This window comes from Scyliorhinus torazame, chromosome 19 (assembly GCF_047496885.1).
Source record: "Scyliorhinus torazame isolate Kashiwa2021f chromosome 19, sScyTor2.1, whole genome shotgun sequence".
NCBI lineage: Eukaryota > Metazoa > Chordata > Chondrichthyes > Carcharhiniformes > Scyliorhinidae > Scyliorhinus > Scyliorhinus torazame.
The window spans coordinates 11,461,049-11,521,404 of record NC_092725.1 but is presented as its reverse complement, the minus strand read 5'-3'; the positions used below and the strand labels follow the sequence as shown (position 1 = coordinate 11,521,404).

The window sequence follows — 60,356 nt, the reverse complement described above, 5'->3', positions numbered from 1 at the left end:
TCTGTATCTTACACCGTGCTGTACTGTCCTGGGAGTGTTTGATGGGGACAGGGTAGAGGGAGCTTTACTCTGTATCTTACACCGTGCTGTACCTGTCCTGGGAGTGTTTGATGGGGACAGTGTATAGGGAGCTTTACTCTGTATCTAACCCCGTGCTGTACCTGTCCTGGGAGTGTTTGATGGGGACAGTGTAGAGGGAGCTTTACTCTGTATCTAACCCCGTGATGTACCTGTCCTGGGAGTGTTTGATGGGGACAGTGTAGAGGGAGCTTTACTCTGTATCTAACCCCGTGCTGTACCTGTCCTGGGAGTGTTTGATGGGGACAGTGTAGAGGGAGGTTTACGCTGTATCTAACCCCGTGCTGTACCTGTCCTGGGAGTGTTTGATGGGGACAGTGTAGAGGGAGCTTTACTCTGTATCTAACCCCGTGCTGTACCTGTCCTGGGTGTGTCTGATGGGGACAGTGTAGAGGGAGCTTTACTCTATATCTAACCCCGTGCTGTACCTGTCCTGGGAGTATTTGATGGGGAGAGTGTAGAGGAAGCTTCACTCTGTATCTAAACCCGTGCTGTAACTGCCCTGGGAGTGTTTGATGGGGACAGTGTAGAGGCAGCTTTACTCTGTATCTAACCCCGTGCTGTACCTGTCCTGGGAGTATTTGATGGGGACAGTGTAGAGGGAGCTTTACTCTGTATCTAACCCCGTGCTGTACCTGTCCTGGGAGTGTTTGATGGGGACAGTGCAGAGGGAGCTTTACTCTGTATATAACCCCGTGCTGTACCTGTCCTGATATGGGCATTGTCAGGGGATTCGAAAGATTATTACACACTAATTAAGATTATTATTATTACCTTTAAGAGACAGTTACTGTTGACAAGTAAATTTCCTGGTTTGATATCACGATGTAAGATTCCTGCAGAATGTAAATATTTCAGTCCTAGTAACACAAATAGAACAGTCAGTATCGGCAAAGATCACCTCTAGGCAAATCGCAATTCCCTCAATTCCCACCCCATCCCCAAATCCCTCAATCCACACCTCCTCCCCGTATCCCTCAATCCACACCTCCTCCCCGTATCCTTCAATCCCCCACCTCCCCGTATCTCTCAATCGCCACATCCTCCCCGTATCCCTCAATCCCCACCTTCTCCCCGTATCCCTCAATCCACACCTCCTCCCCGTATCCCTCAATCCCCACCTCCCCGTATCTCTCAATCCCCACCTCCTCCCCGTATCCCTCAATCCACACCTCCTCCCCGTATCCCTCAATCCCCACCTCCCCGTATCTCTCAATCCCCACATCCTCCCCGTATCCCTCAATCCCCACCTTCTCCCCTTATCCCTCAGTCCCCCACCTACCCACCTTCTCCCAGTATCCCTCAATCCCCCACCTACCCACCTTCTCCCCGTCTCCCTCAGTCCCCCACCTACCCACCTTCTCCCCGTATCCCTCAATCCCCCACCTACCCACCTTCTCCCCGTATCCCTCAATCCCCACCTTCTCCCCGTATCCCTCAATCCCCACCTTCTCCCCGTATCCCTCAATCCCCACCTTCTCCCCTTATCCCTCAGTCCCCCACCTACCCACCTTCTGCCAGTATCCCTCCATCCCCCACCTACCCACCTTCTCCCCGTATCCCTCAATCCCCACCTTCTCCCCGTATCCCTCAATCCCCAACTTCTCCCCGATTCCCTCAATCCCCCACCTACCCACCTTCTCCCCGTATCCCACAATCCCACACCTACCCACCTCCTCCCCGTATCCCTCAATCCCCACCTACCCACCTTCTCCCCGTCTCCCTCAATCCCCCACCTACCCACCTCCTCCCCGTATCCCTCAATCCCCACCTACCCACCTTCTCCCCGTCTCCCTCAATCTCCCACCTACCCACCTTCTCCCCGTCTCCCTCAATCCCCACCTACCCACCTTCTCCCCGTCTCCCTCAATCCCCCACCTATCCACCTTCTCCCCGTATCCCTCAATCCCCCACCTACCCACCTTCTCCCCGTCTCCCTCAATCCCCCACCTACCCACCTTCTCCCCGTCTCCCTCAATCCCCCACCTATCCACCTTCTCCCCCGTATCCCTCAATCCCCCACCTACCCACCTTCTCCCCGTCTCCCTCAATCCCCCACCTATCCACCTTCTCCCCCGTATCCCTCAATCCCCCACCTACCCATCTTCTCCCCGTATCCCTCAATCTCCCACCTACCCAACTTCTCCCAGTATCCCTCAATCCCCCACCTACCCACCTTCTCCCCGTATCCCTCAATCCCCACCTTCTCCCCGTATCCCTCAATCCCCACCTATCCACCTTCTCCCCCGTATCCCTCAATCCCACACCTACCCACCTTCTCCCCGTATCCCTCAATCCCACACCTACCCACCCTCTCCTCGTCTCCCTCAATGCCCCACCCTCTCCGCGTCTCCCTCAATCCCCCACATTCTCCCCGACTCCCTCAATCCCCACCGTCTCCCTCAAACCCCACCCTCTCCCCATCTCCCTCAATCCCCACCCTCTCCCCGTCTCCCTCAAACCCAGCCGTATCCCCGTCTCCCTCAATCCCCACCCTCTCCCCGTCTCCCTCAATCCCCACCCTCTCCCCGTCTCCCTCAAACCCCACCCCCTCCCCGTCTCCCTCAAACCCAGCCGTATTTCTCACGCTGACACTGTGCTGAACCCTCGTGCTTGTACTCACCTCGGAGAATCTGATAGAGGAACACTTTGATGTGATCTGAGCTCAGAGTCTGTGGGGAAATTATGACTTTGTGCAAGTCGCTCTGCATTAACTCCGTAATAACGTAGCTGGAGCACAGCGGGAGGTCAAGGAGTAAACCACTCGGATATCGACATCGCTAAACACATCTCAGCACCCTCCCTATCTCCGGAACCTCCTCCAACGCAACCCTCCCTATCTCTGAGACCTCCTCCAGCCCCTACACCCCTCCCTATCTCCGGAACCTCCTCCAACGCAGCCCTCCCTATCTCTGTAACCTCCTCCAGCCCCTACAACCCTCCCAATCTCTGTAACCTCCTCCAGCCCCTACACCCTTCCCTATCTCTGTAACCTCCTCCAGCCCCTGCAACCCTCCCTATCTCTGTAACCTCCTCCACCCCTACACCCCTCCCTATCTCTGTAAGCTCCTCCAGCCCCTACAACCCTCCCTATCTCCGGAACCTCCTCCAACGCAACCCTCCCTATCTCTGGAACCTCCTCCAGCCCTTACACCCCTCCCTATCTCTGTGACATCCTCCCTCCCCTACAACCCGCCCTATCTCTGTATCCTCCTCCAGCCCCTTCAACCCTCCCTTTCATTGTAACGTCCTCCAGCCCCTCCAACCCTCCCTATCTCTGTAACCTCCTCCAGCCCCTACACCCTCCCTATCTCTGTAAACTCCTCCAGCCCCTGCTACCCTCCCTTTCATTGTAACGTCCTCCAGCCCCTCCAACCCTCCCTATCTCTGTAACCTCCTCCAGCCCCTACACCCCTCCCTATCTCTGTAACCTCCTCCAGCCCCTACACCCTCCCTATCTCTGTAACCTCCTCCAGCCCCTGCAACCCTCCCTATCTCTGTAACCTCGTCCAGCCCCTTCACCCTCCCTATCTATGTAACCTCCTCCAGCCTCGACATCCCTCCCCATCCCTGTAACTTCCTCAGACCCTACACCCCTCCCTAACTCAATAACTTCCTCCAACCCCCTCCAGCCCTCCCTATCTCTGTAACCTCCTCCAACCCCCTACATTCTTCCCTATCTCTGTAACCTCCTCCAGCTCCCTACGACCCTCCCTATCTCTGTAACCTCTACCAGCCCCTACAACCCTCCCCATCTCTGTAACCTTCTCCAGCCCCCTACACTCCTTCCTATCTCTGTAACCTCCGCCCTCCCCTACACCCCTCCCTATCTCTAATCTCATCCGATCTCTGCAACCCTCCCTATCTCTGATACCTCCTCCAGTCCCTCCACCCTCCCTATCTCTGTAACCTCCTCCAGCCCCCTACATTCCTCCCTGTCTCTGTAACCTCCTCCAACTCCCTACGACCCTCCCTATCTCTGTAACCTCCTCCAGCCCTTACATCCCTCCCTATCTCTGTAACCTCCTCCATTCCCTACAACCCTCCCTAGCTCTGTAACCTCCTCCAGCCCCTACACCCTCCCTATCTCTGTCACCTCCTCCAGCCCCCTACCACCCTCCCTATCTCTGTAACCTACTCCATTCCCTACAAACCTCCCTATCTCTGTATCCTCCTCCAGCCCCTACAACTACAACCCTCCTATCTCTGTAACCTCCTCCAGCCCCTACAACCCTCCCTATCTCTGTAACCTCCTCCAGCCCCTACAACCCTCCCCATCTCTGTAACCTCCTCCAGCCCCCTACAACCCTCCCTATCTCTGTAACCTCCTCCAGCCCTTACATCCCTCCCTATCTCTGTAACCTCCTCCATTCCCTACAACCCTCCCTAGCTCTGTAACCTCCTCCAGCCCCTACACCCTCCCTATCTCTGTAACCTCCTCCAGCCCCGACAACCCTCCCTATCTCTGTAACCTCCTCCAGCCCCTACACCCTCCCTATCTCTGTAACCTCCTCCATTCCCTACAACCCTCCCTATCTCTGTAACCTCCTCCAGCCCCTACACCCTCCCTATCTCTGTAACCTCCTCCATTCCCTACAACCCTCCATATCTCTGTAACCTCCTCCAGCCCCTACACCCTCCCTATCTCTGTAACCTCCTCCAGCCCCCTACAACCCTCCCTATCTCTGTAACCTCCTCCATTCCCTACACCCCTCCCTATCCCTGTAACCTCCTCCAGCCCCTACAACCCTCCCTATCCCTGTAACCTCCTCCAGCCCCTACAACCCTCCCTATCTCTGTAAACTCCTCCAGCCCCTACAACCCTCCCTATCCCTGTAACCTCCTCCAGCCCCGACACCCCTCCCTATCCCTGTAACCTCCTCCAGCCCCGACACCCCTCCCTATCCCTGTAACCTTCTCCAGCCCCTACAACCCTCCCTATCTCTGTAAACTCCTCCAGCCCCTACAACCCTCCCTATCCCTGTAACCTCCTCCAGCCTCGACACCCCTCCCTTTCCCTGTAACCTCCTCCAGCCCCGACACCCCTCCCTATCTCTGTAAACTCCTCCAGCCCCTACAACACTCCCTATCTCTGTAACCTCCTCCAGCCCCGACACCCCTCCCTATCCCTGTAACCTCCTCCACTACAACCCGCCCTATCTCTGTAACCTCCTTGAGCCCCTACGCCCCTCCCTATCTCTGTAACCTCCTCCAGCCCTTACAACACTCCCTATCTCTGTAACCTCCTCCAGCCCTTACAACCCTCCCTATCTCTGTAACCTCCTCCAGCCCTTACAACCCTCCCTATCTCTGTAACCCCCTGCAACTTTCCCCGATCTCTGCGCGCCTCCAAATCCGGCTTCTCGATCATCCCGGCATCGCTCCGCTATTGGACGACGGGGAGGGAGGGGGGTCTCTCGTTCCCTCCCACTCCCACTTTTCTCCGCTGCTTCAACCAACGTCTTTGCCGGAAATTTGAAAAGTAAAAGATACATTTCTTCAAAATAGTCAATGTGTGGAGGTTGTAATATGTCCAAAGCTGAGAGAACCTGTGAATAGATTAATCTTAGACATCACAATTCAGTCAGGAAACGTAGTGCATTGTGTATACCACCACCTAGCAGGCTCTAGAGGGCTGAATGGGCCTCCTCCTGTTCCTGGGTAACAGGCTGGAGAGGGGCTAAATGGGCCTCCTGTTCCTGTGTAACAGGCTGGAGAGGGGCTGAATGGGCCTGCTGTTCCTGTGTAACAGGCTGGAGAGGGGCTGAATGGGCCTCCTCCTGTTCCTGGGTAACAGGCTGGAGAGGGGCTGAATGGGCCTCCTCCTGTTCCTGTGTAACAGGCTGGAGAGGGGCTGAATGGGCCTCCTGTTCCTGGGTAACAGGCTGGAGAGGGGCTGAATGGGCCTCCTGTTACTGTGTAACAGGCTGGAGAGGGGCTGAATGGGCCTCCTCCTGTTCCTGTGTAACAGGCTGTCGAGGGGCTGAATGGGCGTCCTGTTACTGTGTAACAGGCTGGAGAGAGGCTGAATGGGGCCTCCTCCTGTTCCTGTGTAACAGGCTGGAGAGGGGCTGAATGGGCCTCCTGTTCCTGTGTAACAGGCTGGAGAGGGGCTGAATGGGCCTCCTGTTCCTGTGCAACAGGCTGGAGAAGGGCTGAATGGGCCTCCTCCTGTTCCTGGGTAACAGGCTGGAGAGGGGCTGAATGGGCCTCCTCCTGTTCCTGTGTACAGGCTGGAGAGGGGCTGAATGGGTCTCCTGTTCCTGTGTAACAGGCTGGAGAGGGGCTGAATGGACCTCCTCCTGTTCCTGTGTAACCGGCTGGAGAGGGGCTGAATGGACCTCCTCCTGTTCCTGTGTAACAGGCTGGAGAGGGGCTGAATGGGCCTCCTCCTGTTCCTGTGTAACAGGCTGGAGAAGGGCTGAATGGGCCTCCTCCTGTTCCTGCGTAACAGGCTGGAGGGGGGCTGAACGGGCCTCCTCCTGTTCCTGTGTAACAGGCTGGAGAGGGGCTGAACGGGCCTCCTCCTGTTCCTGTGTAACAGGCTGGAGAGGGGCTGAATGGGCCTCCTCCTGTTCCTGTGTAACCGGCTGGAGAGGGGCTGAATGGGCCTCCTCCTGTTCCTGTGTAACAGGCTGGAGAGGGGCTGAATGGACCTCCTCCTGTTCCTGTGTAACAGGCTGGAGAGGGGCTGAATGGGCCTCCTCCTGTTCCTGTGTAACAGGCTGGAGAGAGGCTGAATGAGCCTCCTCCTGTTCCTGTGTAACAGGCTGGAGAGGGGCTGAATGGGCCGCCTGTTCCTGTGTAACAGGCTGGAGAGGGGCTGAATGGGCCTCCTGTTCCTGCGTAACAGGCTGGAGAGGGGCTGAATGGGCCTCCTCCATTTCCTGTGTAACAGGCTGGAGAGGGGCTGAATGGGCCTCCTCCTGTTGCTGGGTAACAGGCTGGAGAGGGGCTGAAAGGGCCTCCTCCTGTTCCTGTGTAACAGGCTGGAGAGGGGCTGAATGGGCCTCCTGTTCCTGTGTAACAGGCTGGAGAGGGGCTGAACGGGCCTCCTCCTGTTCCTGTGTAACAGGCTGGAGAGGGGCTGAATGGGCCTCCTCCTGTTGCTGGGTAACAGGCTGGAGAGGGGCTGAATGGGCCTCCTCCTGTTCCTGTGTAACAGGCTGGAGAGGGGCTGAATGGGCCTCCTGTTCCTGTGTAACAGGCTGGAGAGGGGCTGAATGGGTCTCCTCCTGTTCCTGTGTAACAGGCTGGAGAGGGGCTGAATGGGCCTCCACCTGTTCCTGTGTAACAGACTGGACAGGGGCTGAATGGGCCTCCTCCTGTTCCTGTGTAACAGACTGGAGAGGGGCTGAATGGGCCTCCTCCTGTTCCTGTGTAACAGGCTGGAGAGAGGCTGAAAGGGCCTCCTCCTGTTCCTGTGTAACCGGCTGGAGAGGGGCTGAATGGGCCTCCTCCTGTTCCTGTGTAACAGGCTGGAGAGAGGCTGAATGAGCCTCCTCCTGTTCCTGTGTAACAGGCTGGAGAGGGGCTGAATGGGCCTCCTGTTCCTGCGTAACAGGCTGGAGAGGGGCTGAACGGGCCTCCTCCTGTTCCTGTGTAACAGGCTGGAGAGGGGCTGAATGGGCCTCCTCCTGTTGCTGTGTAACAGGCTGGAGAGGGGCTGAATGGGCCTATTCCTGTTCCTGTGTAACAGGCTGGAGAGGGGCTGAATGGGCCTCCTCCTGTTCCTGTGTAACAGGCTGGAGACGGGCTGAATGGGCCTCCTGTTCCTGTGTAACAGGCTGGAGAGGGGCTGAATGGGCCTCCTCCTGTTCCAGTGTAACAAGCTGGAGAGGGGCTGAATGGGGCCTCCTCCTGTTCCTGGGTAACAGGCTGGAGAGGGGCTGAATGGGCCTCCTGTTCCTGTGTAACAGGCTGGAGAGGGGCTGAATGGGCTCCTGTTCCAATCCATCGAACCTGGGTGACTCGTCTACCGCGTGCATCGCGGCCTTGGTGATATCTGCCTTGATGCGGTCGAAGGCCAGCGGGCCTCCGCCGTCAGGGGGAAAATGGTGGAGTGGATGAGTGGGCGGGCCTTGTCCGCGTAATTGGGGACCCACTGGGCATAATCGGAGAAAAACCCCTGGCATCTCTTCAGGGCCTTGGGGCAATGGGGGAGGGGAAGTTGTAGAAGAGAGCGCATGCGGTCGGGGTCAGGCCCTAGGACTCCGTTTCCACGACGTAGCCAAGGATTACAGGTTAAATTAAGGAGCTGGACGGTGTGGAGGAATTTCTGGAGGTTAGCGTCATGGCCACCATGCCCCCCCCAAACGCATGACTACCTTGAACAAATCTTTCACACCAGTGGCTCGGTCACTGTCTGTGCGGAGTCTGCGCAACCTCCCCGTGTCTGGGTGGGTTTCCTCCGGGTGCTCCGGTTTCCTCCCACAGTCCAAAGACGTGCAGGTTAGGTGAATTGGCCGTGATAAATTGCCCTTAGTGTCCAAAAAGGTTATAGAACATAGAAAAATACAGCACAGAACAGGCCCTTCGGCCCACGATGTTGTGCCGAACCTTTGTCCTAGATTAATCATAGATTATCATTGAATTTACAGTGCAGAAGGAGGCCATTCGGCCCCCTGAGTCTGCACCGGCTCTTGGAAAGAGCACCCTACCCAAACTCAACACCTCCACCCAACACCAATTTTGGACATTAAGGGCAATTTATCATTGGCCAATTCACCTAACCCGCACATCTTTGGACTGTGGGAGGAAACCGGAGCACCCGGAGGAAACCCACGCAGACACGGGGAGGACGTGCAGACTCCGCACAGACAGTGACCCAAGCCGGAATCGAACCTGGGACCATGGATCTGTGAAGCAATTGTGCTATCCACAATGCTACCGTGCTGCCCTTAAGAACAAATAAATCTACACTATATCATTTTACCGTAATCCATGTACCTATCCAATAGCTGCTTGAAGGTCCCTAATGTTTCCGACTCAACTACTTCCACAGGCAGTGCATTCCATGCCCCCACTACTCTCTGGGTAAAGAACCTACCTCTGATATCCCTCCTATATCTTCCACCTTTCACCTTAAATTTATGTCCCCTTGTAATGGTGTGTTCCACCCGGGGAAAAAGTCTCTGACTGTCTACTCTATCTATTCCCCTGATCATCTTATAAACCTCGATCAAGTCGCCCCTCATCCTTCTCCGTTCTAATGAGAAAAGGCCTAGCACCCTCAACCTTTCCTCGTAAGACCTACTCTCCATTCCAGGCAACATCATGGTAAATCTCCTTTGCACCTTTTCCAGAGCTTCCACATCCTTCCTAAAATGAGGCGACCAGAACTGTACACAGTACTCCAAATGTGGCCTTACCAAAGTTTTGTACAGCTGCATCATCACCTCACGGCTCTTAAATTCAATCCCTCTGTTAATGAACGCGGGGAGGGGTTATTGGGTTCCGGGGATAGGGAGGAAGTGAGGGCATAAGTGGGTCGTGCAGACTCGTTGGGCCGAATGGCCTCCTTCTATTCTATGTTCTATTCCAACTTTTTGCTTCTGTCTGCTAACCAACTTTTTATCCATCTCAAGACACTACCCCTAATCCCACAAGCTTGAACTGGACATGTTAATCTGCTGCGCGAGACCTTGTCGAAAGCTTTCTGAACGTCTCGATAAATCACATCCTCCGGCCCTCCTTGGTGACACGGGAGATGATGCAGGGAGAGGGGATTCCCGTGGAGTGAGGAGAGGGTGCGAGGGGCCAGCAACAGGCGGGTGGATATCTTGCAGTGAGGAGAGACTCACATTACTGTGCTTGAAGAAGGAAAGCATCTTCAGTTCACGGAAGACACGTTTGCAAGAGATGAGGTTCTGGAAAACATTGGGCATCTTTTTCAAAGCCACCTGCTTCCCATCCCGAGGATCTGTGACCGACCTGCAGGAGAACAGGAATCAGTGAGCAGTTAGTCCAGGACAGGGACAGCACGGGGTTAGATACAGAGTAAAGCTCCCTCTACACTGTCCCCATCAAACACTCCCAGGACAGGTACAGCACGGGGTTAGATACAGAGTAAAGCTCCCTCTACAGTGCCCCATCAAACACTCCCAGGACAGGTACAGCACGGGGTTAGATACAGAGTAAAGCTCCCTCTAGACTGTCCCCATCAAACGCTCCCAGGACAGGTACAGCACGGGGTGAGATACAGAGTAAAGCTCCCTCTCCACTGTCCCCATCAAACACTCCCAGGACAGGTACAGCACGGGGTTAGATACAGAGTAAAGCTCCCTCTACACTGTCCCCATCAAACACTCCCAGGACAGGTAAAGCACGGGGTTAGATACAGAGTAAAGCTCCCTCTACACTGTCTCCATCAAACACTCCTAGGACAGGTACAGCACGGGGTGAGATACAGAGTAAAGCTCCCTCTACACTGTCCCCATCAAACACTCCCAGGACAGGTACAGCAGGGGTTAGATACAGAGTAAAGCTCCCTCTCCACTGTCCCCATCAAACACTCCCAGGACAGGTACAGCACGGGGTTAGATACAGAGTAAAGCTCCCTCTATACTGTCTCCATCAAACACTCCCAGGACAGGTACAGCACGGGGTGAGATACAGAGTAAAGCTCCCTCTACACTGTCCCCATCAAACACTCCCAGGACAGGTACAGCTAGGGGTTAGATACAGAGTAAAGCTCCCTCTACACTGTCCCCATCAAACACTCCCAGGACAGGTACAGCACGGGGTTAGATACAGAGTAAATCTCCCTCTGCACTGTCCCCATCAAGCACTCCCAGGACAAGTACAGCACGGGGTTAGATACAGAGTAAAGCTCTCTCTACACTGTCCCCATCAAACACTCCCAGGACAGGTGCAGCACGGGGTTAGATATAGAGTAAAGCTCTCTCTACACTGTCCCCATCAGACACTCCCAGGACAGGTACAGCAAGGGGTTAGATACAGAGTAAAGCTCCCTCTACACTGTCCCCATCAAACACTCCCAGGACAGGTACAGCACGGGGTTGGATACAGAGTAAAGGTCCCTCTAATCTGTCCCCATTAAACACTCCCAGGACAGGGACAGCACGGGGTTAGATACAGAGTAAAGCTCCCTCTCCACTGTCCCCATCAAACACTCCGAGGACAGGTACAGCATGGGGTTAGATACAGAGTAAAGCTCCCCTACACTGTCCCCATCAAACACTCCCAGGACAGGTACAGCACGGGGTTAGATACAGAGTAAAGCTCCCTCTACACTGTCCCCATCAAACACTCCCAGGACAGGTACTGCACGGGGTTAGATACAGAGTAAAGCTCCCTCTACACTGTCCCCATCAAACACTCCCAGGACAGGTACAGCACGGGGTTAGATACAGAGTAAAGCTCCCTCTGCACAGTCCCCATCAAACACTCCCAGGACAGGTACAGCACGGGGTTAGATACAGAGGAAAGCTCCCTCTACACTATCCCCATCAAACACTCCCAGGACAGGTACAGCACGGGGTTAGATACAGAGTAAAGCTCCCCTACACTGTCCACATCAAACACTCCCAGGACAGGTACAGCACGAGGTTAGATAGAGTTAATCTCCCTCCACACTGTCCCCATCAAACACTCCCAGGACAGGTACAGCACGGGGTTAGATAGAGAGTAAAGCTCCCTCTACACTATCCCCATCAAACACTCCCAGGACAGGTACAGCACGGGGTTAGATACAGAGTAAAGCTCCCTCTACACTGTCCCCATCAAACACTCCCAGGACAGGTACAGCACGGGGTTAGATACAGAGTAAAGCTCCCTCTGCACTGTCCCCATCAAACACTCCCAGGACAGGCACAGCACGGGGTTAGATAGAGAGTAAAGCTCCCTCTACACTGTCCCCATCAAACACTCCCAGGACAGGTACAGCACGGGGTTAGATACAGAGTAAAGCTCCCTCTGCACAGTCCCCATCAAACACTCCCAGGACAGGCACAGCACGGGGTTAGATACAGAGTAAAGCTCCCTCTACACTATCCCCATCAAACACTCCCAGGACAGGCACAGCACGGGGTTAGATACAGAGTAAAGCTCCCCTACACTGTCCCCATCAAACACTCCCAGGACAGGTACAGCACGAGGTTAGATAGAGTAAATCTCCCTCCACACTGTCCCCATCAAACACTCCCAGGTCAGGTACAGCATGGGGTTAGATACAGAGTAAAGCTCCCTCTACACTGTCCCCATCAAACACTCCCAGGACAGGTACAGCACGGGGTTAGATACAGAGTAAAGCTCCCTCTACACTGTCCCCATCAAACACTCCCAGGACAGGTATAGCATGGGGTTAGATACAGAGTAAAGCTCCATCTACACAGTCCCCATCAAACACTCCCAGGACAGGTACAGCACGGGGTTAGATACAGAGTAAATCTCCCTCTGCACTGTCCCCATCAAGCACTCCCAGGACAAGTACAGCACGGGGTTAGATACAGAGTAAAGCTCTCTCTACACTGTCCCCATCAAACACTCCCAGGACAGGTGCAGCACGGGGTTAGATATAGAGTAAAGCTCTCTCTACACTGTCCCCATCAGACACTCCCAGGACAGGTACAGCAAGGGGTTAGATACAGAGTAAAGCTCCCTCTACACTGTCCCCATCAAACACTCCCAGGACAGGTACAGCACGGGGTTAGATGCAGAGTAAAGCTCCCTCTACACTGTCCCCATCAAACACTCCCAGGACAGGTACAGCAAGGGGTTAGATACAGAGTAAAGCTCCCTCTACACTGTCCCCATCAAACACTCCCAGGACAGGTACAGCACGGGGTTAGATACAGAGTTATGCTCTCTCTACACTGTCCCCATCAGACACTCCCAGGACAGGTACAGCACGGGGTTGGATACAGAGTAAAGGTCCCTCTAATCTGTCCCCATTAAACACTCCCAGGACAGGGACAGCACGGGGTTAGATACAGAGTAAAGCTCCCTCTCCACTGTCCCCATCAAACACTCCGAGGACAGGTACAGCATGGGGTTAGATACAGAGTAAAGCTCCCCTACACTGTCCCCATCAAACGCTCCCAGGACAGGTACAGCACGGGGTTAGATACAGAGTAAAGCTCCCTCTACACTGTCCCCATCAAACACTCCTAGGACAGGTACTGCACGGGGTTAGTGACAGAGTAAAGCTCCCTCTACACTGTCCCCATCAAACACTCCCAGGAAAGGTACAGCACGGGGTTAGATACAGAGTAAAGCTCCCTCTGCACAGTCCCCATCAAACACTCCCAGGACAGGTATAGCATGGGGTTAGAAACAGAGTAAAGCTCCATCTACACAGTCCCCATCAAACACTCCCAGGACAGGTACAGCACGGGGTTAGATACAGAGTAAATCTCCCTCTGCACTGTCCCCATCAAGCACTCCCAGGACAAGTACAGCACGGGGTTAGATACAGAGTAAAGCTCTCTCTACACTGTCCCCATCAAACACTCCCAGGACAGGTGCAGCACGGGGTTAGATATAGAGTAAAGCTCTCTCTACACTGTCCCCATCAGACACTCCCAGGACAGGTACAGCAAGGGGTTAGATACAGAGTAAAGCTCCCTCTACACTGTCCCCATCAAACACTCCCAGGACAGGTACAGCACGGGGTTAGATGCAGAGTAAAGCTCCCTCTACACTGTCCCCATCAAACACTCCCAGGACAGGTACAGCAAGGAGTTAGATACAGAGTAAAGCTCCCTCTACACTGTCCCCATCAAACACTCCCAGGACAGGTACAGCACGGGGTTAGATACAGAGTAAAGCTCCCTCTACACTATCCCCATCAAACACTCCCAGGACAGGCACAGCACGGGGTTAGATACAGAGTAAAGCTCCCCTACACTGTCCCCATCAAACACTCCCAGGACAGGTACAGCACGAGGTTAGATAGAGTAAATCTCCCTCCACACTGTCCCCATCAAACACTCCCAGGTCAGGTACAGCATGGGGTTAGATACAGAGTAAAGCTCCCTCTACACTGTCCCCATCAAACACTCCCAGGACAGGTACAGCACGGGGTTAGATACAGAGTAAAGCTCCCTCTACACTGTCCCCATCAAACACTCCCAGGACAGGTATAGCATGGGGTTAGATACAGAGTAAAGCTCCATCTACACAGTCCCCATCAAACACTCCCAGGACAGGTACAGCACGGGGTTAGATACAGAGTAAATCTCCCTCTGCACTGTCCCCATCAAGCACTCCCAGGACAAGTACAGCACGGGGTTAGATACAGAGTAAAGCTCTCTCTACACTGTCCCCATCAAACACTCCCAGGACAGGTGCAGCACGGGGTTAGATATAGAGTAAAGCTCTCTCTACACTGTCCCCATCAGACACTCCCAGGACAGGTACAGCAAGGGGTTAGATACAGAGTAAAGCTCCCTCTACACTGTCCCCATCAAACACTCCCAGGACAGGTACAGCACGGGGTTAGATGCAGAGTAAAGCTCCCTCTACACTGTCCCCATCAAACACTCCCAGGACAGGTACAGCAAGGGGTTAGATACAGAGTAAAGCTCCCTCTACACTGTCCCCATCAAACACTCCCAGGACAGGTACAGCACGGGGTTAGATACAGAGTTATGCTCTCTCTACACTGTCCCCATCAGACACTCCCAGGACAGGTACAGCACGGGGTTGGATACAGAGTAAAGGTCCCTCTAATCTGTCCCCATTAAACACTCCCAGGACAGGGACAGCACGGGGTTAGATACAGAGTAAAGCTCCCTCTCCACTGTCCCCATCAAACACTCCGAGGACAGGTACAGCATGGGGTTAGATACAGAGTAAAGCTCCCCTACACTGTCCCCATCAAACGCTCCCAGGACAGGTACAGCACGGGGTTAGATACAGAGTAAAGCTCCCTCTACACTGTCCCCATCAAACACTCCTAGGACAGGTACTGCACGGGGTTAGTTACAGAGTAAAGCTCCCTCTACACTGTCCCCATCAAACACTCCCAGGAAAGGTACAGCACGGGGTTAGATACAGAGTAAAGCTCCCTCTGCACAGTCCCCATCAAACACTCCCAGGACAGGTATAGCATGGGGTTAGAAACAGAGTAAAGCTCCATCTACACAGTCCCCATCAAACACTCCCAGGACAGGTACAGCACGGGGTTAGATACAGAGTAAATCTCCCTCTGCACTGTCCCCATCAAGCACTCCCAGGACAAGTACAGCACGGGGTTAGATACAGAGTAAAGCTCTCTCTACACTGTCCCCATCAAACACTCCCAGGACAGGTGCAGCACGGGGTTAGATATAGAGTAAAGCTCTCTCTACACTGTCCCCATCAGACACTCCCAGGACAGGTACAGCAAGGGGTTAGATACAGAGTAAAGCTCCCTCTACACTGTCCCCATCAAACACTCCCAGGACAGGTACAGCACGGGGTTAGATGCAGAGTAAAGCTCCCTCTACACTGTCCCCATCAAACACTCCCAGGACAGGTACAGCAAGGAGTTAGATACAGAGTAAAGCTCCCTCTACACTGTCCCCATCAAACACTCCCATGACAGGTACAGCACGGGGTTAGATACAGAGTAAAGCTCTCTCTACACTGTCCCCATCAGACACTCCCAGGACAGGTACAGCACGGGGTTGGATACAGAGTAAAGGTCCCTCTAATCTGTCCCCATTAAACACTCCCAGGACAGGGACAGCACGGGGTTAGATACAGAGTAAAGCTCCCTCTCCACTGTCCCCATCAAACACTCCGAGGACAGGTACAGCATGGGGTTAGATACAGAGTAAAGCTCCCCTACACTGTCCCCATCAAACGCTCCCAGGACAGGTACAGCACGGGGTTAGATACAGAGGAAAGCTCCCTCTACACTATCCCCATCAAACACTCCCAGGACAGGTACAGCACGGGGTTAGATACAGAGTAAAGCTCCCCTACACTGTCCACATCAAACACTCCCAGGACAGGTACAGCACGAGGTTAGATAGAGTTAATCTCCCTCCACACTGTCCCCATCAAACACTCCCAGGACAGGTACAGCACGGGGTTAGATAGAGAGTAAAGCTCCCTCTACACTATCCCCATCAAACACTCCCAGGACAGGTACAGCACGGGGTTAGATACAGAGTAAAGCTCCCTCTACACTGTCCCCATCAAACACTCCCAGGACAGGTACAGCACGGGGTTAGATACAGAGTAAAGCTCCCTCTGCACTGTCCCCATCAAACACTCCCAGGACAGGCACATCACGGGGTTAGATAGAGAGTAAAGCTCCCTCTACACTGTCCCCATCAAACACTCCCAGGACAGGTACAGCACGGGGTTAGATACAGAGTAAAGCTCCCTCTGCACAGTCCCCATCAAACACTCCCAGGACAGGCACAGCACGGGGTTAGATACAGAGTAAAGCTCCCTCTACACTATCCCCATCAAACACTCCCAGGACAGGCACAGCACGGGGTTAGATACAGAGTAAAGCTCCCCTACACTGTCCCCATCAAACACTCCCAGGACAGGTACAGCACGAGGTTAGATAGAGTAAATCTCCCTCCACACTGTCCCCATCAAACACTCCCAGGTCAGGTACAGCATGGGGTTAGATACAGAGTAAAGCTCCCTCTACACTGTCCCCATCAAACACTCCCAGGACAGGTACAGCACGGGGTTAGATACAGAGTAAAGCTCCCTCTACACTGTCCCCATCAAACACTCCCAGGACAGGTATAGCATGGGGTTAGATACAGAGTAAAGCCCCATCTACACAGTCCCCATCAAACACTCCCAGGACAGGTACAGCACGGGGTTAGATACAGAGTAAATCTCCCTCTGCACTGTCCCCATCAAGCACTCCCAGGACAAGTACAGCACGGGGTTAGATACAGAGTAAAGCTCTCTCTACACTGTCCCCATCAAACACTCCCAGGACAGGTGCAGCACGGGGTTAGATATAGAGTAAAGCTCTCTCTACACTGTCCCCATCAGACACTCCCAGGACAGGTACAGCAAGGGGTTAGATACAGAGTAAAGCTCCCTCTACACTGTCCCCATCAAACACTCCCAGGACAGGTACAGCACGGGGTTAGATGCAGAGTAAAGCTCCCTCTACACTGTCCCCATCAAACACTCCCAGGACAGGTACAGCAAGGGGTTAGATACAGAGTAAAGCTCCCTCTACACTGTCCCCATCAAACACTCCCAGGACAGGTACAGCACGGGGTTAGATACAGAGTTATGCTCTCTCTACACTGTCCCCATCAGACACTCCCAGGACAGGTACAGCACGGGGTTGGATACAGAGTAAAGGTCCCTCTAATCTGTCCCCATTAAACACTCCCAGGACAGGGACAGCACGGGGTTAGATACAGAGTAAAGCTCCCTCTCCACTGTCCCCATCAAACACTCCGAGGACAGGTACAGCATGGGGTTAGATACAGAGTAAAGCTCCCCTACACTGTCCCCATCAAACGCTCCCAGGACAGGTACAGCACGGGGTTAGATACAGAGTAAAGCTCCCTCTACACTGTCCCCATCAAACACTCCTAGGACAGGTACTGCACGGGGTTAGATACAGAGTAAAGCTCCATCTACACTGTCCCCATCAAACACTCCCAGGAAAGGTACAGCACGGGGTTAGATACAGAGTAAAGCTCCCTCTGCACAGTCCCCATCAAACACTCCCAGGACAGGTATAGCATGGGGTTAGATACAGAGTAAAGCTCCATCTACACAGTCCCCATCAAACACTCCCAGGACAGGTACAGCACGGGGTTAGATACAGAGTAAATCTCCCTCTGCACTGTCCCCATCAAGCACTCCCAGGACAAGTACAGCACGGGGTTAGATACAGAGTAAAGCTCTCTCTACACTGTCCCCATCAAACACTCCCAGGACAGGTGCAGCACGGGGTTAGATATAGAGTAAAGCTCTCTCTACACTGTCCCCATCAGACACTCCCAGGACAGGTACAGCAAGGGGTTAGATACAGAGTAAAGCTCCCTCTACACTGTCCCCATCAAACACTCCCAGGACAGGTGCAGCACGGGGTTAGATGCAGAGTAAAGCTCCCTCTACACTGTCCCCATCAAACACTCCCAGGACAGGTACAGCAAGGGGTTAGATACAGAGTAAAGCTCCCTCTACACTGTCCCCATCAAACACTCCCAGGACAGGTACAGCACGGGGTTAGATACAGAGTAAAGCTCTCTCTACACTGTCCCCATCAGACACTCCCAGGACAGGTACAGCACGGGGTTGGATACAGAGTAAAGGTCCCTCTAATCTGTCCCCATTAAACACTCCCAGGACAGGGACAGCACGGGGTTAGATACAGAGTAAAGCTCCCTCTCCACTGTCCCCATCAAACACTCCGAGGACAGGTACAGCATGGGGTTAGATACAGAGTAAAGCTCCCCTACACTGTCCACATCAAACGCTCCCAGGACAGGTACAGCACGGGGTTAGATACAGAGTAAAGCTCCCTCTACACTGTCCCCATCAAACACTCCTAGGACAGGTACTGCACGGGGTTAGATACAGAGTAAAGCTCCCTCTACACTGTCCCCATCAAACACTCCCAGGAAAGGTACAGTACGGGGTTAGATACAGAGTAAAGCTCCCTCTGCACAGTCCCCATCAAACACTCCCAGGACAGGTACAGCACGGGGTTAGATACAGAGTAAAGCTCCCTCTACACTATCCCCATCAAACACTCCCAGGACAGGTACAGCACGGGGTTAGATACAGAGTAAAGCTCCCCTACACTGTCCACATCAAACACTCCCAGGACAGGTACAGCACGAGGTTAGATAGAGTTAATCTCCCTCCACACTGTCCCCATCAAACACTCCCAGGACAGGTACAGCACGGGGTTAGATAGAGAGTAAAGCTCCCTCTACACTATTCCCATCAAACACTCCCAGGACATGTACAGCACGGGGTTAGATACAGAGTAAAGCTTCCTCTACACTGTCCCCATCAAACACTCCCAGGACAGGTACAGCACGGGGTTAGATACAGAGTAAAGCTCCCTCTGCACTGTCCCCATCAAACACTCCCAGGACAGGCACAGCACGGGGTTAGATAGAGAGTAAAGCTCCCTCTACACTGTCCCCATCAAACACTCCCAGGACAGGTACAGCACGGGGTTAGATACAGAGTAAAGCTCCCTCTGCACAGTCCCCATCAAACACTCCCAGGACAGGCACAGCACGGGGTTAGATACAGAGTAAAGCTCCCTCTACACTATCCCCATCAAACACTCCCAGGACAGGTACAGCACGGGGTTAGATACAGAGTAAAGCTCCCCTACACTGTCCCCATCAAACACTCCCAGGACAGGTACAGCACGAGGTTAGATAGAGTAAATCTCCCTCCACACTGTCCCCATCAAACACTCCCAGGACAGATACAGCACAGGATTAGATCCAGAGTAAAGCTCCCTCTACACTGTCCCCATCAAACACTCCAAGGACAGGTACAGCACGGGGTTAGATACAGAGTAAAGCTCCCTCCACAAAGTCCCGATCAAACACCCAGGACAGGTACAGCACGGGGTTAGATACAGAGTAAAGCTCCCTCTACACTGTCCCCATCAAACACTCCCAGGACAGGTACAGCATGGGGTTAGATACAGAGTAAAGCTCCCTCTAATCTGTCCCCATTAAACACTCCCAGGACAGGTACAGCACTGGGTTAGATACAGAGTAAGGCTCCCTCTACACTGTCCCCATCAAACACTCCCAGGACAGGTACAGCACGGTGATAGATACAGAGTAAAGCTCCCCTACACAGTCCCAATCAAACACTCCAAGACAGATACAGCACGGGGTTAGATACAGAGTAAGGCTCCCTCTACACTGTCCCCATCATACACTCCCAGGACAGGTACAGCATGGGGTTAGATACAGAGTAAAGCTCCCTCTACACTGTCCCCATCAAACACTCCCAGGACAGGTACAGCATGGGGTTAGATACAGAGTAAAGCTCCCTCTACACTGTCCCCACCAAACACTCCCAGGACAGGTACAGCATGGGGTTAGATACAGGGTAAAGCTTCCTCTACACGGTCCCCATCAAATACTCCCAGGACAGGTACATCACAGGTTTAGATACAGAGTAAAGCTCCCTCTACACTGTCCCCATCAAACACTCCCAGGACAGGTACAGCACGGGGTTAGATACAGAGTAAAGCTCCCTCTACACTGTCCCCATCAAACACTCCCAGGACAGGTACAGCTGGGGTTAGATACAGAGTAAAGCTCCCCCAACATAGTCCCCATCAAACACTCCCAGGACAGGTACAGCACGGGGTTAGATACAGAGAAAAGCTCACTCTACACTGTCCCAATCAAACACTCCCAGGACAGATTCAGGACGGGGTTAGATACAGAGTAAAGCTCCCTCTACACTGTCCCCATCAAACACTCCCAGGACAGGTACAGCACGGGGTTAGATACAGAGTAAAGCTCCCTCTACACGGTCCCCATCAAATACTCCCAGGACAGGTACATCACAGGTTTAGATACAGAGTAAAGCTCCCTCTACACTGTCCCCATCAAACACTCCCAGGACAGGTACAGCACGGAGTTACATGCAGAGTAAAGCTCCCTCTACACAGTCCCCATCAAACATTCCCAGGACAGATACAGCACAGGATTAGATCCAGAGTAAAGCTCCCTCTACACTGTCCCCATCAAACACTCCCAGGACAGGTACAGCACGGGGTTAGATACAGAGTAAAGCTCCCCCTACACTGTCCCCATCAAACACTCCCAGGACAGGTACAGCACAGGGTTAGATACAGAGTAAAGCTCCCTCTACACTGTCCCCATCAAACACTCCCAGGACAGGTACAGCACGGGGTTAGATACAGAGTAAAGCTCCCTCCACAATGTCCCGATCAAACACCCAGGACAGGTACAGCACGGGGTTAGATACAGAGTAAGGCTCCCTCTACACTGTCCCCATCAAACACTCCCAGGACAGGTACAGCACGGTGTTCGATACAGAGTAAAGCTCCCCTACACAGTCCCAATCAAACACTCCCAGGACAGATACAGCACGGGGTTAGATACAGAGTAAAGCTCCCTCTACACTGTCCCCATCAAACACTCCCAGGACAGGTACAGCACGGGGTTTGATACAGAGTAAGGCTCCCTCTACACTGTCCCCATCAAACACTCCCAGGACAGGTACAGCACGGTGTTCGATACAGAGTAAAGCTCCCCTCCACAGTCCCAATCAAACACTCCCAGGACAGATACAGCACGGGGTTAGATACAGAGTAAAACTCCCTCTACACTGTCCCCATCAAACACTCCCAGAACAGGTACAGCACGGGGTTTGATACAGAGTAAAGCTGCCTCTACACTGTCCCCATCAAACACTCCCAGGGCAGGTACAGCACGGGGTTAGATACAGAGTAAGGCTCCCTCTACACTGTCCCCATCAAACACTCCCAGGACAGGTACAGCACGGGGTTAGATACAGAGTAAAGCTCCCTCTACACTGTCCCCATCAAACACTCCCAGGACAGGTACAGCACGGGGTTAGATACAGAGTAAAGCTGCCTCTACACTCTCCCCATTAAACACTCCCTGGACAGGTACAGCACAGTTTAGACACAGAGTAAAGCTCCCCCTACACTGTCCCCATCAAACATTCCCAGGACAGGTACAGCACGAGGTTAGATACAGAGTAAAGCTGCCTCTACACTGTCCCCATCAAACACTCCCAGGACAGGTACAGCACGGGGTTAGATACAGAGTAAAGCTCCCTCTACACTGTCCCCATCAAACACTCCCAGGACAGGTACTGCACGGGGTTAGATACAGAGTAAAGCTCCCTCTACACTGTCCCCATCAAACACTCCCAGGACAGGTACAGCACGGGGTTAGATACAGAGTAAAACTCCCTCTACACTGTCCCCATCAAACACTCCCAGAACAGGTACAGCACGGGGTTAGATACAGGGTAAAGCTCCCTCTACACGGTCCCCATCAAACACTCCCAGGACAGGTACATCACGGGGTTAGATACAGAGTAAAGCTCCCTCTACACTGCCACCATCAAACACTCCCAGGACAGGTACAGTACGGGGTTAGATACAGAGTAAACCTCCTTCTATGCTGTCCCCATCAAACACTCCCTGGACAGGTACAGCACGGGGCTAGATACAGAGTAAAGCTCCCTCTACACTGTCCCCAACAAACACTCCCAGGACAGGTACAGCACGGGGTTAGATACAGAGTAAGGCTCCTTCTACACTGTCCCCATCAAACACTCCCAGGACAGGTACAGCACGGGGTTAGATACAGAGTAAAGTTCCCTCTACACTGTCCCCATCAAACACTCCCAGGGCAGGTACAGCACGGGGTTAGATACAGAGTAAAGCTCCCTCTACACTGTCCCCATCAAATACTCCCTGGACAGATACAACACGGGGTTAGATACAGTGTAAAGCTCCCTCTACACTGTCCCCATCAAACACTCCCAGGACAGGTACAGCACGGGGTTAGATACAGAGTAAAGCTGCCTCTACACTCTCCCCATTAAACACTCCCTGGACAGGTACAGCACAGTTTAGACACAGAGTAAAGCTCCCCCTACACTGTCCCCATCAAACATTCCCAGGACAGGTACAGCACGAGGTTAGATACTGAGTAAAGCTACCTCTACACTCTCCCCATCAAACACTCCCAGGACAGGTACAGCACGGGGTTAGATACAGAGTAAAGCTCCGTCTCCACTCTCCCCATCAAACACACCCAGGACAGGTACAGCACGGGGTTAGATACAGAGTAAAGCTCCCTCTACACTGTCCCCATCAAACACTCCCAGGACAGGTACAGCATGGGGTTAGATACAGAGTAAAGCTCCCTCTACACTGTCCCCATCAAACACTCCCAGAACAGGTACAGCACGGGGTTAGATACAGGGTAAAGCTCTCTCTACACGGTCCCCATCAAATACTCCCAGGACAGGTACATCACGGGGTTAGATACAGAGTAAAGCTCCCTCTACACTGCCACCATCAAACACTCCCAGGACAGGTACAGTACGGGGTTAGATACAGAGTAAACCTCCTTCTATGCTGTCCCCATCAAACACTCCCAGGACAGGTGCAGCATGGGGCTAGATACAGAGTAAAGCTCCCTCTACACTGTCCCCATCAAACACTCCCAGGACAGGTACAGCACGGGGTTAGATACAGAGTAAGGCTCCTTCTACACTGTCCCCATCAAACACTCCCAGGACAGGTACAGCACGGGGTTAGATACAGAGTAAAGTTCCCTCTACACTGTCCCCATCAAACACTCCCAGGGCAGGTACAGCACGGGGTTAGATACAGAGTAAAGCTCCCTCTACACTGTCCCCATCAAATACTCCCTGGACAGATACAACACGGGGTTAGATACAGTGTAAAGCTCCCTCTACACTGTCCCCATCAAACACTCCCAGGACAGGTACAGCACGGGGTTAGATACAGAGTAAAGCTGCCTCTACACTCTCCCCATTAAACACTCCCTGGACAGGTACAGCACAGTTTAGACACAGAGTAAAGCTCCCCCTACACTGTCCCCATCAAACATTCCCAGGACAGGTACAGCACGAGGTTAGATACAGAGTAAAGCTACCTCTACACTCTCCCCATCAAACACTCCCAGGACAGGTACAGCACGGGGTTAGATACAGAGTAAAGCTCCGTCTCCACTCTCCCCATCAAATACACCCAGGACAGGTACAGCACGGGGTTAGATACAGAGTAAAGCTTCCTCTACACTGTCCCCATCAAACACTCCCAGGACAGGTACAGCATGGGGTTAGATACAGAGTAAAGCTCCCTCTACACTGTCCCCATCAAACACTCCCAGGACAGGTACAGCACAGGGTTAGATACAGGGTAAAGCTCCCTCTACACTGTCCCAATCAAACACACCCAGGAAAGGTACAGCACGGGGTTCGATACAGATTAAAGCTCCCTCTACACTCTCCCCATCAAACACTCCCAGGACAGGTGCAGCACGAGGTTAGATACAGAGTAAAGCTCCCTCTACACTGTCCCCATCAAACACTCCCAGGACAGGTACAGCACGGAGTTACATGCAGAATAAAGCTCCATCTACACTGTCCCCATCAAACACTCCCAGGACAGATACAGCACAGGATTAGATCCAGAGTAAAGCTCCCTCTACACTGTCCCCATCAAACACTCCAAGGACAGGTACACCACGGGGTTAGATACAGAGTAAAGCTCCCTCCACAATGTCCCGATCAAAGACCCAGGACAGGTACAGCACAGGTTTAGATACAGAGTAAAGCTCCCTCTACACTGTCCCCATCAAACACTCCCAGGACAGGTACAGCACGGTGTTAGATACAGAGTAAAGCTCCCCTCCACAGTCCCAATCAAACACTCCCAGGACAGATACAGCACGGGGTTAGATACAGAGTAAAGCTCCCTCTACACTGCCACCATCAAACACTCCCAGGACAGGTACAGTACGGGGTTAGATACTGAGTAAACCTCCTTCTATGCTGTCCCCATCAAACACTCCCAGGGCAGGTGCAGCATGGGGCTATATACAGAGTAAAGTTCCATCTACACTGTCCCCATCAAACACTCCCAGGACAGGTACAGCACGGGGTTAGATACAGAGTAAAGCTCCCCTACACAGTCCCCATCAAACATTCCCAGGACAGGTACAGCACGGGGTTAGATACAGAGTAAAGCTCTCTCTACACTGTCCCCATCAAACACTCCCAGGACAGATACAGGACGGGGTTAGATACAGAGTAAAGCTCCCTCTACACTGTCCCCATCAAACACTCCCAGGACAGCCACAGCATGGGGTTAGATACAGAGTAAAGTTCCCTCTACACTGTCCCCATCAAACACTCCCAGGGCAGGTACAGCACGGGGTTAGATACAGAGTAAAGCTCCCTCTACACTGTCCCCATCAAACATTCCCAGGACAGGTACAGCACGAGGTTAGATACAGAGTAAAGCTCCCTCTACACTGTCCCCATCAAACACTCCCAGGACAGGTACAGCACGGGTTAGATACAGAGTAAAGCTCCCTCTACACTGTCCCCATCAAACACTCCCAGGACAGGCACAGCACGGGGTTAGATACAGAGTAAAGCTCCCTCCACACTGTCCCCATCAAACACTCCCAGGACAGGTACAGCACGGAGTTACATGCAGAGTAAAGCTCCCTCTACACTGTCCCCATCAAACACTCCCAGGACAGGTACAGCGCGGTTTAGACACAGAGTAAATCTCCCTCGATTCTGGCGTGAGAACAGCTGGTGAGTCAGTTTCAGCGGGAGCAGTGCGGAAGTGGCTGCTGGGAGGTAAGTCTGTCCTTTAAAAGCACTTGTCTTTGCAGGGGCAGGTCAGTTGATTTCGGCGGGAGTGGAGCTGGCTGGTTAGTCAATTTGAGCAGGAGCTGAGAATTTTTTTTTTAATTAGTTTTTTCGGCGGGAACAGGAAGTCGACCCGCGGACGTCTGGGAAGACCCTCACCAATAAATTCTGGTGGAGAGGAAACCCGAGACACTACACGTGTAGTGTCTCCCACCCACCCTCCTCCTCTAACCTAATAATAAAACCCATTGGTCTGAGGTAAGTACCATATTTTATTATATTATTATTATTTTTTTATAAAAATTTAATTTAGTTGTCAGTCAGATCTTGGTAGAAAGTTAGAGGGATGGCAGGGAAGGGAGTGCAATGTTCCTCCTGCAGGATGTTTGAGGTGAGGGATGCAGTTAGTGTCCCTGCTGATTTTACCTGCAGGAAGTGCTGCCATCTCCAGCTCCTCCAAGACCGAGTTAGGGAACTGGAGCTGGAGTTGGAAGAACTTCGGATCATTCGGGAGGCAGAAGGGGTCATAGATAGCAGCTTCAGGGAATTAGTTACACCAAAGATTGGAGATAGGTGGGTAACTGTAAGAGGGACTGGGAAAAAACAGTCAGTGCAGGGATCTCCTGCGGTCGTTCCCCTGAGAAACAAGTATACCACTTTGGATACTTGTGGGGGGGGGGACTTACCAGGGGTAAGCCATGGGGTACGGGCCTCTGGCACGGAGTCTGTCCCTGTTGCTCAGAAGGGAAGGGGGGAGAGGAGCAGAGCATTAGTAATTGGGGACTCTATAGTCAGGGGCACAGATAGGAGATTTTGTGGGAGCGTGAGAGACTCACGTTTGGTATGTTGCCTCCCAGGTGCAAGGGTACGTGATGTCTCGGATCGTGTTTTCCGGGTCCTTAGGGGGGAGGGGGAGCAGCCCCAAGTCGTGGTCCACATTGGCACTAACGACATAGGTAGGAAAGGGGACAAGGATGTCAGGCAGGCTTTCAGGGAGCTAGGATGGTAGCTCAGAACTAGAACAAACAGAGTTGTTATCTCTGGGTTGTTGCCCGTGCCACGTGATAGTGAGATGAGGAATAGGGAGAGAGAGCATTTAAACACGTGGCTACAGGGATGGTGCAGGCGGGAGGGATTCAGATTTTTGGATAACTGGGGCTCTTTCTGGGGAAGGTGGGACCTCTACAGACAGGATGGTCTACATCTGAACCTGAGGGGCACAAATATCCTGGGGGGGAGATTTGTTAGTGCTCTTTGGGGGGGTTTAAACTAATGCAGCAGGGGCATGGGAACCTGGATTGTAGTTTTAGGGTAAGGGAGAATGAGAGTATAGAGGTCAGGAGCACAGATTTGACGTCGCAGGAGGGGGCCAGTGTTCAGGTAGGTGGTTTGAAGTGTGTCTACTTCAATGCCAGGAGTATACGAAACAAGGTAGGGGAACTGGCAGCATGGGTTGGTACCTGGGACTTCGATGTTGTGGCCATTTCGGAGACATGGATAGAGCAGGGACAGGAATGGATGTTGCAGGTTCCGGGGTTTAGGTGTTTTAGTAAGCTCAGAGAAGGAGGCAAAAGAGGGGGAGGTGTGGCGCTGCTAGTCAAGAGCAGTATTACGGTGGCGGAGAGGATGCTAGATGGGGACTCTTCTTCCGAGGTAGTATGGGCTGAAGTTAGAAACAGGAAAGGAGAGGTCACCCTGTTGGGAGTTTTTTATAGGCCTCCTAATAGTTCGAGGGATGTAGAGGAAAGGATGGCGAAAATGATTCTGGATAAGAGCGAAAGTAACAGGGTAGTTATTATGGGAGACTTTAACTTTCCAAATATTGACTGGAAAAGATATAGTTCGAGTACAATAGATGGGTCGTTTTTTGTACAGTGTGTGCAGGAGGGTTTCCTGAAACAATATGTTGACAGGCCAACAAGAGGCGAGGCCACGTTGGATTTGGTTTTGGTTAATGAACCAGGCCAGGTGTTGGATTTGGAGGTAGGAGAGCACTTTGGGGACAGTGTCCACAATTCGGTGACGTTTACGTTAATGATGGAAAGGGATAAGTATACACCGCAGGGCAAGAGTTATAGCTGGGGGAAGGGCAATTATGATGCCATTAGACGTGACTTGGGGGGGATAAGGCGGAGAAGTAGGCTGCAAGTGTTGGGCACACTGGATAAGTGGGGCTTGTTCAAGGATCAGCTACTGCGTGTTCTTGATAAGTATGTACCGGTCAGGCAGGGAGGAAGGCATCGAGCGAGGGAACCGTGGTTTACCAAGGAAGTGGAATCTCTTGTTAAGAGGAAGAAGGAGGCCTATGTGAAGATGAGGTGTGAAGTTTCGGTTGGGGCGATGGATAGTTACAAGGTAGCGAGGAAGGATCTAAGGAGAGAGCTAAGACGAGCAAGGAGGGGACATGAGAAGTATTTGGCAGGAAGGATCAAGGAAAACCCAAAAGCTTTCTATAGGTATGTCAGGAATAAGCGAATGACTAGGGAAAGAGTAGGACCAGTCAAGGACAGGGATGGGAAATTGTGTGTGGAGTCTGAAGAGATAGGCGAGATACTAAATGAATATTTTTCGTCAGTATTCACTCAGGAAAAAGACAATGTTGCGGAGGAGAATGCTGAGCCCCAGGCTAATAGAATAGATGGCATTGAGGTACGTAGGGAAGAGGTGTTGGCAATTCTGGACAGGCTGAAAATAGATAAGTCCCCGGGACCTGATGGGATTTATCCTAGGATTCTCTGGGAGGCCAGGGAAGAGATTGCTGGACCTTTGGCTTTGATTTCTATGTCATCATTGGCTACAGGAATAGTGCCAGAGGACTGGAGGACAGCAAATGTGGTCCCTTTGTTCAAAAAGGGGAGCAGAGACAACCCCGGCAACTATAGACCGGTGAGCCTCACGTCTGTAGTGGGTAAAGTCTTGGAGGGGATTATAAGAGACAAGATTTATAATCATCTAGATAGGAATAATATGATCAGGGATAGTCAGCATGGCTTTGTGAAGGGTAGGTCATGTCTCACAAACCTTATTGAGTTCTTTGAGAAGGTGACTAAACAGGTAGATGAGGGTAGGGCAGTTGATGTGGTGTATATGGATTTCAGCAAAGCGTTTGATAAGGTTCCCCACGGTAGGCTATTGCAGAAAATACGGAGGCTGGGGATTGAGGGTGATTTAGAGATGTGGATCAGAAATTGGCTAGCTGAAAGAAGACAGAGGGTGGTGGTTGATGGGAAATGTTCAGAATGGAGTTCAGTCACAAGTGGAGTACCACAAGGATCTGTTCTGGGGCCGTTGCTGTTTGTCATTTTTATCAATGACTTAGATGAAGGCGCAGAAGGGTGGGTGAGTAAATTTGCAGACGGTACTAAAGTCGGTGGTGTTGTCGATAGTGTGGAAGGATGTAGCAGGTTACAGAGGGATATAGATAAGCTGCAGAGCTGGGCTGAGAGGTGGCAAATGGAGTTTAATGTAGAGAAGTGTGAGGTGATTCACTTTGGAAGGAATAACAGGAATGCGGAATATTTGGCTAATGGTAAAGTTCTTGAAAGTGTGGATGAGCAGAGGGATCTAGGTGTCCATGTACATAGATCCCTGAAAGATGCCACCCAGGTTGATAGGGTTGTGAAGAAGGCCTATGGAGTGTTGGCCTTTATTGGGAGAGGGATTGAGTTCCGGAGTCGGGAGGTCATGTTGCAGCTGTACAGAACTCTGGTACGGCCGCATTTGGAGTATTGCGTACAGTTCTGGTCACCGCATTATAGGAAGGACGTGGAGGCTTTGGAGAGGGTGCAGAGGGGATTTACCAGGATGTTGCCTGGTATGGAGGGAAAATCTTATGAGGAAAGGCTGATGGACTTGAGGTTGTTTTCGTTGGAGAGAAGAAGGTTAAGAGGAGACTTAATAGAGGCATACAAAATGATCAGGGGGTTGGATAGGGTGGACAGTGAGAGCCTTCTCCCGCGGATGGAAATGGCTGGCACGAGGGGACATAGCTTTAAACTGAGGGGTAATAGATATAGGACAGAGGTCAGAGGTAGGTTCTTTACGCAAAGAGTGGTGAGGCCGTGGAATGCCCTACCTGCTACAGTAGTGAACTCGCCAACATTGAGGGCATTTAAAAGTTTATTGGATAAACATATGGATGATAATGGCATAGTGTAGGTTAGATGGCTTTTGTTTTGGTGCAACATCGTGGGCCGAAGGGCCTGTACTGCGCTGTATTGTTCTATGTTCTATGCTCTAAAGCTCCCTCTACACTGACCCCATCAAACACTGCCAGGACAGGTACAGCACAGGGTTAGATACAGGGTAAAGCTCCCTCTACACTGTCCCAATCAAACACACCCAGGAAAGGTACATCACGGGGTTAGATACAGATTAAAGCTCCCTCTACACTCTCCCCATCAAACACTCCCAGGACAGGTACAGCACGGGGTTAGATACAGAGTAATGCTCCCTCTACACTGTCCCCATCAAACACTCCCAGGACAGGTACAGCACGGTGTTAGATACAGAGTAAAGCTCCCTCTACACTGTCCCCATCAAACACTCCCAGGACAGGTACAGCACGGGGTTCGATACAGAGTAAAGCTCGCTCTCCACTGACCCCATCAAACACTCCCAGGACAGGTACAGCACGGGGTTAGATACAGAGTAAAGCTCTGTCTCCACTCTCCCCATCAAACACTCCCAGGACAGGTACAGCACGGGGTTAGATACAGAGTAAAGCTCCCTCTACACTGTCCCCATCAAACACTCCCAGGACAGGTACAGCCTGGGGTTAGATACAGAGTAAAGCTCGCTCTACACTGTCCCCATCAAACACTCCCAGGACAGGTACAGCACAGGGTTAGATACAGAGTAAAGCTCCCTCTACACTGTCCCCATCAAACACACCCAGGACAGGTACAGCACGGGGTTAGATACAGAGTAAAGCTCCCTCTACACTGTCCCCATCAAACACTCCCAGGACAGGTACAGCACGGTGTTAGATACAGAGTAAAGCTCCCTCTACACTGTCCCCATCAAACACTCCCAGGACAGGTACAGCACGGGGTTAGATACAGAGTAAAGCTCCCTCTACACTGTCCCCATCAAACACACCCAGGACAGGTACAGCACGGGGTTAGATACAGAGTAAAGCTCCCTCTACACTGTCCCCATCAAACACTCCCAGGACAGGTACAGCACGGGGTTAGATACAGAGTAAAGCTCCCTCTACACTGCCCCCATCAAACACTCCCAGGACAGGTACAGCACGGGGTTAGATACAGAGTAAAGCTCCCTCTACACTGTCCCCATCAAACACTCCCAGGACAGGTACAGCACAGGGTTAGATACAGGGTAAAGCTCCCTCTACACTGTCCCAATCAAACACACCCAGGACAGGTACAGCACGGGGTTAGATACAGAGTAAAGCTCCCTCTACACTCTCCCCATCAAACACTCCCAGGACAGGTACAGCACAAGGTTAGATACAGGGTAAAGCTCCCTCTACACTGTCCCCATCAAACACTCCCAGGGCAGGTACAGCACGGGGTTAGATACAGAGTAAAGCTCCCTCTACACTGTCCCCATCAAACACACCCAGGACAGGTACAGCACGGGGTTAGATACAGAGTAAAGCTCCCTCTACACTGTCCCCATCAAACACTCCCAAGACAGGTACAGCACGGTGTTAGATACAGAGTAAAGCTCCCTCTACACTGTCCCCATCAAACACTCCCAGGACTGGTACAGCACGGGGTTAGATACAGAGTAAAGCTCCCTCTACACTGTCCCCATCAAACACACCCAGGACAGGTACAGCACGGGGTTAGATACAGAGTAAAGCTCCCTCTACACTGCCCCCATCAAACACTCCCAATATAGGTACAGCACGGGGTTAGATACAGAGTAAAGCTCCCTCTACACTGTCCCCATCAACCACTCCCAGGACAGGTACAGCACGGGGTAGATACAGAGTAAAGCTCCCTCTACACTGTCCCCATCAAACACTCCCAATATAGGTACAGCACGGGGTTAGATACAGAGTAAAGCTCCCTCTACACTGTCCCCATCAACCACTCCCAGGACAGGTACAGCACGGGGTAGATACAGAGTAAAGCTCCCTCTACACTGTCCCCATCAAACACTCCCAGGACAGGTACAGCACGATTTAGACACAGAGTAAAGCTCCCTCTACACTGTCCCCATCAAACACACCCAGGACAGGTACAGCACGGGGTTAGATACAGAGTAAAGCTCCCTCTACACTGCCCCCATCAAACACTCCCAACATAGGTACAGCACGGGGTTAGATACAGAGTAAAGCTCCCTCTACACTGTCCCCATCAACCACTCCCAGGACAGGTACAGCACGGGGTAGATACAGAGTAAAGCTCCCTCTACACTGTCCCCATCAAACACTCCCAGGACAGGTACAGCACGGTGTTAGATACAGAGTAAAGCTCCCTCTACACTGTCCCCATCAAACACTCCCAGGACAGGTACAGCACGGGGTTAGATACAGAGTAAAGCTCCCTCTACACTGTCCCCATCAAACACACCCAGGACAGGTACAGCACGGGGTTAGATACAGAGTAAAGCTCCCTCTACACTGCCCCCATCAAACACTCCCAATATAGGTACAGCACGGGGTTAGATACAGAGTAAAGCTCCCTCTACACTGTCCCCATCAACCACTCCCAGGACAGGTACAGCACGGGGTAGATACAGAGTAAAGCTCCCTCTACACTGTCCCCATCAAACACTCCCAATATAGGTACAGCACGGGGTTAGATACAGAGTAAAGCTCCCTCTACACTGTCCCCATCAAACACTCCCAGGACAGGTACAGCACGATTTAGACACAGAGTAAAGCTCCCTCTACACTGTCCCCATCAAATACTCCCACGACAGCTACAGCACGGGGTTAGATACAGAGTAAAGCTCCCTCTACACTGTCCCCATCAAACACTCCCAGGACAGGTACAGCACGATTTAGAAACAGAGTAAAGCTCCCCCTACACTGTCCCCATCAAACACTCCCAGGACAGGTACAGCACGATTTAGACACAGAGTAAAGCTCCCCCTACACTGTCCCCATCAAACACTCCCAGGACAGGTACAGCACGATTTAGACACAGAGTAAAGCTCCCCCTACACTGTCCCCATCAAACACTCCCAGGACAGGTACAGCACGATTTAGACACAGAGTAAAGCTCCCTCTCCTGTATACTGGTAGGGAGGGGGTAATTTGGAAGTAAAGGTTTCCGGGCTGAGGCTAAGCTGTGAACCCACCTGGAGGTCCCCTGGCTGAGTGAGACATTGAAAGCAGCACGGTAGCACAGTGGTTAGCACTGCTGCCTCACAGCACCAGGGTCCCAGGTTCGATTCCCCGCTGGGTCACTGTCTGTGCGGAGTCTGCACGTCCTCCCCGTGTCTGCGTGGGTTTCCTCCGGGTGCTCCGGTTTTCTCCCACAGTCCAAAGATGGGCAGGTTGGGTGGATTGGCCGTGATAAATTGCCACTTGGTGGTGTTGCCAGTAGGGTGGGGGATTGGGCCTTGTTAGGGTCGGTGCAGACTCGATGGGCCGAATGGCCTCCTTCTGCACTGTCACGATCCTATAATTCTAACCGACATCTCTTTCCGAACCCATCCCTTCTTTCAGCCCTTTCCCTCTCTTGCTCCCCCAGCTCCCTCATTCCTCCCCCTCCTCGCACCCCCCCCCTCCTCGCACCCCCCCCCCCCCCTCCCCTCCCCTCGTGGACTCACCACACCACTCCGAAAGCTCCATATCCGATGGGCCTGTCCAGGTCACGCTCATTCTCCGACTCCCCAAACTGCCGAGCGACAGCTTGCAGGGCAGCGTGATCCTGGTGTCCTCCAGCGCCAACCCCCCCATGGGGAGGGCTGGGATCCCCCAGGATCGGCGGCGCCCTGTAGAACTTCTGCTCCGTCCCGGCTATTTGGCTGGCGGGGGCAGCGCAGCCCCCCCGCGAGATGTGGTGAGCCGTGCCCTGGAACGCCATGGGAACAGGGATGGGAGCGAACGTGTCAATATTCCTGGTGGAAATATCAGGGACAGGGTGAAAGCGAGAGGGGAGTGCCTGCCCCTTTAAAGAGGAAATTGCAACAATGGAAATTGACACAATGTTTCCTTTTAGGGAGGAAATTGCAACAATGGAAATTGACACAATGTTTCCTTTTAGGGAGGAAATTGCCACAATGGAAATTGACACAATGTTTCCCCTCCAAGAGGAAATTGCAACAATGGAAATTGACACAATGTTTCCCCTTCAAGAGGAAATTGCAACAATGGAAATTGACACAATGTTTCCTTTTTTGGAGGAAATTGCAACAATGGAAATTGACACAATGTGTCTCTCTAACTCCCAGGCCAGTGTTCCATTTCAAGGGGGCAGTCAGGAGCTCCCTACACCTTACCCCCCAGGAGAAGATGCCCCGACTGGGGGTGAGGGGGGGCAAGGGGTCCACTTCTCTGCACAACCTGCCCTGTATGGAGGCAGGACCCAGCATACACAAGGTTAAATGCAACCCAGAGGGGAGGAGGGATGGGGGAGGATGCAAAGCTTTTTTAAAAAAGAAATCACAAGACTGAATTTGCCCAAATGCCCACCCTCCCGTTCCAGAAGGAAACTCTGCCTCTCGTTGAAGCTGGAGCAAGCCAGTGTCACATGATCCTTTCTGGGCACCAGGCTCCCAGAAAGCTTTGCTGGCTTAAAGGCACACCGTCCCCTATAATTATTGTCCGTGAACTGTAATCGGAGCAGGCTCCAAGCTGCCCTGAAGGGTGAGCCAATTGCTGACGTCTGCATGGCAAAGTTGTTAAGGGGCAGGAGGAGGTGTGTGGCCCTTCCCCAGACGAGCATCCTGACGCGGTGCTATCCCCCCACCCCCCACCCCCCCAGCCTCTATCACACTCCCAGCCAGACTCCGCAGTGTGAAATAGATTTCGCTTCATTTCCCAATCATTTCAAATCAGTATTTCCCCCTCGATCTTGAATCTTATTTGCGTGGGTATGGTTTTCCTCCAGCCCTTCATCATTGAAACATCTCCATCCAGATGTCCAGTGGGTTAGAGAGAGAGGGGAAATCAGCCAGGGTTCCTGCTCCTGATCACTGTCCAGTGATCCCTGAGTTCGAGAGAGAGAGGGGAAATCAGACAGGGTTCCTGCTACTGATCACTGTCCAGTGATCACTGGGTTAGAGAGAGAGAGGTGAAATCAGCCAGGGTTCCTGCTCCTGATCACTGTCCAGTGATCCCTGGGTTAGAGAGAGAGGGCAAATCAGCCAGGGTTCCTGCTCCTGATCACTGTCCTGTGATCCCTGGGTTAGAGAGAGAGAGGTGAAATCAGCCAGGGTTCCTGCTCCTGATCACTGTCCAGTGATCCCTGGGTTAGAGAGAGAGAGGTGAAATCAGACAGGGTTCCTGCTCCTGATCACTGTCCAGTGATCCCCTGGGTTATAGAGAGACAGGGTAAATCAGCCAGGGTTCCTGCTCCTGATCACTGTCCAGTGATCCCTGGGTTAGAGAGAGAGGGGAATTCAGCCAGGGTTCCTGCTCCTGATCACTGTCCAGTGATCCCTGGGTTAGAGAGAGAGGGCAAAATCAGCCAGGGTTCCTGCTCCTGATCACTGTCCAGTGATCCCTGGGTTAGAGAGAGAGGGGAATTCAGCCAGGGTTCCTGCTCCTGATCACTGTCCAGTGATCCCTGGGTTAGAGAGAGAGAGTGGAAATCAACCAGGGTTCCTGCTCCTGATCACTGTCCAGTGATCCCTGGGTTAGAGAGAGAGGGGAAATCAGCCAGGGTTCCTGCTCCTGATCACTGTCCAGTGATCCCTGGGTTAGAGAGAGGGGAAATCAGCCAGGGTTCCTGCTCCTGATCCCTGTCCAGTGATCCCTGAGTTAGAGAGAGAGAGGAAATCAGCCAGGGTTCCTGCTCCTGATCACTGTCCAGTGATCCCTGGGTTAGAGAGAGAGAGGGGAAATCAGCCAGGGTTCCTGCTCCTGATCACTGTCCTGTGATCCCTGGGTTAGAGAGAGAGAGGGGAAATCAGCCAGGGTTCCTGCTCCTGATCACTGTCCAGTGATCCCTGGGTTAGAGAGAGAGAGAGGGGAAATCAGCCAGGGTTCCGACTCCTGATCACTGACCAGTGATCCCTGAGTTAGAGAGAGAGGGGAAATCAGCCAGGGTTCCTGCTCCTGATCACTGTCCAGTGATCCCTGAGTTAGAGAGAGAGGGGAAATCAGCCAGGGTTCCTGCTCCTGATCACTGTCCAGTGATCCCTGAGTTAGAGAGAGAGGGGAAATCAGCCAGGGTTCCTACTCCTGATCACTGTCCAGTGATCCCTGGGTTAGAGAGAGAGAGGGGAAATCAGCCAGGGTTCCTACTCCTGATCACTGACCAGTGATCCCTGAGTTAGAGAGAGAGGGGAAATCAGCCAAGGCTCCTGCTCCTGATCTCTGTCCAGTGATCCCTGGGTTAGAGAGAGAGAGGGGAAATCAGCCAGGGTTCCTACTCCTGATCACTGACCAGTGATCCCTGGGTTAGAGAGAGAGGGGAAATCAGCCAGGGTTCCTGCTCCTGATCACTGTCCAGTGATCCCTGGGTTAGAGAGAGAGAGAGGGGAAATCAGCCAGGGTTCCGACTCCTGATCACTGACCAGTGATCCCTGAGTTAGAGAGAGAGGGGAAATCAGCCAGGGTTCCTGCTCCTGATCACTGTCCAGTGATCCCTGAGTTAGAGAGAGAGGGGAAATCAGCCAGGGTTCCTGCTCCTGATCACTGTCCAGTGATCCCTGAGTTAGAGAGAGAGGGGAAATCAGCCAGGGTTCCTACTCCTGATCACTGTCCAGTGATCCCTGGGTTAGAGAGAGAGAGGGGAAATCAGCCAGGGTTCCTACTCCTGATCACTGACCAGTGATCCCTGAGTTAGAGAGAGAGGGGAAATCAGCCAAGGCTCCTGCTCCTGATCTCTGTCCAGTGATCCCTGGGTTAGAGAGAGAGAGGGGAAATCAGCCAGGGTTCCTACTCCTGATCACTGACCAGTGATCCCTGGGTTAGAGAGAGAGGGGAAATCAGCCAGGGTTCCTGCTCCTGATCACTGTCCAGTGATCCCTGGGTTAGAGAGAGAGGGGAAATCAGCCAGGGTTCCTGCTCCTGATCACTGTCCAGTGATCCCTGGGTTAGAGAGAGAGGGGAAATCAGCCAGGGTTCCTGCTCCTGATCACTGTCCAGTGATCCCTGGGTTAGAGAGAGAGAGGAAATCAGCCAGGGTTCCTGCTCCTGATCACTGTCCAGTGATCCCTGGGTTAGAGAGAGAGGGGAAATCAGCCAGGGTTCATGCTCCTGATCACTGTCCAGTGATCCCTGGGTTAGAGAGTGAGAGGGGAAATCAGCCAGGATTCCTGCTCCTGATCACTGTCCAGTGATCCCTGGGTTAGAGAGAGAGAGGGGAAATCGGCCAGGGTTCCTGCTCCTGATCAGTGTCCAGTGATCCCTGGGTTAGAGAGAGAGGGGGAAATCAGCTAGGGTTCCTGCTCCTGATCACTGTCCAGTGATCCCTGGGTTAGAGAGAGAGGAGAAATCAGCCAGGGTTCCTGCTCCTGATCACTGTCCAGTGATCCCTGGGTTAGAGAGAGGGGAAATCAGCCAGGGTTCCTGCTCCTGATCCCTGTCCAGTGATCCCTGGGTTAGAGAGAGAGGGGAATTCAGCCAGGGTTCCTGCTCCTGATTACTGTCCATTGATCCCTGGGTTAGAGAGAGAGAGGGGAAATCAGCCAGGGTTCCTGCTCCTGATCACTGTCCTGTGATCCCTGGGTTAGAGAGAGAGAGGGGAAATCAGCCAGGGTTCCTGCTCCTGATCACTGTCCTGTGATCCCTGGGTTAGAGAGAGAGAGGGGAAATCAGCCAGGGTTCCTGCTCCTGATCACTGTCCAGTGATCCCTGGGTTAGAGAGAGAGAGAGGGGAAATCAGCCAGGGTTCCGACTCCTGATCACTGACCAGTGATCCCTGAGTTAGAGAGAGAGGGGAAATCAGCCAGGGTTCCTGCTCCTGATCACTGTCCAGTGATCCCTGAGTTAGAGAGAGAGGGGAAATCAGCCAGGGTTCCTGCTCCTGATCACTGTCCAGTGATCCCTGAGTTAGAGAGAGAGGGGAAATCAGCCAGGGTTCCTACTCCTGATCACTGTCCAGTGATCCCTGGGTTAGAGAGAGAGAGGGGAAATCAGCCAGGGTTCCTACTCCTGACCACTGACCAGTGATCCCTGAGTTAGAGAGAGAGGGGAAATCAGCCAAGGCTCCTGCTCCTGATCTCTGTCCAGTGATCCCTGGGTTAGAGAGAGAGAGGTGAAATCAGCCAGGGTTCCTACTCCTGATCACTGACCAGTGATCCCTGGGTTAGAGAGAGAGGGGAAATCAGCCAGGGTTCCTGCTCCTGATCACTGTCCAGTGATCCCTGGGTTAGAGAGAGAGGGGAAATCAGCCAGGGTTCCTGCTCCTGATCACTGTCCAGTGATCCCTGGGTTAGAGAGAGAGGGGAAATCAGCCATGGTTCCTGCTCCTGATCACTGTCCAGTGATCCCTGGGTTAGAGAGAGAAAGGAAATCAGCCAGGGTTCCTGCTCCTGATCACTGTCCAGTGATCCCTGGGTTAGAGAGAGAGGGGAAATCAGCCAGGGTTCCTGTTCCTGATCACTGTCCAGTGGTCCCTGGGTTAGAGAGAGAGAGGAAATCAGCCAGGGTTCCTGCTCCTGATCACTGTCCAGTGATCCCTGGGTTAGAGAGAGAGAGGGGAAATCAGCCAGGGTTCATGCTCCTGATCACTGTCCAGTGATCCCTGGGTTAGAGAGAGAGAGGGGAAATCAGCCAGGATTCCTGCTCCTGATCACTGTCCAGTGATCCCTGGGTTAGAGAGAGAGAGGGGAAATCGGCCAGGGTTCCTGCTCCTGATCAGTGTCCAGTGATCCCTGGGTTAGAGAGAGAGGGGGAAATCAGCTAGGGTTCCTGCTCCTGATCACTGTCCAGTGATCCCTGGGTTAGAGAGAGAGGAGAAATCAGCCATGGTTCCTGCTCCTGATCACTGTCCAGTGATCCCTGGGTTAGAGAGAGGGGAAATCAGCCAGGGTTCCTGCTCCTGATCCCTGTCCAGTGATCCCTGGGTTAGAGAGAGAGGGGAAATCAGCCAGGGTTCCTGCTCCTGATCACTGTCCAGTGATCCCTGGGTTAGAGAGAGAGAGAGGAAATCAGCCAGGTTCCTGCTCCTGATCACTCTCCAGTGATCCCTGGGTTAGAGAGAGAGGGGGGAAATCAGCCAGGGTTCCTGCTCCTGATCACTGTCCAGTGATCCCTGGGTTAGAGAGAGATAGGGGAAATCAGCCACGGTTCCTGCTCCTGATCACTCTCCAGTGATCCCTGGGTTAGAGAGAGAGAGGGGAAATCAGCCAGGGTTCCTGCTCCTGATCACTGTCCAGTGATCCCTGGGATAGAGAGAGAGCGGGGAAATCAGCCAGGGTTCCTGTTCCTGATCACTGTCCAGTGATCCCTGGGTTAGAGAGAGAGGGGAAATCAGGCAGGATTCCTGCTACTGATCACTGTCCAGTGATCCCTGGGTTAGAGAGAGAGAGGGGAAATCAGCCAGGGTTCCTGCTCCTGATCACTGTCCAGTGATCCCTGGGTTAGTGAGAGAGGGTGGGGGGGGGGGGGGGGGGGAATCACCCAGGTTCCTGCTCCTGATCACTGTCCAGCGATCTCTGGGTTAGAGAGAGAGAGGGGAAATCAGCCAGGATTCCTGCTCCTGATCACTGTCCAGTGATCCCTGGGTTAGAGAGAGAGAGGGGAAATCAGCCAGGGTTCCTGCTCCTGATCACTGTCCAGTGATCCCTGGGTTAGAGAGAGAGGAAATCAGCCAGGGTTCCTGCTCCTGATCACTGTCCAGTGATCCCCGGGTTAGAGAGAGAGAGGGGAAATCAGCCAGGGTTCCTGCTCCTGATCACTGTCCAGTGATCCCTGGGTTAGAGAAAGAGGGGAAATCAGCCAGGGTTCCTGCTCCTGATCACTGTCCAGTGATCCCTGGGTTAGAGAGAGAGAGGGAAAATCAGCCAGGGTTCCTGCTCCTGATCACTATCCAGTGATCCCTGGGTTTGAGAGAGAGGGGAAATCAGCCAGGGTTCCTGCTCCTGATCACTATCCAGTGATCCCAGGCTTAGAGAGAGAGAGAGGGGAAATCAGCCAGGGTTCCTGCTCCTGATCACTGTCCAGTGATCCCTGGGTTAGAGAGAGAGCGGGGAAATCAGCCAGGTTCCTGTTCCTGATCACTGTCCAGTAATCCCTGGATCAGAGAGATAGAGGGGAAATCAGCCTGGGTTCCTGCTCCTGATCACTGTCCAGTGGTCCCTGGGTTAGAGAGAGAGAGGGGAAATCAGCCACGGTTCCTGTTCCTGATCACTGTCCAGTGATCCCTGGGTTAGAGAGAGAGAGGGGGGAAATCAGCCAGGGTTCCTGCTCCTGATCTCTGTCCAGTGATCTCTGGGTTAGAGAGAGAGGTGAAATCAGCCAGGGTTCCTGCTCCTGATCTCTGTCCAGTGATCCCTGGGTTAGAGAGAGAGAGGGGAAATCAGCCAGGGTTCCTGATGAGTGACCAGTGATCCCTAGGTTAGAGAGAGAGAGAGGGAAAATCAGCCAGGGTTCCTGCTCCTGATCACTGTCCTGTGATCCCTGGTTTAGAGAGAGAGAGGAAATCAGCCAGGGTTCCTGCTCCTGATCACTGTCCAGTGATCCCTGGGTTAGAGAGAGAGAGGGGAAATCAGCCAGGGTTCCTGCTCCTGATCACTGTCCAGTGATCCCTGGGTTAGAGAGAGAGAGGGGAAATCAGCCAGGGTTCCTGCTCCTGATCACTGTCCAGTGATCCCTGGGTTAGAGAGAGAGAGGGGAAATCAGCCAGGGTTCCTGCTCCTGACCACTGTCCAGTGATCCCTGGATGAGAGAGAGAGAGAGGGTGAAAATCAGCCAGGGTTCCTGATGAGTGACCAGTGATACCTGGGTTAGAGAGAGGGGGAAAATCAGCCAGGGTTCCTGCTCCTGATCACTGTCCAGTGATCCCTGGGTTAGAGAGAGAGAGGAAATCAGCCAGGGTTCCTGCTCCTGATCACTGTCCAGTGATCCCTGGGTTAGAGAGAGAGTGAGAGAGGGAAAATCAGCCAGTGTTCCTGCTTCTGATCACTGTCCAGTGATCACTGGGTTAGAGAGAGAGAGGAAATCAGCCAGGGTTCCTGCTCCTGATCACTGTCCAGTGATCCCTGAGTTAGAGAGAGAAGGGAAATCAGCCGGGGTTCCTGCTCTTGATCACTGTCCAGTGATCCCTGGGTTAGGGAGAGAGGGGGGAAATCAGCCAGGGTTCCTGCTCCTGATCACTGTCCAGTGACCCCTGGGTTAGAGAGAGAGGGGAAATCAGCCAGGGTTCCTGCTCCTGATCACTGTCCAGTGATCCCTGGGTTAGAGACAGAGAGGAAATCAGCCAGGGCTCCTGTTCCTGATCACTGTCCAGTGATCCCTGGGTTAGAGAGAGAGGGGAAATCAGCCAGGGTTCCTGCTCCTGATCACTGTCCAGTGATTCCTGTGTTAGAGAGAGAGGGGAAATCAGCCAGGGTTCCTGCTCCTGATCACTATCCAGTGATTCCTGGGTTAGAGAGAGAGGGGAAATCAGCCAGGGCTCCTGCTCCTGATCACTGTCCAGTGATCCCTGGGTTAGAGAGAGAGAGGAAATCAGCCAGGGTTCCTGCTCCTGATCACTGACCAGTGATCCCTGGGTTAGAGAGAGAGAGAGAGGGGAAATCGGCCAGGGTTCCTGCTCCTGATCACTGTCCAGTGATTCCTGGGTTAGAGAGAGAGGGGGGAAATCAGCGAGGGTTCCTGCTGCTGATCACTGTCCAGTGATCCCTGGGTCAGAGAGAGAGAGGGGAAATCAGCCAGGGTTCCTGCTCCTGATCACTGTCCAGTGATCCCTGGGTCAGAGAGAGAGAGGGGGGAAATCAGCCAGTGTTCCTGCTCCTGATTACTGTCCAGTGACCCCTGGGTTAGAGAGAGAGGGGGGAATTCAGCCAGGGTTCCTGCTCCTGATCACTGTCCAGCGATCCCTGGCTTAGAGAGAGAGGGGGCAAATCAGCCAGGGTTCCTGATCACTGACCAGTGATCCCTGGGTTAGAGAGAGAGAGAGAGGGAAAATCAGCCAGGTTTCCTGCTCCTGATCACTGTCCAGTGATCACTGGGTTAGAGAGAGAGGGGAAATCAGCCAGGGTTCCTGCTCCTGATCACTGTCCAGTGATCCCTGGGTTAGAGAGAGAGGGGAAATCAGCCAGGGTTCCTGCTCCTGATCACTGTCCAGTGATACCTTGGTTAGAGAGAGAGAGAGGGGAAATCAGCCAGGGTTCCTGCTCCTGATCACTGTCCAGTGATCCCTGGGTTAGGGAGAGAGGGGGGAAATCAGCCAGGGTTCCTGCTCCTGATCACTGTCCAGTGATCCCTGGGTTAGAGAGAGAGGGGAAATCAGCCAGGGTTCCTGCTCCTGATCACTGTCCAGTGATCCCTGGGTTAGAGAGAGAGTGGGGAAATCAGCCAGGTCTCCTGTTCCTGATCACTGTCCAGTGATCCCTGGGTTAGAGAGAGAGAGGAAATCAGCCAGGGTTCCTGCTCCTGATCACTGTCCAGTGATCCCTGGGTTAGAGAGAGAGTGGGGAAATCAGCCAGGGTTCCTGCTCCTGATCACTGTCCAGTGATCCCTGGGTTTGAGAAAGAGGGGAAATCAGCCAGGGTTCCTGCTCCTGATCACTGTCCAGTGATCCCTGGGTTAGAGAGAGAGAGGGGAAATCAGCCAGGGTTCCTGCTCCTGATCACTGTCCAGTGATCCCTGGGTTCGAGAGAGAGAGAGGGGAAATCAGCCAGTTTTCCTGCTCCTGATCACTGTCCAGTGATACCTTGGTTAGAGAGAGAGGGGAAACCAGCCAGGATTCCTGCTCCTGATCACTGTCCAGTGATCCCTGGGTTAGAGAGAGAGAGGGGAAATCAGCCAGGGCTCCTGCTCCTGATAACTGTCCAGTGATCCCTGGGTTATAGAGAGGGTGGAAATCAGCCAGGGTTCCTGCTCCTGATCACTGTCCAGTGATCCCTGGGTTAGAGAGAGAGAGGAAATCAGCCAGGGTTCCTGCTCCTGGTCACTGTCCAGTGATCCCTGGGTTAGAGAGAGAGAGAGGGGAAATCAGCCAGGGTTCCTGCTCCTGATCACTGTCCAGTGATCCCTGGGTTAGTGAGAGAGAGGGGAAATCAGCCAGGGTTCCTTTTCCTGATCACTGTCCAGTGGTCCCTGGGTTAGAGAGAGAGGGGGAAACCAGCCAGGGTTCCTGCTCCTGATCGCTGTCCAGTGACCCCTGGGTTAGAGAGAGAGGGGGGAAATCAGCCAGTGTTCCTGCTCCTGATCACTGTCCAGTGATCCCTGGGTTAGAGAGAGGGGGAAATCAGTCGGGTTCCTGATCACTGACCAGTGATCCCTGGGTTAGAGAGAGAGAGAGAGGGAAAATCAGCCAGGGTTCCTGCTCCTGATCACTGTCCAGTGATCACTGGGTTAGAGAGAGGGCGGAAATCAGCCAGGGTTCCTGCACCTGATCACTGTCCAGTGATCCCTGGGTTAGTGAGAGAGGGTGGGGGGGGGAAATCACCCAGGGTTCCTGCTCCTGATCACTGTCCAGTGATACCTTGGTTAGAGAGAGAGGGGAAACCAGCCAGGGTTCCTGCTCCTGATCACTGTCCAGTGATCCCTGGGTTAGAGAGAGAGAGGCGAAATCAGCCAGGGTTCCTGCTCCTGATCACTATCCAGTGATCCCAGGGTTAGAGAGAGAGAGGGGAAATCAGCCAGGGTTCCTGCTCCTGATCACTGTCCAGTGATCTCTGGGTTAGAGAGAGAGAGGAAATCAGCCAGGGTTCCTGCTCCTGATCACTGTCCAGTGATCCCTGGGTTCGAGAGAGAGAGAGGAAATCAGCCAGGGTTCCTGCTCCTGATCACTGTCCAGTGATCCCTGGGTTAGAGAGAGAGGGGAATCAGCCAGGGTTCCTGCTCCTGATCACTGTCCAGTGATCCCTGGGTTAGAGAGAGAGGGGAAATCAGCCAGGGTTCCTGCTCCTGATCACTGTCCAGTGAACCCTGGGTTCGAGAGAGAGGGGAAATCAGCCAGGGTTCCTGCTCCTGATCATTGTCCAGTGATCTCTGGGTTAGAGAGAGAGGGGAAATCAGCCAGGGTTCCTGCTCCTGATCACTGTCCAGTGATCCCTGGGTTAGAGAGAGAGAGAGGGGAAATCAGCCAGGGTTCCTGCTCCTGATCACTGTCCAGTGATCCCTGGGTTAGAGAGAGAGAGGAAATCAGCCAGGGCTTCTGCTCCTGATCACTGTCCAGTGATCCCTGGGTTAGAGAGAGAGGGGAAATCAGCCAGGGCTTCTGCTCCTGATCACTGTCCAGTGATCCCTGGGTTAGAGAGAGAGGGGAAATCAGTCTGTTGATAGTCGGGGTGGGCTCAGTCCTGGTGTGTGGAATGCGCCCAGCCAGTAGGGGTACATTTAGGGAATAGTGATCATAACTCCGAATCCTCATGGAAGAGGACACGAATGTCCTCGAGTCAGGGTGCTTAACTGGGGAACAGCTAACTGTAACAGAACCGGCAAGAGCTGGAGAACGTGGATTGGGAGCGGATGTTTGAGGGGAAATCCACATTTGATAAGACCTGTTGATTAGAGTCCAGGGCAGGCATGTCCCAGCGAAAATGGAGGACAGAAATGGTAGGATTAGGGAACCGTGACCGGGGAAATTGTGAAACTCGTCAAAAAGAAAACAAGGTCTTGGCAACTAAAAAGAGTCAAAGCTTTTGAAGAACATAGGGAAAGTAGGAACAAACTCAAACGGGCAGTTAGGAGGGCGAAAAGAGGCCATGAAATGTCATTGGCAAGCAGGGTCAAGGAAAATCCCAAGGCCTTTTATACACCAATAAGGAGCAAGACGGTTGCTAGGGAAAGAGTTGGCCCACCAAGGACAAAGGAGGGACGTTATAGAACATAGACATAGAAAATACAGCACAGAACAGGCCCTTCGGCCCACGATGTTGTGCCGAACCTTTGTCCTAGATTAATCATAGATTATCATTGAATTTACAGTGCAGAAGGAGGCCATTCGGCCCATTGAGTCTGCACCGGCTCTTGGAAAGAGCACCCTACCCAAACTCAACACCTCCACCCAACACCAAGGGCAATTTTGGACACTAAGGGCAATTTATCATGGCCAACCCACCTAACCTGCACATCTTTGGACTGTGGGAGGAAACCGGAGCACCCGGAGGAAACCCACGCAGACATGGGGAGGATGTGCAGACTCCGCACAGACAGTGACCCAAGCCGGAATCGAACCTGGGACCCTGGAGCTGTGAAGCAATTGTGCTATCCACAATGCTACCGTGCTGCCCTTAAGAACAAATAAATCTACACTATATCATTTTACCGTAATCCATGTGCCTATCCAATAGCTACTTGAAGGTCCCTAATGTTTCCGACTCAACTACTTCCACAGGCAGTGCATTCCATGCCCCCACTACTCTCTGGGTAAAGAACCTACCTCTGATATCCCTCCTATATCTTCCACCATTCACCTTAAATTTATGTCCCCTTGTAATGGTGTGTTCCACCCGGGGAAATAGTCTCTGACTGTCTACTCTATCTATTCCCCTGATAAACCTCTATCAAGTCACCCCCTCATCCTTCTCCATTCTAATGAGAAAAGGCCTAGCACCCTCAACCTTTCCTCGTAAGACCTACTCTCCATTCCAGGCAACATCATGGTAAATCTCCTTTGCACCTTTTCCAAAGCTTCCACATCCTTCCTAAAATGAGGCTACCAGAACTGTACACAGTACTCCAAATGTGGCCTTACCAAAGTTTTGTACAGCTGCATCATCACCTCACGGCTCTTAAATTCAATCCCTCTGTTAATGAACGCGAGCACACCATAGACCTTCTTCACAGCTCTATCCACTTGAGTGGCAACTTTCAAAGATGTATGAACATAGACCCCAAGATCTCTCTGCTCCTCCACATTGCCAAGAACTCTACCGTTAACCCTGTATTCCGCATTCATATTTGTCCTTCCAAAATGGACAACCTCACACTTTTCAGGGTTAAACTCCATCTGCCACTTCTCAGCCCAGCTCTGCATCCTATCTATGTCTCTTTGCAGCCGACAACAGCCCTCCTCACTATCCACAACTCCACCAATCTTCGTATCGTCTGCAAATTTACTGACCCACCCTTCAACTCCCTCATCCAAGTCATTAATAAAAATCACAAACTGCAGAGGACCCAGAACTGATCCCTGCGGTACGCCACTGGTAACTGGGATCCAGGCTGAATATTTGCCATCCACCACCACTCTCTGACTTCTATCGGTTAGCCAGTTCGTTATCCAACTGGCCAAATTTCCCACTATCCCATGCCTCCTTACTTTCTGCAGAAGCCTACCATGGGGAACCTTATCAAATGCCTTACTAAAATCCATGTACACTACATCCGTTATGCGTGGAGTCAGAGGAAGTGGGTGAGATCCTTAATGAGGACTTTGCATCGGTATTCACCAAGGAGAGGGACCATAGAACATAGAACAATGCACAGTACAGGCCCTTCGGCCCACAATGCTGTGCCGACCATTTATCCTAATCTAAGATCAAACTAACCTCCACCCCTTCAGTTTACTGCTGTCCATGTGCCTGTCTAAGAGTCGCTTAAATGTCTTTAATGACTCTGACTCCACCACCTCTGCTGGCAGTGCATTCCACACACCCACCACTCTCTGTGTAAAGAACCTCTGACATCTCCCCTCTACCTTCCTCCAATCACCTTAAAATTATGTCCCCTCGTGACAGCCATTTCCGCCCTGGGGAAAAGTCTCTGGCTATCCACTCTATCCATGCCTCACATCACCTTGTACACCTCTATCAAGTCACCTCTCTGCCTTCTTCGCTCCAGTGAGAAAAACCCTAGCTCCCTCAATGTTTCTCCATAAGACATGCCCTCCAGTCCAGGCAGCATCCTGGTAAATCTCCTCTGTACCGTCTCCAAAACATCCACGTCCTTCCTACCATGAGGCGACCAGAACTGGACACAATATTCCATGATGGATGTTGAGATAGGGATGGGTGTGTGAATATTCTAGGACATACCAGTGTAATGAAGGACGAAGTGTTGGATATCTTAAAATGCATTAAGGGAGACAAGTCCCCTGGGCCGGATGGGATATTTCCCAGGTTACTGTGGGAGGCAAGAGAGGAAATAGCTGAGGCCTTAACAGATATCTTTGCATCATCTTCGACCACAACCGACGTTCCAGAGGACTGGTGAATAGCCAATGTTGTCCCTTTGTTTAAGAAGGGAAGCAGGGATAATCCAGGTAATTATCGGCAGGGTGAGCCTGAGGTCAGTGATGGGGAAGCTGTTGGAGAAGATACTGAGGGACAGGATTTATTCTCATTTGGAAGTGAATGTTAGTGACGGGCGACATGGCTTGGTGCGGGGAAGGTCATGTCTGACCAACGTGATGGCTTCCGGTGGCGGCCAAAAGGCGCTGGTCTGGGCTCTTTTTTTACTCGGGAAACGGGGGAGTATTGACAGGAAAGTGTAGCTGAAGGTGTGGAGGAGAAGTTCCTGTCCGGGAGGGACATGTCTGCTGGTTACCGGATCCGGCAGGAGAAGGTTAAAGACCTGGCCAAGGAATCGGAGGAGACCCGCGTTCCAGCAACGATTGTGACGGTGGTGGAGGGAGAGGGGTTATTGCAAGCTGGAAAACCCCAGGTGGAGCCTTTGGGGGCGTTTATTAGAGCGGAGTTCCGCCAGCAGCAAAAGAATTAAGAACAATAGTTCTCCAAACCTGTACCCGTCATGATACCAACTTCGACCAAAACGCTCAGCACTTCCTTGTGCCGTCTCCCTCTATACCCGTCCTGTCCATGTGTTTGTCAAGATGCCTTTTGAACGACATTAATGTGTCTGTTTCCACAGCCTCCCCTGGCAACGCGTTCCAGACACTCACCACCCTCTGTGTAAAAAACCTGCCTCGCACATCTCCTCTAAACCTTTCCCCACGGACCTTAAACCTATGCCCCCTGGTGACTGACCCCTCCACCCTGGGAAAGAGTGCCTGCCCATCCACTCTATCCATGCCCCTCATAATCTTGTAGACCTCTATCAGGTCGCCCCTCAACCTCCGTCTTTCTAATGGAAACAGTCCGAGTCTATTCAGCCTCTCCGCATAGCTAACACTCTCCATACCAGGCAACATCCTGGTAAACCTCCTCTGCACCCTCTCCAAAGACTCCACATCCTTCTGGTAGTGTGGCGACCAGAATTGTGCGCAATATTCCAAGTGAGGCCTTACCAAGGTTCCATACAACAGCAGCATGACTTGCCAGTTTTTATACTCGACGCCCTGTCGAATGAAGGCAAGCATTCCATATGCTTTCTTGACTACCTTGTCCACTTGTGTTACCAGTTTCAAAGATCTGTGGACCTGCACGCCCAGATCTCTCTGACTTTCTATATTCCTATTTACGGTATATTTCCCCTCTAAGTTACACCGACCAAAATGCATTACGTCACATTTGTCCGGATTAAACTCCATTTGCCATTTCTCTGCCCAAGTCTCCAACCTTTCTATGTCCTGCTGTATTCTCTGACAATCCTCAACACTATCTGGCACTCCACCAACCTTGGTGTCATCCCCGAACTTACTAATCTGACCGGCTAGATGCAAGAAGATCGATCCAAGGCCATCGAAGGAGCAGTCCCTGCCTTGAAAGGTCTCAACGGAGGGAGTCAAGAAATGCCTGGATGCGCAGGGCCCGGAGATCCGGGAGATTGAGATGGTGTTGTCGGGCCACAGTGAGAGGGTGATGTCGGACCATAGCGATCGTGTGGAGGTGGAGGCAGGGGAGGAGGCTCCTGGGTGGGGGGGGGGGGGGGGGGGGGAACCTTTGCAAAGTCACTGAGGGCAAAGGTAGAGGAGCAGGAGAATGGATCGAGAAGGGAGAGCCTGCGTATCGTCGGTTTGCCGGTGGGTGGGGAAGGCACGAGTGCCATGAGAGGGTGGTGGGGAAGGAGGAGATCCTGCGGTGGGTGAGGGAGAAGCGGGGCTGCGAACGGGAGGGGAACAGGGTCCAAACCGACCAGGACATCGGAGCGGAGCTGGCGAGAGCAGATCCGGTTCGGGGTACAGTATCCGCCGAAACCGTGGGTGGGTTCTGAAGGGCCGGGATATTATTGTGAGACCCCCCGAGGAGGCCGATGCGTTCATTGGACAACATACACTGGGGGAGGTGGCCACGGGGGGTTGTCAAAGGGAGGGGGAGGGGTAAGGGGAGGAAATGGGGGGGGAGGGTGGGGGTGGGGGGGGGTGCGACTTGGCCGTGCTGGAGAACGAGTGGGGCCGTGGGCGGAGAAGGGGGGGGGGGGCACCTCGGATGGGCCCCGGTTCGGGTCGAAATGAAAGGAGGCCGGGCGGCAGAGGGGAATGTGGAGATGGGAGGTGTGGAACGTACGGGGATCGAGCGGGCCGGTGATGAAAGGTCTCGGTTCTTGCCGCACTTGGAGGAGGGCGCAGGCGGGGGTCGCCGTTCCCGCGGGTGAAGGACCAGGTTCGGCTGAGGAAGGGGCGGGTGGGTCAGGTATTTAACCCGGGCTTTGGCGCGAAGTCAATGGGGGGGGGGTGCGTCCTGGACGGGGCCAAGGGGGACCCGTGGAGGTTTAGGAAGCGGGGGGGAGAGGGAGCATTCCGCATCGCCCGTGCAGAAGGTACACTCCAGAATTGACCTTTCCGGAGCGAGGCCAGAGGTGCTGGGGAATGTGGGAATTGCGATTCCTGACCATGAGCTGCAATGGCCGGAGATTAGACGTCGCTCGAGGCAGGAACAGAGGCCGGAATAGAGCTTAGCTTCGGGCTCTTGGCAGACAAGGGGCTGGCTGAGAAGGCGGGGAACGTGATGAGATTAGGTGGAGCTGAATCAGAAAGGGGAGCTGTCAGCAGCCACAGTCTGGGAGGCGATGAAGCCGGTGGTTCAGGGGGAGATTATCTTGTTCAAGGCGCATTTAAACAGTGTCCTGCGGTAAACAGAGTCTATGTAAACAGTGCCTGACGGTAAACAGAGTCTATTTAAACAGTGCCCTACAGTAAACAGAGTCTATTTAAACAGTGTCCTGCGGTAAACAGAGTCTATTTAAACAGTGTCCTGCGGTAAACAGAGTCTATTTAAACAGTGTCCTGCGGTAAACAGAGTATATTTAAACAGTGCCCGACGGTAAACAGTCTATTTAAACAGTGCCCTATGATAAACAAAGTCTATTTAAACAGTGCCCTATGATAAACAAAGTCTATTTAAACAGTGCCCTACTATAAACAGAGTCTATGTAACCAGTGCCCGACAGTGAACAGAGTCTATAGAAACAGTGCCCTACAGTAAACAGGGTCTATATAAACAGTGCCCTACAGTAAACAGAGTCTATGTAAACAGTGCCCTACAGTAAACAGAGTCTATTTAAACAATGCCCTTCAGTAAACAGAGTCTATATAAACAGTACCCTACAGTAAACAGGGTCTATATAAACAGTGTCCTATGGTAAACAGAGTCTATATAAACAGTGCCCTACAGTAAACAGAGTCTATAGAAACAGTGTCCTATGGTAAACAGAGTCTATAGAAACAGTGCCCTACAGTAAACGGAGTCTATGTAAACAATGCCCTACAGTAAACAGAGTCTATGTAAACAGTGTCCTGCGGTAAACAGAGTCTATTTAAACAGTGTCCTGCGGTAAACAGAGTCTATTTAAACAGTGCCCGACGGTAAACAGTCTATTTAAACAGTGCCCTATGATAAACAAAGTCTATTTAAACAGTGCCCTACTATAAACAGAGTCTATGTAACCAGTGCCCGACAGTGAACAGAGTCTATAGAAACAGTGCCCTACAGTAAACAGAGTCTATGTAAACAGTGCCCTACAGTAAACAGAGTCTATTTAAACAATGCCCTTCAGTAAACAGAGTCTATATAAACAGTACCCTACAGTAAACAGGGTCTATATAAACAGTGCCCTATGGTAAACAGAGTCTATATAAACAGTGCCCTACAGTAAACAGAGTCTATAGAAACAGTGTCCTATGGTAAACAGAGTCTATATAAACAGTGCCCTACAGTAAACAGAGTCTATAGAAACAGTGCCCGACAGTAAACGGAGTCTATGTAAACAATACCCTACAGTAAACAGAGTCTATATAAACAGTGCCCTACAGTAAACAGGGTCTATATAAACAGTGCCCTACAGTAAACAGAGTCTATGTAAACAGTGCCCTACAGTAAACAGAGTCTATTTAAACAGTGTCCTATGGTAAACAGAGTCTATATAAACAGTGGCCTACAGTAAACAGAGTCTATTTAAACAGTGTCCTATGGTAAACAGAGTCTATATAAACAGTGCCCTACAGTAAACAGAGTCTATATAAACAGTGCCCTACAGTAAACAGAGTCTACATTAACAGTGCCCGAGAGTAAACAGAGTCTATTTAAACAGTGCCCTACAGTAAACAGAGTCTATATAAACAGTGCCCGAGAGTAAACAGAGTCTATTTAAACAGTGCCCTACAGTAAACAGAGTCTATTTAAACAGTGCCCTACAGTAAACAGAGTCTATATAAACAGTGCCCTACAGTAAACAGAGTCTATATAAACAGTACCCGCACAGTAAGAAGTCTTAAAACACCAGGTTAAAGTCCAACAGGTTTGTTTCGAATCACTGGCTTTCGGAGCGCTGCTCCTTCCTCAGGTGAATGAAGAGGTTCCAGAAACATATATATAGACAAATTCAAAGATGCCAGACAATGCTTGGAATGTGAGCATTAGCAGGTGATTAAATCTTTACAGATCCAGAGATGGGGTAACCCCAGGTTAAAGAGGTGTGAATTGTCTCAAGCCAGGACAGTTGGTAGGATTTCGCAGGCCAGATGGTGGGGGATGAATGTAATGTGACATGAATCCCAGGTCCCGGTTGAGGCCGCACTCGTGTGTGCGGAACTTGGCTGTAAGTTTCTGCTCGGCGATTCTGCGTTGTCGCGGGTCCTGAAGACCGCCAGATGACTGATGTGTACCGCACAATTTGGAAATCCTTTTATTAAAAATATTTTATTGCGGCATTTATAATTTTAACATGTTTAAACAATGAGATCCAACAAACACAAAAAAAAAACACAATAACATAATCATCTCTCCCCAAGCATAATCTCTGACTATCATGGTCCATGTAACCACCCCATCTCACTTTGAGTCCCTCCATCCCAACAAAACCCGTCTCCGGGCCACCAGGGAGGCCTCTCGCCCCACCCCGGGCTCCCGGAACTTCCGATGCTCCAAATATTGCCATCTCTGAACTCGGAGTCACCCTCCCTTCCAGAACATGATGTCCATAAATCCCTGCCAAAATCCCCTCAGCCTCGGACACGCCCAAAACATGTGTACACGCGTCGCCGGACTTCCCTCCACACCTGTCCCCTACCTTCTCAAAAAGCTTACTCATCCGGAACGCAGTCATAAGAGCCCTGTGGACCACCTTGATCGGGGTCAGCTGGAGCCTGGCACACGACGAGGATGCATTGACTCTCCTCAGGGCCTCCTCCCATAACCCGACTTCCAACTCCCGTCCCAACTCCTCCTCCCACTTCTTCTTCACCCCCCCCACCCCCACCCCCGATTGGGACCCCTTCCCGCTCCATCAGTTCCTTATATATCTCCGAGACCCTCCCCTCCCCAACCCCTGTTTTTGACATCACCTTACCCTGTAGCCCCCTGAGTGGGATGCACGGGAAGCTGCGGACCTAACTCCGGACAAAATCCCGTGCTTGCCTAGACCCCTCCAGACCCATGTGCTGCCTCCACTGCCCCCACACCCTCAGGGCTGCCACTAGCACCGGGCTTGTGGAGTATCGAGCCGGCAAGAAGTGCCATTAACAAAGCTTTCATGTAGGACACTGTTTACATAGAATCTGTTTATGGTATGGGCTCGGTTTAAATAGACTCTGTTTACTGTCGGGCACTGTTTATATAGACTGTTTACTGTAGAACACGGTTTACATAGACTCTGTTTACTGTCGGGCACTGTTTATATAGACTCTGTTTACTGTAGGGCACTGTTTAAATAGACTCGGTTTACTCTCGGGCACTGTTTATATAGACTCTGTTTACTGTAGGGCACTGTTTATATAGACTCTGTTTACTGTCGGGCACTGTTTATATAGACTCTGTTTACTGTAGGGCACTGTTTAAATAGACTCTGTTTACTGTCGGGCACTGTTTATATAGACTCTGTTTACTGTAGGGCACTGTTTAAATAGACTCGGTTTACTCTCGGGCACTGTTTATATAGACTCTGTTTACTGTAGGGCACTGTTTATATAGACTCTGTTTACTGTCGGGCACTGTTTATATAGACTCTGTTTACTGTAGGGCACTGTTTAAATAGACTCGGTTTACTCTCGGGCACTGTTTATATAGACTCTGTTTACTGTAGGGCACTGTTTATATAGACTCTGTTTACTGTAGGGCACTGTTTAAATAGACTCTGTTCACTGTAGGGCACTGTTTAAATAGACTCTGTTTACTGTAGGGCACTGTTTATATAGACTCTGTTTACTGTAGGGCACTGTTTATATAGACTCTGTTTACTGTAGGACACTGTATAAATAGACTCTTACTGTGCTCACCCCAGTCCAACGCCGGCATCTCCACATCATGGTGATTTTTAGTCAGACATGGAAAGAACATTTGAAGCATCTGATGGAGTTATTCGATCACAACTGGTTAGCACTCTGGCTTCACAGCGGCAGGGTCCGTGGTTCGATTCCCCGCTGGGTCACTGTCTGTGCGGAGTCTGCACATCCTCCCCGTGTCTGCGTGGGTTTCCTCCGGGTGCTCCGGTTTCCTCCCACAGTCCAAAGACGTGCGGGTTAGGTGGATTGGCCGTGATAAATTGCCCTTAGTGTCCAAAAAAGGTTGGTTGGGGTTATTGGGTTACGGGGATAGGGTGGAAGTGAGGGCTTAAGTGGGTCGGTGCAGACTCGATGGGCCGAATGGCCTCCTTCTGCACTGTATGTTCTATGTTCCATGCTCTATGACTTCAGGGGGCAGGTTTGGTGATAAACCGATCCAAAATTGAGTTTAGAAAAGCCCAAGTCACGTTCCTAGGCCATACAATTGGACAGGGTGCAATGGTCCCACGGGAGGTGAAAACAAAAGTTATTGGGGAGTTTCCAATGCCCTCGACACGAAGGGAAATAATGAGATTTCTTGGCATGAGTGGTTTTTAGCGTAAATTTGTGCTCAATTTCAGCAGCGTGGTCGCTCCACCGACGGACTTGCCGAAGAAACGTAGCAAATTTCAGTGGACGGCAGAGTGTCAACAGGCATTTGACGGCCGAAAGGCCCTGTTAACCACTGCTCCTGTGTTGGAGAATTACAAGGGGCTCTGTGATCAGTTTGAACTAAAGTACCTGACCTTAAAGAGACAAGCTGAGGCGTAGAGATGGACCATGGACCTTCATGTCCAAAGAGACTGTCGATCAAGAGGGATTCCAGTTGCAGGATGAAGAACTAAAATGGACTGTATTATTGTCAATGTTTGCCTGTTGTTTGAAAAAAATAATGTATGTTCATTGTCAATTGTTATTAACGGGCCTGTGAAAAATGAAACCATCTTTGAAGCGGATGGTTTATTTTTTTCTTGGGGGGAGGTGTCATGGACGTGTCCCTTAACGAAATGTTCTCGTCTTATCACATGGCTTCAGTGATGTCATTGTGTGGGTGGAGCTGGGCTGTGGCTCTTATTTCCGCTTTGAGTTTGGGCTGGTTTTGAACTGCACAGTTTGGAAGGTGTGTCTATATTCATTTAAAGACTGGTTTCAGACTGCTCTTCCACATGAGTTCTCACTACATCGGGAATTGAATTTTTAAACTCATCCAAAATTATAATTTCTCTGAGAGCTTCATACGTTTGGTCTATTTCCAAAGTCCTTATCCACCTATCGAAATTACTCTGCTTGATCCTTTCAAACTCCATGTATGTTTGACCAAATTCTTTCCTTAAATTTCTAAACCTTTGTCTGTAGGCTTCAGGCACTAGCTCATATGCACCCAAGATGGATTTCTTCACCTCCTCAGACGTCCCAGATACCTCCTCCGGCAGTGATGCAAACACTTCACTAGCCCTACCTACCAGCTTTGTTTGAATCAGTAATACCCACATGTCCTGTGGCCATTTCATTTGTATGGATTTCAGTCAACTGTTGCAGAAAATACGGAAGCATGGGATTGAGGGTGATTTAGCGGTTTGGATCAGAAATTGGCTAGCTGGAAGAAGACAAAGGGTGGTGGTTGATGGGAAATGTCCAGATTGGAGTCCAGTTACTAGTGGTGTACCACAAGGATCTGTTTTGGGGCCACTGCTGTTTGTCATTTGTATAAATGACCTGGAGGAGGGCGTAGAAGGATGGGTGAGTAAATTTGCGGATGACACTAAAGTCGGTGGAGTTGTGGACAGTGCGGACGGATCTTACAAGTTACAGAGGGACATAGATAAGCTGCAGCGCTGGGCTGAGAGGTGGCAAATGGAGTTTAATGCAGAAAAATGTGAGGTGATTCATTTTGGAAGGAGTAACAGGAATACAGAGTACTGGGCTAATGGTAAGATTCTTGGCAGTGTGGATGAGCAGAGAGATCTCGGTGTCCATGTACATAGATCCCTGAAAGTTGCCACCCAGGTTGATAGGGTTGTTAAGAAGGCGTATAGTTACTCTGAAAATTTGGGGGCAGTGGAGACGGCATAGGGGAAAGACGGGAGCCTCGGTGTGGTCCCCGATAAGAAATAATCATAGGTTTGCTCCGGGGAGAATGGATGGGGGATTTGGAACATGGCAAAGAGCAGGAGTAACACAATTGAGAGATCTGTTTGTAGATGGGACGTTTGCTAGTCTGGGAGCGCTGACCGAAAAATATGGGTTGCCCCAAGGGAATGCATTCCGGTATATGCAACTGAGGGCTTTTACGAGGCAACAGGTGAGGGAATTCCCGCAGCTCCCGACGCAGGAGGTGCAGGACAGAGTGATCTCAAAGACATGGGTGGGGGACGGTAAGGTGTCAGACATATATAGGGAGATGAGAGACGAGGGGGAGATTATGGTAGATGAGCTGAAAGGGAAATGGGAAGAAGAGCTGGGGGAGGAGATTGAGGAGGGGCTGTGGGCTGATGCCCTAAGTAGGGTAAACTCATCGTCCTCGTGTGCCAGGCTAAGCCTGATACAATTTAAGGTGTTACACAGGGAGCATATGACTGGAACACGGCTTAGCAAATTTTTTGGCGTAGAGGATAGGTGTGCGAGATGCTCGAAAAGCCCAGCGAATCACACCCACATGTTCTGGTCATGTCCGGCACTACAGGGGTTTTGGGTGGGGGTGACAAAGGTGCTTTCGAAGGTGGTGGGGGTCCAGGTCGAACCAAGCTGGGGGTTGGCTATATTTGGGGTTGCAGAAGAGCCGGGAGTGCAGGAGGCAAGAGAGGCCGATGTTTTGGCCTTTGCGTCCCTAGTAGCCCGGCGCAGGATATTGCTAATGTGGAAAGAAGCCAAGCCCCCGGGGGTGGAGACCTGGATAAATGACATGGCAGGGTTTATAAAGCTAGAGCGGATTAAGTTCGTTCTACGGGGGTCGGCTCAAGGGTTCACCAGGCGGTGGCAACCGTTCGTCGACTACCTCACAGAAAGATAGAGGGAATGGAAAAGAAGACAACAGCAGCAACCCAGGGGGGAGGGGGGTGGGGGGGGGGGGGGGGGGGGGAGGAACCAGAGGGATTCTCAGGGATGTTAATATATAAGTATAATATGTATAGGTTGTTGTTATAGATAATTGTATATTGGACGGTTAAAACATATTTTTGGAGAATATTTATCTGGGACAAGGCAGTTGCCATTTAGTTTTGTTTTTGTTTATATATTATTTACTTCTTGTTTATAAAACTGGCCATTGTTATTTATATTGTTATATTACTGTGTAAAGGATACACAATGTACGGTGATGATTGGCCAAAAATTTTCAATAAAATATTTTTTTTTAAAAAAGAAGGCCTGTGGAGTGTTGGCCTTTATTGGGAGAGGGATTGAGTTTCGGAGCCATGAGGTCATGTTGCAGCTGTACAGAACTCTGGTGCGGCCGCATTTGGAGTATTGCGTGCAATTCTGGTCGCCGCATTATAGGAAGGATGTGGAAGCATTGGAAAGGGTGCAGAGGAGATTTACCAGAATGTTGCCTGGTATGGAGGGAAAATCTTATGAGGAAAGGCTGAGGGACTTGAGGCTGTTTTCATTAGAGATAAGAAGGTTAAGAGGTGACTTAATTGAGGCATACAAGATGATCAGAGGATTAGGTAGGGTGGACAGTGAGAGCCTTTTTCCTCGGATGACGATGTCTAGCACGAGGGGACATAGCTATAAATTGAGGGGAGATAGATATAGGACAGATGTCAGAGTTCTTTACTCAAAGAGTAGTAAGGGTGTGGAATGCCCTGCCTGCAACAGAAGTGGACTCGCCAACATTAAGGGCATTTAAATGGTCATTGGATAGACATCAAACATAGAACATCACAGCGCAGTACAGGCCCTTCGGCACTCGATGTTGCGCTGACCTGTGAAACCACTCTGAAGCCCATCTACACTATTCCCTTATCGTCCATATGTCTATCCAATGACCATTTGAATGCCCTTAGTGTTGGTGAGTCCACTACTGTCGCAGGAGCCATGAGGTCATGTTGCAGCTATACATATGGACGATAAGGGGTTAATGTAAATGGGCTTTAGATTTGTTTTAAGGTCGGTGCAACATCGCGGGCCGAAGGGCCTGTACTGCGCTATAATGTTCTATGTTCTATGTTTAGCTATCTTCTCAAACAAAATGAAAAAGCCTTCTACGTCCTTCTCATCAAACCTTGGCAATGCTTGGAAATATTTAAATAGATCCCCACCAAGTCTTCGACTATGACGTTCTTTCTCATTATCCTCATCACTATCCTTAGACTGTACGTTTCTCTTTACCTCCGCCAATTTTAACTGACTTTCACGTTTCATTTACCAAAATTCACTAGACTCTGGGGTGGTCCCGGCGGATTGGAAATTAGCAAACGTGACACCACTGTTTAAAAAAGGAGGTAGGCAGAAAGCAGGTAATTATAGGCCAGTGAGCTTAACTTTGGTAGTAGGGAAGATGCTGGAATCTATCATCAAGAAGAAATAGCGAGGCATCTGGATGGAAATTGTCCCATTGGGCAGACGCAGCATGGGTTCATAAAGGGCAGGTCGTGCCTAACTAATTTAGTGGAATTTTTTGAGGACATTACCAGTGCGGTAGATAACGGGGAGCCAATGGATGTGGTATATCTGGATTTCCAGAAAGCCTTTGACAAGGTGCCACACAAAAGGTTGCTGCACAAGATAAAGATGCATGGCATTAAGGGGAAAGTAGTAGCATGGACAGAGGATTGGTTAATTAATAGAAAGCAAAGAGTGGGGATTAATGGGTGTTTCTCTGGTTGGCAATCAGTAGCTAGTGGTGTCCCTCAGGGATCAGTGTTGGGCCCACAACTGTTCACAATTTACATCGATGATTTGGAGTTGGGGACCAAGGGCAATGTGTCCAAGTTTGCAGACGACACTAAGATAAGTGGTAAAGCAAAAAGTGCAGAGGATACTGGAAGTCTGCAGAGGGATTTGGATAGGCTAAGTGAATGGGCTAGGGTCTGGCAGATGGAATACAATGTTGACAAATGTGAGGTTATCCATTTTGGTAGGAATAACAGCAAAAGGGATTATTATTTAAATGATAAAATATTAAAACATGCTGCTGTGCAGAGAGACCTGGGTGTGCTAGTGCATGAGTCGCAAAAAGTTGGTTTACAGGTGCAACAGGTGATTAAAAAGGCAAGTGGAATTTTGTCCTTCATTGCTAGAGGGATGGAGTTTAAGACGAGGGAGGTTATGCTGCAATTGTATAAGGTGTTAGTGAGGCCACACCTGGAGTATTGTGTTCAGTTTTGGTCTCCTTACTTGAGAAAGGACGTACTGGCACTGGAGGGTGTGCAGAGGAGATTCACTAGGTTAATCCCAGAGCTGAAGGGGTTGGATTACGAGGAGAGGTTGAGTAGACTGGGACTGTACTCGTTGGAATTTCGAAGGATGAGGGGGGATCTTATAGAAACATATAAAATTATGAAGGGAATAGATAGGATAGATGCGGGCAGGTTGTTTCCACTGGCGGGTGAAAGCAGAACTAGGGGGCATAGCCTCAAAATAAGGGGAAGTAGATTTAGGACTGAGTTTAGGAGTAACTTCTTCACCCAAAGGGTTGTGAATCTCTGAAATTCCTTGCCCAGTGAAGCAGTAGAGGCTCCTTCATTAAATGTTTTTAAGATAAAGACAGATAGTTTTTTGAAGAATAAAGGGATTAAGGGTTATGGTGTTCGGGCCGGAAAGTGGAGCTGAGTCCACAAAAGATCAGCCATGATCTCATTGAATGGTGGAGCAGGCTCGAGGGGCCAGATGGCCTACTCCTGCTCCTAGCTCTGACGTTCTTATGTTCATGGCCAGTTTCTGACGTTCAAAGTGTTTCTCTTTTTCTTCTTCCCTGATCTGTACCTCACTTTCTCTTGCTTTTTGTTCTGCTAGGGCTATTCGTTCTTTTCCCCTCATTTCACATTCAAGCTGCTTGATCTGTAATTGAATTCTTGCCATTTCCAATGATTCCGACTGTGTCTGGGGCAATTTTAAATGCTCAGCTACCGCCACAATCACCTCTTCTTTTCGCACTTTGTCAGGCAATGTTAACTGCAATGTTTCTGCCAAATCTAAAAGTCTTCTTTTAGTCCCTATTTGTAAGGTGTTGCGTGTGACCTTCTCCACCCCCCAAAAACGTCTGAGCCTCGGAAAGAGCCATTGTCCACAACACACTCCCCACTTAAACGGGAATACCACACCTGAAAAGCAAACACAAATCTGCTCACCCCTCACTGTCTCTAAGTTCACTCAGCCAACCCAATCACGAAAGGTAGACTTTTATCCCGGACGAGCCCCCAATTTGTTATGGGCCAGGGTTTAAAAAACACCAAAGTATATCATGGAGTTCACCCGACCTGTAACTGTTTATTGATGAGCACAGGAGACTGACATTCAGGTGTTAGTCGACAGAGGCCTTAAAAACTTTTCATCAAAAACAAAGCTTATTCTAAGAATTTAATTAACATTTGTATAAACACACACAGTCAGAATTTTTATCAACTACAAACACAAAGACCCCACACACCTACAGTAATTTATCTATCACCCTAAATGAATTCCCCCTCAACTGTTCCAATTTAATAACAAAATCCAAGTAAAAACCAGACACCCCTTACAAGTGACGTACAGAGAGAGTGTGTGTGCTTGGCCCAGCATACGGCCCTCTTACTGGTCTGAGACCTGGGGTGAAATTCTCCGGAAACGGCGCGATGTCCGCCGACTGGCGCCCAAAACGGCGCCAATCAGACGGGCATCGCGCCGCCCCAAAGGTGCGGAATGCTCCGCATCTTTGGGGGCCGAGCCCCAACATTGAGGGGCTAGGCCGACGTCGGAGGAATTTCCGCCCCGCCAGCTAGCGGAAACGGCCTTTGTTGCCCCGCCAGCTGGCGCGGAAATGATATCTCCGGGCGGCGCATTCGCGGGAGCGTCAGTGGCCGCTGACAGTTTCCCGCGCATGCGTAGTGGAGGGAGTCTCTTCCACCTCCGCC

The 60,356-nt window shown here is 51.5% G+C and overlaps 1 protein-coding gene across 1 annotated transcript; it reads right to left on the bottom strand.

Moving 5' to 3' along the window:
• Positions 1-822: 822 nt before the first annotated feature.
• LOC140396625 (serine/threonine-protein kinase NLK2-like) lies at positions 823-34,103 on the bottom strand. The gene is made up of 5 exons (XM_072485419.1): positions 33,193-34,103; positions 9,882-10,011; positions 5,572-5,627; positions 2,702-2,808; positions 823-938 (listed from the first exon to the last, which is right to left on the bottom strand). The coding sequence occupies exons 1-5, from the start codon at positions 33,447-33,449 to the stop codon at positions 823-825; spliced, it is 666 nt and encodes a 221-aa protein (XP_072341520.1). The 5' UTR covers positions 33,450-34,103.
• Between the last annotated feature and the right edge of the window lie 26,253 nt (positions 34,104-60,356).

What these genes read in the sequence shown, in the direction of transcription:
- LOC140396625 (XM_072485419.1), bottom strand. Translation starts at nt 33,449, where the DNA reads ATGGCGTTCCAGGGCACGGCTCACCACATCTCGCGGGGGGGCTGCGCT. An exon ending in GGAGCTTTCGGAGTGGTGTG is followed by an intron (nt 10,012 to 33,192) that starts GTGAGTCCACGA and finishes GTTCTCCTGCAG; the next exon opens with GTCGGTCACAGATCCTCGGG. An exon ending in ATTGACTATTTTGAAGAAAT is followed by an intron (nt 2,809 to 5,571) that starts GTATCTTTTACT and finishes GCTGTGCTCCAG; the next exon opens with CTACGTTATTACGGAGTTAA.